The 72,089-nt window shown below is 34.5% G+C and overlaps 2 protein-coding genes across 4 annotated transcripts in view; both read right to left on the bottom strand.

The window, feature by feature from the left end:
- LOC138335461 (galanin receptor type 1-like) overlaps positions 1 to 10,402 on the bottom strand; it is a 30,126-nt gene extending 19,724 nt beyond the window's left edge. Inside the window, exon 1 of the mRNA XM_069284564.1 lies at positions 9,614 to 10,402. Coding sequence (XP_069140665.1) covers positions 9,614 to 9,941 — 328 coding nt within the window. The 5' untranslated portion in view covers positions 9,942 to 10,402. The remainder of the gene's footprint in view (positions 1 to 9,613) is intronic.
- A 9,591-nt stretch (positions 10,403 to 19,993) lies between these two features.
- On the bottom strand, positions 19,994 to 52,365 carry LOC138335460 (neurogenic locus notch homolog protein 1-like). Of its 3 annotated transcripts, XM_069284562.1 has the most exons (13): positions 52,259 to 52,365; positions 43,504 to 43,776; positions 41,579 to 41,833; positions 37,704 to 38,048; positions 35,384 to 37,423; positions 34,320 to 34,452; positions 32,992 to 33,093; positions 32,593 to 32,664; positions 31,913 to 31,987; positions 28,496 to 28,546; positions 28,077 to 28,139; positions 21,966 to 22,043; positions 19,994 to 21,161 (listed from the first exon to the last, which is right to left on the bottom strand). In XM_069284562.1, the coding sequence occupies exons 1-13, from the start codon at positions 52,317 to 52,319 to the stop codon at positions 21,101 to 21,103; spliced, it is 3,609 nt and encodes a 1,202-aa protein (XP_069140663.1). In that variant the 5' UTR covers positions 52,320 to 52,365; the 3' UTR covers positions 19,994 to 21,100. The 3 variants fall into 3 exon arrangements, 2 of the variants coding, with proteins under 2 accessions (XP_069140663.1, XP_069140664.1); XM_069284563.1 differs by lacking the exon at positions 28,077 to 28,139; XR_011210285.1 differs by lacking the exons at positions 19,994 to 21,161; positions 21,966 to 22,043; positions 28,077 to 28,139; ... (1 more) ...; positions 31,913 to 31,987; positions 34,320 to 34,452 and having other exon boundaries at positions 32,600 to 32,664.
- Between the last annotated feature and the right edge of the window lie 19,724 nt (positions 52,366 to 72,089).

The following is a 72,089-nucleotide window of genomic DNA, read 5'->3' as shown; positions in this document are numbered from 1 at the left end:
TAACTTAAATGGGACTAATCCATGTGATACCTCACTATATTTATGCCGTACTAGAATCTCCAGTGGTGATGAAACGTACTTCCTTGTAATTTTCCCTCTGAAATAACAGGGTTTCATCTGTTAATAACATTCCATCACAAATAGAAAAAAGAGTCCCGCATTATCAGGTATCACGTGGTACGTGAATTAGCCCCAAAGGTGAGTTAAAACTTCCGCTGATAATTACTCATTATAAACTGCGAGAACGTGACTGTTAAAGATGCTCCACCGCTGACAAATAGTATTTTTTCACTATCAAAAACAGGAGCAGACGATTTTATTTTTTTCTTCAGTTACGAAAGTTACTTATTTTACACCATTACTACCATTGAAAAGTTTGAGCTTCTAATTTTACTTCAAGTTGAAAATATGAAAAAGAATTAATTGCATCCCGGAAAAATTCTGTGGCACTATATCTTATATAGAATGAAGTTGTGATTGCGCATGCACCAAATGCAAAATAAAATATTTTATATTATTTTTTGTGTTAATTAGGCATATATATACACAATTAAACACCAATTATTGTTCAAATGAAGAATATCATTTATGCTCTGTCGGCGGTGTATCATCTTAAATAAATGGTGTATCGCATACCACTTATCAATCAATAAGCCCACGACACTTGTTCCTATTTCTAACTGATATTTTATTTTATTTAATGTGTATCGATCGAAAATAAAGACAAGATTTTTTTTAAACTAACCCGTGCAATAGTTCTCCTGACATTGTATGTTATTGTTGTCGCTAAAATAAGATATCAGCCTTCGAGAAAAAAAAATATTGCTAACCTCGCAGATTGCTTGCTTGGTTCAGTAGCAAAAACAATCATTACTCATACGATTCAATGTAAATAATTCTTATCCAGAATAAATGTCGGTATATACGATTTTGTCGAGTCATTGAAAAGGCATAAATCATACAATACAATTTTCCAAATAACACATCATTACTAGAGCTTTATTCCCCATTTTCGACACTGTTATAATGACGTGCACGGTAATTGCCAGACGGCGTTAGACTAATAATCATTATCCCATGAGACCTTAAAATCTACTTACTACACTCTTACATCCTCAATCAACATGGCTTAAATGTAGGTAGCAACTTCGATGGTGCTTATAGGGAACAAGCAACTAAACGAGAATTAGACTTTCGAAATAGCCCCTTTGTATAGAAGAATGGACCCTACATGTACAAAGGTAGCAACTCTTTTAAAAGTTATAGGGAACAACCAACTAAATTAGAAATATCCCTCCGAAATAGCCCCTTTGTATTTGGCATGGTGCAAACACATCCATTTGGTTTACATTTTTCAAGTGGTCTTATAGCAATGATTTAATTTCCCCCCAAAAGCTAAGTATCAACAAAGAAATCGATGAAATTACCATGTTTGCTGAGAAATTAACACCAATTTGTCAATATCATATGCTCTGTTATTATTGTAATATTTTCAAAAACATGATATTTCACATCTAATTTGAACTCTGATATGCTGTAGGAGTAATGTTATTTAAATGATTAAAAATAGAAATACTCGCTCGATGTATCAACATATCGATCCTACAGGATAACCAAGCGAAACAGCTATTTTGTTCAAAACATCCTGTTAATAGAACACTTTTATTTTTAAATGGCCTTGTAGCGTAATTATGCATTCATATGTCAGATGTTTTGTTTCATATAAGAAGTTGTACGTCACATCGATTGGATAATTAGTAAAATGTCATGAAGCCACCACACACGTAAATTGTCATGAAACGGTGATACGTCTGAACAAAGTACGGATATTTATTAGTTGTGTAATCGCATCACTTATTCCTGTTGGATGGAAGTTGAACAGCTGATAAATAGGATGACACTTGTTTTTTAGATATACATGCTTCGGAGACAAATCCTAACCGTCTATGAAAACATGTCCATCGTGAGTTACTGCGCACGCAAATATTTTTTGTAGTAATCGTATTAAGCTCTTTTTGCGTCAGAAATATTGCGTTTAATAAGGATTAACTTAAATAAATTTTGTGTTATAGAGGTATAACACAAAAATCTGTGTGTTCTCTAAATAAACCGCGAAGCGGTTGATGATGATAGTAAACTTAGATTTTTGTGTTATATCTCCATAACAAAAAAAATATATCCAAACTAATTCTTATAACTAAATTTACTAACGATAATCTATTCAAAATTCCGAATTCATTTTGGGACTTTTTTCCTATGAAATCATTACGCTGTTATATCAGCCAATCAGAAGCGACGTTACAAACGGTGACGCTAATTTTTCCTTTATGAGCTGATAAAGAAAATTTTTAAGCCAATGAAAATTCTCGTTACAAGCAGAATTGAATTATAATGTTAATTACACTTTATTGAACAGTTTAACAGCTGTGGTGGTGATGACGCGACATGTTCCTTGCACTAACAGGTTTTGGATGATATTTGATTTTGCAAAAACACGTAGGTTTCTACAATGTAATGTATCATTTAAAAAAAGAAACAAATCATAAAAAGCATTAAAAAGTTGAGACTCAGTCTTATAAATACAACCTTTTACTTACGTTGATTTCGATAGAATCATTTATCATCAAAGTCGTTAGGATTACACAATGTATATTGCACTGTATGACGTAAATATTAAACAATGTATCACACTGTATTACGTTAGGATTACTCAATGTAAATTGCATTGTATGACGTTAGGATTACACAATGTATATTGTACTGTTTGACGTTAGAACTACACAATGTATATTGAACTGTATGATGTTAGGATAGCACAATGTATATTGCACTGTATGATTAGGATTAGACAATGTATATTGTACTGTTTGACGTTAGAACTACACAATGTATATTGAACTGTATGAAGAACTGTATGATGTTAGGATTACACCATGTATATTGCACTGTATGACTTTAGGATTAGACAATGTATATTGCACTGTATACTGTTAGGATTGACTGTATATTGACTGTATGATGTTAGGAAAAAATAGTACACAATGTATATTGCACTGTATGATGTTAGGATTACACAATGTATATTGCACTGTATGACGTTAGGATTACACAATGTATATTGCACTGTATTACGTTAGGAGTACACAATGTATATTGCACTGTATGATGTTAGGATAACACAATGTATATTGCACTGTATGACGTTAGGATTACACAATGTATATTGCACTGTATGACGTTAGGATTACACAATGTATATTGCACTGTATGATGTTAGGATTACACAATGTATATTGCACTGTATGACGTTAGGATTACACAATGTATATTGCACTGTATGATGTTAGGATTACACAATGTATATTGCACTGTATGACGTTAGGATTACACAATGTATATTGCACTGTATGACGTTAGGAGTACACAATGTATATTGAACTGTATGATGTTAGGATAACACAATGTATATTGCACTGTATGATGTTAGGATTAGACACAATGTATATTGCACTGTATGACGTTAGGATTACACAATGTATATTGCACTGTATGACGTTAGGATTACACAATGTATATTGCACTGTATGACGTTAGGATTACACAATGTATATTGCACTGTATGACGTTAGGATTACACAATGTATATTGCACTGTATGATGTTAGGATTACACAATGTATATTGCACTGTATGACGTTAGGATTACACAATGTATATTGCACTGTATGACGTTAGGATTACACAATGTATATTGCACTGTATGACGTTAGGATACACAATGTATATTGCATTGTATACGTTAGGATTACACAGTATATGCATGTATACGTTAGATTGCACAATGTATGCATGTATGTTAAGATTACACAATGTATATTGCACTGTATATGTTAAGATTACACAATGTATATTGCACTGTATGATGTTAGGATTACACAATGTATATTGCACTGTATGATGTTAGGATTACACAACGTATATTGCACTGTATGACGTTGAATTACACAATGCATATTGAATGTGTAATCTATGAATAGGTGTCTCTTTTGGTTCTACAATATAATAATAATATCTCTTATAAACGTGACATGGAAGTCTGCGTCTGCGTGTTGACCCATAAATCCCTACTGAATACCGTTAACGCCATCTTCTCACCTCATTAACGCTTATACTATATATTCAATATGTTGTGCGTAAACGAGTGAATACCTAATGATGTTGTTAATGAATATCTGGCGGTACACGTGGGATTATTTTAGGAACAGACAAAATGACAAACTAAACATACTGGTAGATATTTACTAGGGAAAAAAATCAGTCTTATTAGAATTGAGAGCTGTGAACTTCAAATATAGTGCAATGGATTGAATGAGGGTTGGGTCTGTTTCTTAAGATTTTACATTTTGAATTTTTGCTCTGCAAACGATTACATGTTTAAACTTTACAATCAGCCTAGAATAAACACGTAATATATATATCTTCAGATATAGTGTTATCTGTGACATCATATATACATGTGTAGACCCGTGTAAAGTGTTTTGTGACGTCACAAACACATCCTTGTAAAGTGTTCTTTGACGCCATATATATATTTCGTGTTAAATATTTTTGTGACGTCACATACATATGGGTTATGTCTTGAAAATTTGCAATAGATTTTCTTATATATATATATATAGTTTTCAGAACGAAAGTCAGTACAATATTTCACCATTGTTTCAACAATACGGAATTTGTTTAATCAATACGGAATTTGTCTATACAATACAACCAGGAGTCATCTATCGCACACTTTTCTATTATTGCATTTAAAAAAGAATTCAATTCAAAAATAGATATTGTAGCATGATTATTTTGTTTCTGATGGTAGTCATGGAGCGGCCACATGGTGTGAGAGAAATTGTCTTCTAAGTGTAAAATTATTGTAATTTGCTGAAAGAAATTACATGGGTACATCGGAAAAAAAGGTGAAATGGATTACTAGTAACTAAATAACACAGTGGTCCTTGTAAGATTGATCTATACTTATTTTGGATGGACGTATATTGATATAGCGGTAACTAAATGATATCAAATTTAGCGAGAAATATAGTATTATCAATTTCAATAACACTCAGTTGGAAAGCTTTTCTCAAGAGACAATATGCTTGATAAAGTCTCGGACCAAACGTTGTGATCATTAAAGAGCAATACAAAGTATACACGGTTTCAAGCATCAGTACGTCCCTTGTGAGTGAAAGAGGTCAGTTAGCAATAGAGATGATGTCTGCTCTCTGTCGTCACTGGTTTCAGGTTTGCGAACAGGCATTTTCTGATTTATCGGACAAAACATATGATTGAATACATCATTGTGACAATTGATCTACGCAATATGGTTCCAATGAAAGGGTTACTGTACAGTTGCTGATATTCGCCTTGGTTTCATTTTCGCCAATTTGACTGACTAACCATAATTCGTGAAATTTAATACCTCGTGAAATTATTTTAAAAAGATTAAGGATTTATATATTAAATCCTATCAAGGATGACGTTTTTTAAAGGCAACATCTTTAAAGATAGTTCGCGAAAATAAGCCACCGGAAATAAGTTACAAATCACGAATTTTTCCACCCGCAAAAATTATCAACTATACAGTATGAATTGAATAAATCTGAAGAAAATATCTTTATACAGTTTTACATTTGTATCAATCAACATTGATGACCACCTACAGATACAGCGATATAATGAGACTCATCACATAAAGAGATATATGAGGGGTCATCATCCGTATTGATTATCTATCCTTGTAGAACATCAATTACTATCGTATGGTAATAATAATAATTAACAATAGCATTATACATTTATTAGTTAGTGAGATAATTAGTATGTAAGTGTTTGACAATATCTTGATATTCTCGATATTCAGTGAAGCGGGATTGGACTTGGACCATCATTCGTGATCTAGTACTTTAATCAGTATAGCATACGGTATCCCCGGTCCGGCCGCTGTATTTTCTCCTCTCATGTTACAGAGTTGACGACCAACTAAATGCAAACGGTCGGTGTGGTACAGTAAATGGTAGGTCTTAAAAGCTAAGAAACAACTTGGGAGAGAAGGGAGGAGAGTAGCGGAGTAGGACTGGGTCGATCTTCGGTAAACAGGTCGCTCAGTTGATAGAGAATATCTCTTTTATCATCTACTTTGATTTAATTATTATCGATGATGGTGTTGTAGTGAGTCGATGTCAATATACTTACTTATGTGCGTATTTATGTAATTGTCTTTAAGATTTATATCACGAATAAATATGTATGAATGGTCTCGTGAGGTATAAAAGGTCCTGAGTTCGAGCCTCGGTCAGGTCGTTACATGTTCTCCTCTCTTGTTATATCAACAAAACATTATATTAAGTCAATAAAAGCACCAGTTTTTGTATATATTGAGACCAACTTGGAGATTACGTCACAGCGAATGTTTTCGATCGCCGTATGAAAATCGTGGCTTTTTACTTACTTGTGCATGTAAATCTAGTATACCCTCAAAATATTGCATAATGTTTGGTTTGATGTTGAATGATTTAATAATACTCTGTCATAACTAGAAGTTGTTTATAGACTATTAATAGATAGAAGCTTCAATCATATATTGTGCAATCGAACTACATTGTTAAACCATCTGAAACCATCGGGGACCGCAAGGAACTTAATAAAGAGGTGGTACTGTGACTTTTTAAGCCAATGAAAAGGCTCGATACAACCAAGACTAATAAGTAAATGTAATAGCATAGAATTCTCCCTTGCATGTTAAGGTTATATGTGCCGTAACTGGGCGATAATTTTGACATGCTAGTTTTTCATCATTAATTTATTAAAAAACCATAAGGTTTGGTGAATAAAGCTATAAAAACCATTCAAATGGCTTCAGATGACTTATAATCGTTATTATAACACGGAAATTTTGTACTGAAAAATTGTTGTTTTTATGCCATTAATATGTTTAAATGAAAAAATACCGGCAGAATTCACTTTATAATTACTAAAAACATTGTAAAAATGTGTAATGAAATTGAAGACCACAATTTGGCTTCATGGTCTCACCCTATGTACTCATTTCACTTCACTATTGATGTAAATAAATGGTTTTTGGCAGTACTGCCAAAAATCATTTTCAGCTCTTATTTGTACATGTAAAATTAAAACCTATGCATTGAAAGCACTGTGATTTTCAAAAAGTTGGTAATTTTTGGTGATGAATAACATATTAAAAGCTCATCTTGATTCGTGAGTATGAAAAATACGGCACGTATAACTTTAAGACACGATATTTACATTCCCGATATAAATGCGGGTAGGTATCGATTGTTACGTCATTATTGTAGAAACGCAATTCACGTCGTTTTCTCCGAAAACTATGAGGTTACACTCGTAATTACATGACGTTACAATCAATATCTACCCACAAGGGCAGATAACTCTGCAACATGCTTATCATAACTGAGATGGTACTGTATTTTCAAAAAAGCATATCCATAGATATGCGTTGGCTCTAATGTTTTTTTCTATCATGAAGAAAATACATCAGCGTATTATCAGGGTGGAAAAAATATAAAACACTTTAGAATCTTTCTTCTTCCTCACATCTTTTAGATTGGAGAGGATTCCATCAAATCTGTCTTAAATTCGTTCGACACCATCCTGTGGTGGACGACGCCATATAATTCGATTTTAATCTTTATTTATGGTTTATATGAGAAATGCATAATTAACATGCAGTGTATCTGTACATTTTTAATTAAGATAATAGATTCAACGAAAACATAATGAATGTTTTAACTTAATTTTCATATACACCATTGTTAAAAAATTAATGTAATTCATTCAGATGGTTTGGGAATGAGTTAATAGAAAATATTCGAAATAGTGTCATTTTCACATTGCTTCAAATTAAATGTATGACGTCTGATCTCAGACCTAGCCAAACTTCATATAATTGATGTTTCAGTTCAATGTCACAATGAACCCAATAGATTGTTTACGTTACATTGAAATCGCATATTTTAGACGCAGTAGATTTAACACGACAGTGTGTAGTGACAATACGTCGATTTCGACTTAAAAAACGTAGGTGGAATACAATTTGACATCGAGTATCTCGGCCATCTTCCGATGATTGTTACGTCATGTTTTGACGTGAATTGTGTGACGTCACAATCATCGGAAAGTGGAACTTATCGGTGGTAAATGATATTTTACCCACGTTGGTTTGGTATCTCGAAACATCTGTATTTCTAAGTGCTACGTATTTTACTTTAGGTCAATACGTTTGTTTGCTGTTGCATCCAATTTTTTTTCCTTTCAAATAATATACGACTTTGTTCATAGAAAGTAAAGAGACATATTAACAGCCGGCTTCAATTGTTGCGAATGTTGAATACACTTATTTACATATTTATTGCTGGCACATTGTTTTTAGGTGACAGGAGACGAATCAATTAATAGATGACGTCGAAAATATTCTCGCTGCCATAAAACGTTCTATTGCTTAACAGGAAAAGTATCTCTTCTTCAAAGAATGGAAAATGGTGATACAAGTGCGTTGGTATAACCCACTTTCAGAAAATAACGCTCTTCGAAAATTTCAAAGTGGGCTGTAACAATGCGTTGCTGTAAACTAGCGTATCTTTTAAGTGTCTTAAATTCATAGTAATGATGGAATCTGAAGGATGATAGAGTTGTTATCATTAGGATTGACAAGTGCTCTTCTGTTATCACAATTGTCCAAGATGGCGATCAACATCATCCATCTGCCTAAAGTAGATGTTTCGCTTCCCAATTGAGCCGTTTTTTTATGGGAATCAATTAATTTTGGTCACAATTCATAACTAGAAACAGTGTTTTAAAGTGTTGTTTTTTGTGGTTTTTTTTTGTGTTTTAGAATGTATGTTTTTTATTATTTTGTTTTTGTTTCTGTTTTTGTTGTTTTTTTTTTTTTTTTTTTTTTGTATTTTTTGTTTGCTTTTTAGCATGAATAATAGAGATTTAGTATCTTCATGATGACAGTTTAAGCTTTGAAACACTAGGGAATAGGATACATTTCAGTCTGACAAGAAAACAGCTCCACAGTATCACTCTGTACCAGATAACATCTGAGGCTACGATTTTTTCCCTGCCAAACATGCCCCATACTGAGTAACACAGTCATCCAATAACTCCATAGAGAGTATATTAGAGTGCTTCATCTATATACAATTGTCTATTTATTTTGATTACTTTTTTTCTGACAGCATTTAACAATTTTACGTCATTATTTATCTTTACTGTTAAAACAAATATATTCGCGAGCTTTTAATTTTGCGACGTTCTTATTATCGCGATATATACGTTTTAAAATTTTGTAATATACAAGTAGATTAATCGCAACAAAATAGTATCCGTGTAATTAGCGTCAATTTTCTCATCGCGCAATTTTTTTTACGTTTGCATATTAATTTCTTGTAATTATTTTACATAACAAATTGGAAGTTCAGAGCCCCCTAAAACTTCTTTTTAAAGGAAGAAAGAACATTCGAATGTGGAAAAAAAACTACTCTTAGAATATTTTTGTGAGAAATAGAATCTTCGATACTTACACATGACAGGTCCAAGGTACCAGCGATCTTTGCCATAGAACTCGACCATTCCGGCCGGTTGACAGATAAGTAGAACTTGTAAATCCGCTACACACAGGTTACACAATAGACAGTTCATATGCGTGCGCATCTCCTTGTGACGTATTATAACGGTCAGGACAAGAATATTCCCAACGACTCCAACAACGAAAATACACAAGTTGGCCAAGGTAACATACCAAAATATGTAATCAGGAAGTTCCGCATGAACGGGCTCGCTGGTTTCGTTCATGTTGGAGTAAGTAAAATATGATATAGTCACATTAGAAACACTTCCTGTTACATCCATGATGCTTTTTAAAATGTTTAAAGTATTCCTTCTGGCTGAAACGACGACGAATATGAAAAATGCCGCTGCGGTGATGTTAATATTTATACGAAGCAGATCTAATTTAATTTTTCATTCATAATAACTTATTTATTCAATCATTTGGGTTTAAAATCATATTTGCCACCTATAGTTGTTAATATCCCAAGAACATATTTCTGGTAAAACCATTAAACTATTCGAAACAGGGTTTTTTTCTACTGCGAAAAACGTAATCCGGAACAGATCTTAGATATCAGAAAATTGCGTGCTGGAGCCGATTTTTGAAAGATTTATAAGCATAATTAAATATAAAGAAAATAATCTCACTGGTTTAAATCCTATAAATCATTCTGTACAGATTTTAACTGCAGTTCTCGAAGTTGTTTGATGCCAAACAGAAAACGATGATCGTTACTAATACCCAACCGTCTCCTCTGTATCACGACGGACGCCCAACTATCACAGCCTGGCCAATCTCTCTCAGTGTCACTACATGGGAGCTGATACCGAGTTCTGAGTGTCAATCAGTGGAGCGGGCGCTAGTACAGGTCTGACTTCTCTCTATATAGTAACATACTCTCTAACATTGTCACTCAGTGGGAGGTTGTACCATACTCTCTAACAGTGTCACTCAATGAGAGCTTGGACCATACTCTCTAACAGTGTCACTCAATTGGAGCTTATACCATATTCTCTAACAGTGTCACTCAATTGGAGCTTGTACCATATTCTCTAACAGTGTCACTCAGTGGGGGCTTGTACCATATTCTCTAACAACCATATTATCTAGCAGTGTTACTCAGTGAGAGGTTGTACCAGACTCTCTAACAGTGTCATTCAGTGGGAGCTTGTACCATACTCTCTAACAGTGTCACTAAGTGAGAGCTTGTACCATATTCTCTAACAGTGTCACTCAGTGGGAGCTTGTACCATACTAACTAACATTGTCACTCAATGGGAGCTTGCACCATATTCTCTAACATTGTCACTCAGTGGGAACTTGTACCATATTCTTTAACAGTGGCACTCTGTGGGAGCTTATTCCATACTCTCTAACAGTGTCACTCTATGGGAGCTTGTACCATACTCTCTAACAGTCAGGGGGAAAATGTTACGAGTTGTTTTCTTTCCTATCTATTTCATTATAATTTTACAACTTAGATATATCTACCTTTTAATTTTTGTGTAGTAATAAGTTCTAAAAAACGCGACTGAACGTCAATTCTCCATATATATATATGTATGTCTTTATTCACATTGTTTGTATATGATTTACAACAAAACTAGTCTAGTTAGAAATGACATTCAAATACAAAAAAAAAGGCAACAACAAAATTGTTTTGTTAACACAGTGACGCCACATGGTGGCTTTATTGCATGTAATACTATTTCTGACGACATGAGCGTATTGCATAAGATAAACCAGTACTATACTCATAGGTATGAGAGACTCGTGGTTGAAAAACAGGACAGAATTACAATTGCTCCACCACAGGATGATTAACAGATGATTAATATATAGAGAAGATAGCACATCGTTTCAATAAGTATATTCTATATTGGGCTTAAAAGAATAAAGTCATTTTTCCGACGAGATCTGTCAATCAGTCATTAGGGTTTTCATAAGTGATAACAATAAAGTTATGAAAATATTGTAGTAATAAAGTCCTTTTTTTCTGTAAAGTCCTTTTTTCTGTCGAGACCTGCCAATTAGTCTATTAGGTTATGAAATATGACAACACGTGATTAACACCTTGTGGGGCAGGTATGTTGATATATAATAAGAATTGCATTATCTACCTTAGCGAGTCAGTCCGTTGTTGTAATTAGATCAAATATATTGCTATGTAGTCCTACGGAAGGCATTGCTTTGCCAACGTGTAAATGACGTTTTGTGCTTCTCATAACGAAGTCAGACTGAGAGAAACGTTGTTAGAAACGTGACGAGTTTAAGGACATACGGCTCTTACATGTGTATGGAAAAATGTGCTGAACAATGTAACGAATAAAAAAATCTACAATATAATTACCTAACTCGAACTCTTATTCCTCGAATACCCTTATTTTTCAAACTGATCGTCTGGTCCCGATTATGCACTGACATATTGAATGTAACAATTTTTTTTATTAAAAGTAACAAGAAAAGCCAATGAAGTACAGTTGAAAGTCGCTCACTCTAAATAAGTAACTCAAGTAGTTTTTTTTTAATCTTAGAAACATGTTTTCCCCACTACATTATTAAATATACTTTCAAGTGAACTTTATTTGAATACTTGGATAACTCGATATGCCATTCGACTTCGAGTCAACAAGGTTGAGGGTGATATTCTTCATTCTTTAGTAATGTAATCGTTTTATCTTTTGATTTTGGAATGCTATGTTGTTGATATATTTGCTGTTGAAGGCAGTACCTATTTCCCTCTCAAAGTTACAATGATAAATAACCGTCGATAAACGTGAAAAAAACCCAACATATGTACTACTGGCCTGATGTGAAATCTTATTGACATCGCATGTCAATCAGCTTTAGCATCAAAGATTAATACTGTGTTAGTTTTTTTTATATGAATCAGTTTCTGTGTATGACAGAGTCGTGTAATTACGACATACTTTAAGGTCCAAAACTCAGTATCTGTCTAATTTATTTTCAAGATTTAGAAGAATTTTGAAGAAAAAATCCTGTTGTAAATCATTCTGGACCGAATAGAGGTAAAGATTAGCTATAATGATTTGGAAACTTTTGGAAAAATCAAATAAATATTGAACATCGCAAAGTTGGTTCCATTTTTCAAAGAAGTCGAAGTGAGCCGACCTTGCAATGTCGTTGTCGAGATGTCATCATGTGACTACCGTAACTACGTAACTTCGTTTCGAGCTTTTCCGAGAACGGGTCATGATCGAACTTTCCGACTTCCGTTTAACAAAAAGCGTAACTTCTATGGCGACCAGTTTAAGATAAAAGTATGTTTACAGGTTTTTACTTTCAACAACTGCTATACAAACGTTATTAAGATTTTATTATAAATATTCTTTGATACAACTTATCTACAAATACTAACAACATCGGGGTCGAATCTAACTTTACTTTTTGCTGCTAAGTTCCGTATAGTGTGACATTAACAATATATGAATTTGTCTACCTTTTGGGCAAGTATTATACATCTGGTGTGTTAGATTTTCGAAACAGCTTTCGTTTTTTTTAAATGGGAATGAAAAACAAGATAAATAATTTTGTAGAGCCGCAAAAGTTATTGGCTTACTGTTCATTCTACACTGATCATTACATTCTGAACAATTTAATTAAAAGGAATTAAATATTAATTTTTAGAAGATGTTTCCCGCTGTCGTCTGAATAACCGTGCGTTAGTTGACCCGACGACAAATTAGGTTAATCATACAGAATCAAATCTGTGTACAATGTGAGTTAACTATTACGAACCCCACGTACTAGCCTATCGGCCATTGCCGTTTTCGTTTATTCGAACCGACCGTTTATAAAGTCTATAAAACCTGACGGACTGCAGTTTTTAATACATGCTTGTGAGGGCTTTGTCAAGCTCGTCTGAAAACCATAAAATCACCAGGTCCGTCTTTAATTCATAAACGAACACCTAGGTCCAACCAGTCAAACCGTATAATCGAAAACGGCCCATGTGTGCATTGCAATAATAAACTTCCGGTTAGAAATAGTATAATATTTCCTCCCTTATATTTAAGGTTACACAATACCATTTATGAACGTAAGGTGTAATTGAAGGTATGTGTGTGATTAAAAGTGCGAACGACGAATAAGTCTCCTCCTGTCAGGGGACAGAATTTAAAGTGTATTTTGTTGTTATGCTTAGTAGATATAAACGTTTATTTGGAAAAAAAAAAGAAAAGAAAAACAAAAAAAAAAAAACACATATTACGACGAGGAAAACAACCTGTGTACTGGAACATGTTACTCTATACTTCTACATTAATCTAGTAAAGGTGTGTAAAACACATCTCCATGAACAAGATTTTTATATTCTAATATTAGGAGTAACGCAACGAGTAGTTGCTCTTATGTTAATTAAGTTAATATTGATCATTTTCTATAAAAATCTTTCCAAAATACAAATAGAACCCATAGCTAAGCTTGAATTTTAAAAAGGCTGAATATTTGGTAATGTTTTTTTTTTTTTTTTTTGTTCCCAATTCACTACGAGTTGCTTTAACTACATGTATATGCAAGCTATATGATATAAAATTTCTTATAACGATGCTTTTAAGTTAGGTATATCAATATCCATCCGAAATAAAGCTATCAGAATAAGCCGATTACATTGTAATAAATCATGGTCAAATCAACAATTCCATTTTACTAACAGCGTAGGAAAATCGCAAACCTTCCACCAGAATGTCAGCAGGCCATACGGAATGTAAGGTTACTTCTTAAACGCCTTTAAAATGACATCTTATATAATTTAGAAAAAAATTAATATAACGAGAAAAGAATTCATTGCAGAACGATAAAATATCTGGGAGACAACATCCTTGAAGACCAGCTCGTATATTGAAAAAAATACACTTCTTTGACAGTATCAGATCATTTCCTTGAACGTCATACTGTCGCACTTCCAATGAGGTATACTATATTCTTCAATCATTTAATAATTTGGCACCGAATTTGCCGTGAGAAATTCTCTGTTAATCCCTATGGTATGGTATAAACGTTTTGACCCTGAAGCTCCGGTAAAACAGTAACGTGACGTCCTGACTTCATGTGGTGTAACCGTGATAAACTGTCATCAGTATTGATGTGCAGTTAACGGAACTATGTTCATGTCGTTTGAAAAAATGCTTCATTTACGGCTGTTATGCTTCATTTACGGCTATTCTGTATATGAGAGAAAAAGAATCATTCCCGACCTATGTGAGCGTGACAAAGAAATTACCGCCCTCTGAGGAATACATAAATGTCCAACTCATGGCAAGGCGCTAATTTTGCGTCCATGAATAACCCCTTATGTAATTGTGATTTCGTTGTCCATTATAATTGACACCATACCATGATCCCTTTTGACCTTTCTTTACCTTAATTTACAAATCAAAATCAATTCAGAAGATATTGGCCTGTGTTAACAACCTTTCTCAGGGCCAACTGTCAAAGGATCACGAACTGGTAGGGACGACTGTAATATAAAAAGTCGTTGTAGATTAAGTTGCAGCGTTGGATTGTTGCTATGCGGTGTAACCATCGCGGACAATATCGATGACGTCATCAATATTGACGTTCAGTCGACAGAACCATGATCATGTGGCGATTAAATGCTTATTTAAGGTTATTATCTCATCTTTTTCGTTTGAGTATGAGTTAAAAGGAATCATGTACTACGTAACAAAATTACAACCGTCAGGGGAATACAAAAATGTCCAACTCTCGAATGTGGTTTGATTGTCACGACCACTAGGTAGGGATGGTTTTATTATATCTACACGAATGCCTTATTATATGTATCCAAAATTGACAAAGAAATTAATCCGATGACAGATTTACAAAATTGCAACGATTTCATTATGCGATTTCGGATTTTTAAAAATAATAATAGTATTAGCGGACAGCGAGCGAGTTTGAACATTTCACACATACTTCACCAGATTGGGTTTTTTTCTGGTATATCACAGTAATACCAGATACTATAACTTTCATTAGAATTTGTTTGTTTCCAATATATGTGTAAACTTCAATGAAATCAGAACCTAAATTGTCCCTTTAACCGCCATAACTGAACTTGACCTTATTGCCTAATGCGTGTCCCTGACCTATATTCAACTGAGGCATATTTTGCGTGATGTATTACACGGTACAGTTTGAGTTACCTTTACGTTAATCTCCAATGGGTGCAGAGACTTAAGCCTGACACCCAAGAAGGTCTCAATGCTGGTTGTTATAGTCGATAGTGTTTATTGCATTCGGTCTGCAGTCTGTAGTGTTATAACTATCTTGTAATTGAATTTTAGGTGTGAGTAGCTTACGCCAGTGCCTGTATTATTACGGTCAGATTGAGAATAATTGGAATTAAAACTAAACAATGTTATTGTATGGCCAATGTTCTATTAAGATTAAACGCATTATACTTAAATGTTTATACAGCATTATGAACTGTTGAAGTGCAAAATGAAATTATTCTAAATACGTACGTGTAATGAAAATGGGGAATATAACATAAACCATATATCATAACGATAAATGGTTCTGAAAGGAAAAAGTAAGCGGCAATTAATGTGATTCGCCTGCTTTATTATTTGATAAAAATGAAAGAAGTGTTGTTGCTATTAGTAATAGGTCTTATTTCTTCACGTATGGATGTTTAATGAGCTGAATAGATATCTGCATGTTACAATCACCTGTATGTGTGACTTGTTTCTGCAACAATGTTTACATTTACTTGTCACTCAGACTACATGGATTAACCAAGGCAAAGTGAAGTATATGATAACTGACACCTGAAACGTGACCATTATGACGTCACTAATATTGATGTGGTGACGTCAACCGATCACCGTCAAAATGGCTGTTCCATCTTGTGAATTTAATCGTCGTTGATAAACGGATTTCTTGGTCTGGATTAAACAATGTTAATGCAGAGACCCAAAAATGAGTTGAAATGTAAATAGAAGTATTAAACCTTCTTCTAATGGCATATATATAGATCATGAATGTCATAGTAAGGTAGTTTGATGCTTAAATAGCACCACAAGTTCGAAATTAGAAAAAAACCCTTTATCTTGAGCCAGTTTATCTTTCAGCTGATGCACAATTATATAGGTTAAGATGTATCGAATAACGAAGAGTGAAATCTTCGAAAATACATCAATGAAAATGATATATAATGTAACAAAACCAAAAAAATATTAGTACAGTCAAACTTCGATGAATCGAATTTCTCGCTATATCGAACTTTATTATCTATATTAGATTTAAAGTGGCATTACAAACTTCTGTCAATTTTTTCTATAAGAACCGCTCAATGGACAAAAGAAAATGGTCCATATAACCAAGGCTTTTAACACTGGTTAAATGATGGTCAAGTTGGTATTTTGGAACCTTAAGGATGTGGTCTTATCAGGCAGCTGTTCTTATCAGGCAGCTGTTCTTTAGTTACCGTATATAAAAAATAAGAACATTTGTTTATGGGACCAAGTAAAATTACATGTTATGTAAACATATGTTGATTATGAGAGGGTAACGAACAATTTTGTTTATAACTATCGCGCCGTGGTCGAGGTTCTTTTTCATTGGTATGCTATCAAAAATTAAAATAACGATCTGATATCAATCAGATTAGCTTTTTCATTCGTTACATAAAGGTTGAGCTAATGAAAACGGATTCATATAAAAAATACATCCTGCTACCTTGTTGTCGACAATTTTAGTAGACATTATTTTATCGCATACATTTTTCGATGCATAATGGAAAAATTGTTCTCTTAAGCAATCACGACTTTAAGTAGCCAAGAGATTTAAATAAAATCCTTTTTATCGGATATAATTTTTTTTCATAATCGAAACATAATTCCCCTAAACAGACAAGACTTGCATCAATTTTCTCAATTTGCTTCAGTCATACACTATCAAATCACTCCATCTAAATATAAACTGTACTGCCGCATGCAACTACATGATCGTATAAATTCATATTAATATAAAAAAATGTGCATCCTGCATTGTTGTTGTCGACATTTTAAATAGCTCTGATATTATAAAATTATTTTTATCGGATACAATTTTTTGATGCAAAATGAAAAAAAAAACTATTTCCCTAATCCATCACTATTTCCCTAATCCATCAATTTGCTACTGTCTTACACCGTCAAACATCACTCCATCTAAATATAACTTGTAACGGTACACGCTATTGATTGCAGGGGGACGCATTACGTAAATGCTGCTAATTAGCACTGGCATCAGTCGAGGAATCAAGGTAATAATAGTCAAGTCAAAGAAATTATTTTTGTCCTTCCACCTATGGCAATCTATCATTACAGCTCTAATAATGAGATAGCTGCACTACTTTTTAATGTTACTGATTGATGGGTCCGCAGGCCAAATATTGTTGGCATTCAAGCTGATACATCCAAACACGATAAAAATTAGACTGTGATAATGGGAAAAATATCCTAGGTCTTTATTTCCCCGTACACCGGTTGTGTTTTCTGTATAACACTGGTAGAAATTGATGTACCCCAACCTCCATTTCATCTTCATTTCAATGCTTTAATTATGATTTTATTTTATTGATATGAATATGTGTTGGGGAACCTTGTGTGATGATTGTACTACAATAACTAATATAACTTTTGTGAAGAAACAAGATGAAAACAGAATTGTTTTATCATTTTTCGTGCTCTTTACGTGTCAATGGAAACTCCAGATAATACACCATTTGCCGTTGCTGTAAAATATGTTGAGATAGACTTACCCAAAGGAAAAAAGACATATACTAAACTTTAAGAGTTCGGGAACATTTCATTGTGGTACATAATTCAAAGTGGAGTTGACTTGGTCGAGCATTGGTAACCAGGTGGTTTGATAACTAGATCACCCGGCTAGTGTTTGGAGGTCCCAGGTTTGAACCCTGATTTCGCTTCTATATTAAATAATTGGACAATTCTGGTCTATGTAGGTTGTATACAGTAAGAATTTTGAAAAAAAATATGATTCATTTTCATTTTTAAAAAGTTGATAGTTTTGTTTGTATCGAAGTCCCCTGTTATTTATGTCCAATTCTATGACAAGCTAAGTAATATAGAAGACTTTTTATATGCTTAAAATGTTATGTTTTTCGACTCAGCTATATAAATTACTATATGATTGTTATATAGTGTTAAAAACTGGTTCGATTCGGTGTTGGATGAACAGTTGCAAACAAAATAATGTGTCTTTTGGTTCAGTTACAGCATTAATAGTGAAGGACATACGTTTTACTGTTATTGCAATATCATCTATAACGAACAATTATTGACTTCATTGTGGATGGTTACAGAAATGTATTTCCCTTTAAAGCATTTTTTCTCTATTGAAAAAAATTCATGAAGGCGGAAGAATAGTCTTTTCTATCGATAAGAAAGTCTTATGTTCATTTGAAAAGTAATCGTATCTTAACGTCAGGGTTTTCCATCGATTGATCTATTTAATTTTCAGTACATAATTATGCTTCCTTGAAATCTAATGTTGACTTGATATCCTCGTAATAGAATAAGATGTTATTAAAAATCAAGCAAAATAGGGAAACATGTTTGATATGTGAGAATATATTGTTTTTCCACTGGATTGATTTCCGAACGAAACCTCCTGAATTTGATATTGTGTATAATCATGGTAAAATGAAAATGTTCACTAATTACCTTATCCATATACCTTGCAATGTCTCCATTGTGAATGGCGATGGTTTTTGTATAAAAAAATTCTGCTGAGTCATTTACGATAAAAACCATATGCCGATAGTTTAAGCCATACTTAAGCAATTTATTCTGGTCTATCTTGAGGCACTTTTTGACCAACCACATTCGGTAGGCCATTTGGGTAGTATACTTGCGTGACATTATAGTTAGTTATCTGCTATGTGTTATATAGTGAAAACATAATAGATTGAAGTCATTGCGGCATGTAAAGGTGTTTGCAATTTTCCATAAAAAATCATGAAGACTTCCTAATGCCAATCATTCGTAATGGTTGTACGCGGCCGCATCCGCATGAATGCAAATTTCTTCAAGGTCATTAAGCTCACGAATACAGATTAGGCTCGCTAAAAGCATATTGTTGTTATATAGAGAGACTTGCTCCTCTACGTTTTCCGAGAAATGACATTGTATTTTTTCAGGTAACAAGTACTTAATAACGACCTTTTTTATCTCGTAATCTGTTAATCATTTGTCGATGTTGAGATACTAAAAAGACATGAGTGCTGTATCATTTATCTTTTATTACTTTTACAATCTCGTGAGAGTGATGTCATAGTTTGTCGTGTTTTGATGACGTCAAATCGTACTTTACTCTCGTCGTTTTGGTATCTTAAAACCTAAAGAATATTATTGTGATGTAATTTTTGATTTGCGGGATTCTGTATTCCATGTGTATTTCATGACAATGATGCATGGACGAGACAGAATTATTGATATATATATATAAATTTATTTAAAATTTGCACAATACAAAATCACCGAAAATGTCATACAATTTTCACCATCATATCAAATAATAATTGTGACATTTAACGGTAATGGAATGTGAATTTATGATAAGGTTATATATGCACCTAGACATTAAAATATTTTGCTATAGCTATCTAATTTTACATAATGGTTGTTATTAAAATTTCCTATTACTTATGGCTTTCTATCATTAGATTGGTATGATGACATTTTTCTTTTAATGCCATCATCCTCATCATCACCATGCCCTGTTCCAAGGTGAAATTTTACAATTAAGTAACGGGCCTAGATACACGTACCACAGATAGTTTAGCTTTGTAAATATGGATGGTATTTTGTTCAGGCATTGGTGCGTAGTATATGTTGAAATATCCAGTGCATGTCAACATATATAAAAACGAATACTTATATTTACTTTTTTAATATGCTACACCGGATGGCATTTTTTCTCTATTAAAACTGGAGCAGATGAATTATTATATTTCTTCAAATACTTAAGTTACTTACATTACAACATTACCACCATTTAAAAGTTTGTGCTTCTTATTTAACTTCAAGATAAATATATCAAAAATAATGAATTGTGTCTCAAAAAAAACAAGAATTGAACATTCACTAAAAGCAAAATAAATGATTTTATATTACCTTTTTTTTGGTTTTGATAAACCATACATGTACATTTACAAGAGTAAACACCAATTATTATTCAAATGATGAGAATCGCGTATGATCTGTCGGTGGTAGGACATCTTTAACTGTTGAGTTGCTTGAGATATAAATATACATAAATAATGACATTTTAATGTCAGTATAAATCCAGGCGATCAGCAATCGTGGTTTTTACCGCAACAATTGTGACGTCATGTATATGTAGTGACGTCAAGTGAGACTCGATGTAACCGGAAACGCTATTGGAAATGTAACTAGGAAGGTACTGATGAAGACTCTGTAATTTTTCATGCTTCACTGTTGCCCACAGCAGCCCCTTCGATCGCCTGGGAACCGTTGCCATAATGACTGTAAGAAACAAAATTATATATATATATATACGCGCCAAAGAGAACTTTGCATCAAATTAACGTTCGAATTAAGTGTTTTTAAGCTAACCAAATTGTGTAGTCCTGCCCTGTTGTAATATCTAGGTAACATTGAACTTGTTAAGTTGACATTTTCATATCATGGAAAACATTCCTTTCCTTAATGTTAGTTATTGTCGAAAACATTTTAAGAATTAAGTTTTACTGACTTTAACTATTGAAAATATACAACAGAAGATAAGTTACAGTAATAATACTTCTATATTCAGTGTTATTATTTTAAGCAATATTAACCTAACACATAATATAAATACTGTATTTTGCAAAGTCGATTCAGCCAATGCGTTCAAAAAAGTTTCAAATGAAGTCTCCTATCAGAATTGCATTAGAAAAAAAGAAAATTACCCCCTCAATCAAAGACACGTCAGGATACTAAAGTAGACAACCTTATAGCTTTCGACATAATACTTTAAAATTTTATTTTAGCGTATTCAAATTTTCGCAAAAATGCGAAAACCTGTAAAATACAACCTTTAAGATTATAAAATAGCGCGATTTGGTGGTGTAATACAGCAAATAACCTTTCGCAAAATTGGATATGACTTAGCGTTTCAAAGACAACGTGAAAAGCACTTAAATATAGCAACCGCTAGAAAAATGGTTTAAAGAATGTCAGGCAATTAATTCAATTATTGCATCATAACATTATCGGTTTAATTCACCATGTTGAACCATGAAGCGCCAAGTCGGTTTACTGTAAACTAGCGTAGAAAATATTGCTTACGTTTGTGATGAAGACGTCGACGAGGAATCTAATCCCTGCAGTTCCGCGTATCTGAGTACGACAGCAGTATGTGTTGCCCTGTAAGAATATACATGTACATCAAACAGTCTTATGATAGTGATGATTTTCGCAAGGATAGTATTTTTGCGATTTTGCAGTAATATATAATAAGCAAACATCAACAAAGTTTTCTTTAACCTTTAAGCCTGATCGCAACATTTGTTTTCCTGGCTTAAATTCACATCACGATTTTTTCACGAAAATGGTATATCATTAAACTGGCTCCCGCCACAGTTATCTCCCTTGCGTACGCTTCACTATGGACCGGTAGCGAGTAACCATCTTGAGAAGAAATTCCTACTAAAAAGTGCGCATCATTTCTGCGGATGATATGTCATCATGGAGACGGTTACTTTCAGTAAGAAAAATGACGTCATAACGTCATTCCTAAAAGCACACTAAGGTCTGTTAGCATGGAATAATTTAAAAACTTTAAACCTAATTTATATTTGTTTATTTTATCATCCAAATACAGTATTTATTTGTTTATTCCTGCGTGAAAGGATTTTCCACGTCTAAAAAAGTGATGCAATAGAAACCGAATACGTAGACTGAAAAATCAGAAAATCATCACGATTACCCGTTACCGGTCCCTAGTGAGCGGAGCGCAGCCTGGCGGAGAGTGGAGAACTAAGGGAAGGGAACCAACCTAGGTATATCATTACCAACACGGAATATAAAAGTTCCAATAATATATTTGATATATAGCTTTCACACAAGTCTTAGGGTCATTTTTTAAGAATATGAAGCTGATTTGGACAACATTTTGTCAGAAGTGATTCCGTGGATAGAATATCAAATTTTTCTACCGTACTTACTATCAGTTATATCCTATTCTTCATAAAAACATTCACACATTTGGCAATGATTGAATACGGTTTTATAACATTCTGATTGGAAATATTTTCCCCACCATTCACAGACTTTCATCATCTTAGACATGACAGTTTGGTCGCGCAAACAATTTTAGCCGGAAGTTACAGCCAGCCAATTATGTGAGGTCGTAAATTCATGCAGCGTCGCCGTGGCGTGCATTGTCGCTCACATCATTCATATTGATGTTAAGTTGACAGTCATATGCTTATTTCGCGGTGATAATGCTTCTTTTCAGACTTCTATTTCATCCTTTACTTTTATGTGTGTGTGTTTGGACGGGGTGGGGTGGGGGGCATAATTTATCTCGATCTTGAAGGTGTGAAAAAGCATCCCTCGGTCTGAAAATTCAAACAAGTACTAATTTTTATTGAAAATTCAAACAAGTACTAATTTTTATTGTATTGATGGACACCATGGTAACGCATTGTACTGAAAAGTCATGTCCATATATTACTCAACTACATCACTGTATCTCTTATACCTACATCGTTGTTTATTGAAATACCATTTAGTCAGAGTCATTTGTTTCCTACAAAGGGTCATTATCTGGCTTATACTTCCTGTTTGTTATACAAAGTATGTCATATCTTATTACCATATATAGACAGAGTGACGTTTAAGACACTAACAGAATGACGTAGGGCCATCATGTGACCATTCCAAATGACAGTTAACGATCGGAGTTCGCCCTAATGACCGTTTGGGAAACAGCTCGTATCAATTAACTGACATAATATATACGAAAGTATATTTAGGAATACTGAGTGTGGTCCACACCAAAGGCATTTAACCTTGACCTTCTTTTAACATTTTCGCAAATTGTGATTTGAGCACGTTGCTAAGGAGCGGCTTGGCTGTAATTATAGTTTCAACATGTTATAATGACACATAAATACAGGAACTGCAATTATATACTGCCATTTGGGCAAAATCGAAGGGCATTTTAGGAATCGTGTCTTGTAAGAGTGCCTTAGCTAGGGAATGAATTGACCGTAGTCATTACTTAGATTTAAAATCTATGTTAAGGAACTTTAAATAGGTTAAATAAATATCAAGCTTTTGTTTTCCATTTGCCAAAGCTAACGGATTCGCAAACAAACGTATTCCAAGGTGACGAATATCATGTTTGTAAATCATTTTTTTTCGCATTTCACGGATTACAAATTGGTCACCACGAAAAACAGGTTAAATTTTAAATTACAGTTAAATCTTCAAACATAAAAACGTGAAAATTTGTTTAAGGGTTTTCAGATTTCCTAATCTATTTGTTTATTCGGTAATCTCTGTCATGCCATAGTCTCTAATTCTCCAGTCAAAGTTTCATAGACGTGAAGATGTACTGCATCGCTCTATAAATTTGTGAAACATATACTTCGCTGTTTCCTTTACGATTCATATTCGCGGTGTTTTTATTTCGCGATACTCCGACTCGTATATAGTTCAAAGTCTATGAAGTCAGTGTATGTCAGTGACTTTTAAAATATTTCACTTGTTTTACAATTTTCGCGTATGTTGTAAGAAACGCAAAAATAACGAAAAAAAAGGAACTTGGCGAAATTTAGCCGTTATACTGTATGTCAACCTTCAGAGTAAGTCACTGTGACATATATTATAAAATTATCCTTAAAAGGCAACACATTATATTTCCGAAACGAACACTAAAACGTCACGATAGCCTTAGACAAAATTATAGCACAACATAATTGCGTGATACCCTGTGTGAATGTAAAAGTAAAAGTAAGCAACGTTAGTTTGTTAGGCTACTTTGCTGCGTTGCACAGTATTTAAGTAAATCTTTCATGCGGCCGCCAAAGAAGAAGAGACTTGCACTACAGAAGCTGGCGATATATTTCTGTATTGCTTAGGAAGTGATAATGCAAATTTAAGTATCAATGGTAAACTAATGACCCTTGGATTCCGTAACACACTTTCAAATCAATTAATTGAATCTTTTAAAGTAGCGCCTTTAATCTATAAAATCACGGAAATAACTCCTACGCAGCGAAACTGTCACGTTATAAAGTACCTTGTGAGCGATAAAACAGTTAATCTTATAGCACAAACAATATCCCTTAAGGTCCGTGATAGATCCGATGTCCTGACACAGTACCGAAGTCTAGACAAACAAATGTCATCATACAATTCTTACTTGTTTGATATGTGGTCAATCTATGGTACATAAATTGATATCTCCATTAATTAGTTGAAGTAATATCTTTCCTATCCTCTAGTCGGGAATACATAGTACGCAATCATCAAAGCGTCTGGGTTTATAAATTCACGGTTTTCTGTAGAGTCATTACTGCTATTAAGATAATTTTAATTTTTAATTTTATCATATAATCCGTCTTAAATCCAGTGAATTCGCCCGTGTAGTTTGTTTGAATATGTTACAATTGATATATAATCTGAAGCGATAGAAAAGAAAGAAAACTGACATGACCTCAGGTTTTGCGGGTCTTCGCTGAAGTTCTGCACCACATTTTAAAGTTGAGATCCTTTGAAATATATGCTATTCTAGGTATGTGAAGAAAGAAAGTATCTGTAACTTATGTTCATTCACATGAGATTTTTTATGAAATTCGCCTCGAAGTTTTGCTCATTTAAGATTCTTTATATAAACGACTTTCTATGGTTTCCCTTTGAGCTGACATAGCCTCACACATTTCAGTTACAATATAAACGTTCTATTATCTTGAAAACATTTAAAATTTCAAAAAGCTGTCAAGAAAAAGATCTGAAGCTTACTTAACTTACTGTCGCATGCACAGCTCAACCGGAAAAAAATCGCTTCTATACAGCGTTATTCACGTACAAAGAAGAAAGCATGTTTATTCCCCTTTACTATGCTCAAGTTACAATGACCTTTATCGCTAATAAATAAGAGTAAAATGTTGCTGTTTCTTGTATAGCTTCTGCGGTACTAGTGCCCCTGAGCAATATTATACCTCAAGGCTTACGTTTACTGTCGATATATCCACCACTGGACTATGTCGTAGTAAAACTGAAACCCTAATCGATTAAAGGCCTACGGCGACTTCCTGTAAAGACTTAACTAGGGACGACACTCATTATCAAACCAATACAGTACACCGTTAATCGACCAGCCTGATTATTTTGGTGTAGAACAAGGATATAAATTACCCTGTCTCATCAAATTAGACAAAAATGTTTGATCCATTGATCAGATTTGAAAAGATTTCGGTGGCGATTTCGCACACATATTCTTTAAGATCAATTAGGTTTAGTCAGGGGGTGCAGGTATGTAAAGACAGTAATAGTAACCCTTGGAGTATCGAAGTTGGCGCAGGGTTGAGTATGAGCATTGATAGTATGGTCAAGTGCCCTAAATTCGTCAGGGACCTGTTTTCGTCATGTTTACAATTTTGCTTATATCTCATGAAATATCGCGTAATTTCATAAAGAGTGTCGTCTGGTAAAGCAGATTTGATGAAGGAAGATTTGTCATGCTTAAAAAAGATTGTGTGCTATAACCAAGTGATTTTATAAAAACGATGTAGCAATATACCCCAAAAAGATATTTTCTTAAATCCATTTCAAATGAAACTTTAAATTCCTACCGTCAGCGTTTGACTGTCCACGTGCACTGATCAGTAGAATGTCAACAAAGTACCGGAAGTCACGTGTCTGATCATGTGATTCATAGCCCAGATTTTTGGGTTATTACAAATTATTTTGGCGATTCAACTTATCCGAAATTTTTGGTGCAGTACTGTTGAACACATAACGTTATTCTATGTAAACAGAGGTGTTCGCCACTTTCCATGACCAAGAGGTTTACAGACTTAAAATCGATGTAACAACAAGAAATGTTCAGCTTAAACACGATTTCAAAATCGCCTGCTGCTCAACATTTATTTGGAATTACCTCAATTTTCGTAATAAGCCAAACAGCCCCCCTGACGAAAACAGGTCTCTATTGTGTCGGCCATCACTGAGCGACCGGTAGAAATATTCCGTATCGCGATAGATAAATAACGAATTGATAGACAACTTGTTGTACAAGTGAGACAAAATAGTATATATTTGTGTTGATAAAATTGGTACATTTTATTTCTTTCTGGTTTGTCGATATACAGAAGATTTTATTACCCTCATGAATTTGGTCCTTCAATGGTAACTCTTGGAGTATGGAGAATGATTCAAGAATGGATGTAACGACAGTGGTAGTACTCCCGGAGTATCGAGAATGATTCTGGGGTGGGTATAACGACAGTGATAGTAACACCTGTGTGTCCATAATGGTGCAGGAAATGATATAATGACAGTGATAATACTCCTGGAGTATCGAGAATGACTCTGGGGTGGGTATAACGACAGTGATAGTAACACCTGTGTGTCCATAATGGTGCAGGAAATGATATAATGACAGTGATAATACTCCTGGAGTATCGAGAATGACTCTGGGGTGGGTATAACGACAGTGATAGTAACACCTGTGTGTCCATAATGGTGCAGGAAATGATATAATGACAGTGATAATACTCCTGGAGTATCGAGAATGACTCTGGGGTGGGTATAACGATAGTGATAGTAACACCTGTGTGTCGAGAATGGTGCAGGAAATGATATAATGACAGTGATAATACTCCTGGAGTATCGATAATGGTTCAGGGGTGGGGTATAACGATAGTGATAGTAACACCTGAGTATCGATAATGGTCCATGAACATAGTGAAATGTTATCACTCCGATGTTAATGACAGGGGTGGGTATAACGACAGTACGTACTCCCGGAGTATCGAGAATGGTGCATGATATAATGACAGTGATAATACTCCTGGAGTATCGATAATGGTTCAGGGGTGGGTATGACGATAGTGATAGTAACCACTTGAGTATCGAGAATACCTCCTTATGAACATAGTGATACGTGTTACCACTCCGCCTGTTAACGCTCCAGTTGTATAAACTTTAACCTCCTACTAAGAATACATTTGACCTCTTACTATCAAGAACCACCTGTAGATGTATATTGTTCTTAAATCAATTGAAACACTACACTTCAATACCATTTATGTACCAGGTCGTATTCGCGTATTCGTCTTCCGCGCCAAACCGTTGACAAAGCACTAATTAATTAAAGGATAAGAGGTCATGATAACTGATATTTGTTTAAGGGTTTAAATAGATAGCTGTAATGTAAAATCTTACCGTCTTTGGAACTGATTGGTTGCCAATGATGGCGGAATGTCGTAAGGCTGAGCACTCAACTGCCTGTAATGGGACATTTGATTTTGATAATAACTAGTGTCTCACAATGAATATTCAGCAGATTTCTTGTTCACAATTCTTTTTCAAACTTGCAAAATGTTGTACACATATTTCCTCGAACTCGCATTAACGTGAATATTTCCATCCCAATAGCATCATAAGCCTTTTTATTGGTTGATCTCGAAGATTTTTCAATAATTAAGCCTTATAATTATATACATGTATAATATTTTTGTCAAAATATGGTTTGCAATTAAATGAGTACACAAAGTAATTGTGTAAAAAGAGGAAAACATACAGCGGATTACAAGTATTCAAATAATAAGCTTTCGCCGAATCTTATACTCTGAATTACCTACCTACTAGACAAATTGTGCATGCTAAGGTGTCCATCGTCAGGAACAGAATATCTGCAATTTGAAAAGAAAAAAAAAAACATTTATATGCGTAAAAAATATTTTAGATTAAAAACACGTTTAACATACCATCAACAAAAGAAGTACATTAATTAGTAATTCCTCCCTAAGAGTTAAAAATATCTGACATTTAAAAAATCAGTACTCTTTTCAGGTATTCTCTTTCTTCCATTTATATAGATGTATACTTCCTGGTTTCGTTCTTTTTGCACTATGTATGCTCTTTGATGCTTTAAATACTGATTTCAACCATGACGTCATTTTCGTTTTGTTTTGCTGGCGAAATCCTTATTTAATTGTTCGCCTGTTTACATAGGTAGGGTTCTTTGGTACGCACGCTTAAAGATATCGGCCCTAGATCTGATTCTCTGTCGCCGGAGAGACGGGTACACAAGTAGGATGTACTTAAGTTAATCACTTTTAATTAAGCGTCTGAAAGAATGTAATCTATTTCCAGTTCGTGTCCATGGTTTAATTGTTTAGTAAATTGGTGTAAGTAAATACATTACTGCCGTTCTATCATAAGATTGCACGATTGTGTTACAGTACTAGTGTATCGACTCACTGTAGTAGATTACATCGCTACATGTTACAGGTGAAGTGCCTATGTAACACGCATTGTGATTGGCTGAGTTGATCTAAAAATAGAAGAGAAAAACGTGTGTGCACAGTAAAGCTGTTTTTTTAGCCTGCCATGCTTGGTCTCATTTTCTTCCGATATTCGACGAATTTAACAACTTCTTCACTGACCTTTGTTGGTGTCATGATAGACCGAACACGTGGAAGCAGAGAACCATGTTGTGTCTCGCACAACTTTGCGATGTTTCCGACAGGTGGATTTACAAACGTCGGCCGCTTTAGATATATTTCCATAGGACACCCCATGCCATCATTGTACATTTTCACTACCCTTTCGCGTACTTTTAGATCGGTTCGTGGCTTTGACATGTCGACATATGATCGGTTGAGGACTGCTTCTAATTTTGGCTGTGATCGGTTGAACCGCTTCTAATTTTGGCGCAATTTTAGCGAGAGATTAAAATAGTAACGTAACGTTACACATGTGCAAACACACATGTATCTTACCGGTAACTTATAATATGCACGCGTTGGCAGCTTGGCGATCGACGATTTTTAGTACTTCCACACTTTTTTATTCAGTATAAAGTTCAAATTCAGAGTTAAATTGACATTTTAAATATACCTTACCATAATTATGAAACTGAACAGTTGTTTTAGCAGATACATGTACTTTCTTCTTGACCTTCATATTTATTCATTAACGGTACCAGTATTATCATGTTTAAATCAATATTATGTATTCTTCTACAGCTAGTATAACCTGATTGTGTGTTATCTCTTTCCATGTTTGATTTTTTTTCAATCATCTTATTTATATATTTACAACAGCTATTTCAGGAAACTCTGTCAGTCAAGTTCGTCACATGTGCTAGGTGTACTACGGAAAAAACCACCCAACAGTCATGTATATTACAGCGCGAATTCTATATATCAGCGTTATTTATTTTTACAGCGTAATACTTCTATTTTACAAATATTAATTTTTCAGATGTTTATCTATGAACATTTGTAATTGTTTCGACGTACTTACAACGTCCCGATTGCACAAATAGGTTGCATTGTGTAACGTTTATTTATATACACACTTCAGCCAATCACAATGCGTGTTACATAGACACTTCACCTGTACCATGTAGCGATGTAATCTACTACAGTGAGTCGATACACTAGTACTGTAACAAAATCGTGCAATCTTATGATAGAACGGCAGTAAGTACACGAAACTATTACTTCTATTAGCAATTTTTACAAAACACTTTCTCTCTTCTTACCATGGCAATCAGAGAAATCTAATTGAAACAGAATTGACATACATTTTGTAATTCTTATTATTTGAATGATAATTTTGATAATAAATGAACGTATATGCCATATCATCTCTTAATCATGGATTCATATAAAAGGAAAGGAATATACTGTAAATTAACATGCACTTTGTGATTAAATTTTGCGAATTCGAGTGCAATATCAATTTTACGAAAACAAATCGCAGCCAAAATATTTAACCATCAGTAAAATAGATCAATTTCAAATTGTTTAGCTATAAATCGCGATATTTAATCACCGCCAAATAACGGGATTTACATTACTTATATGAAAAACAAATTATTCTTAACTAAGCTAAAGGGATACATTGTAGTTGGTCGGTTTACATTGAATTATTAAGTAAGTTTTCGGTGATTATATAAACTCTTGGAACTCCAATAGTGCTTTTAACTTATATGCTCCATAAATAAGCGAACATGTTGACATATTATTGTATAATAGGTAAATTTTTGAAACCCACAATGCTTTTATGAAATGAGGTAGAAAGGTAATATAAAAAGCACTTTCAAAATCATTCATTATATTTAGAAACATGCATATTAATAAAAGGTCTAGCAAACTTTGTCAGGATGGGGTCACATATGCACGGCATCAGTATCAATAGTAGAGATATGGAAAGACGATGTTACGGCATCACAGCACAGAATGTTGGTACTGTACTACATGTACTTATGATTTAAAAATATGTTTCAGAATTAGTTGTACTAACTTAAAGGCCTATTACCTTTCCGAAAAAAAACAATAATAATACATTGCAATGTATAAAACATTTATATCGATGGCCCGAGATGAGGTCACAACACCAAACAAATGCAAAAGATTTCCTCCGTACTCTAAGCTATGTTAACTATTCGTTTAGCTGTTTTGCCGTCTGGCGCAGTGATAGTCAAGTTACGCGCGGTAATTAGAACAACGGCGGGAAACACAATACGACCCGTGTAATGAAAATTAACATTGATTCTATATTAAATTGTTAAGAAAGTGACAGTAGATGTAGTATTAACGTAGTTAATAACTTTTGTGACTCTAAAAACATATCGATCTCGTTTTACATTCCTATTTAAAAATAAAAAAAACGTTTCGAAAAGTGGGCCTTTAACTGTTATATTGCAGCGAATCATATTATTTTAACACATATGTGAAGCACAGATTCCTAGTTTCCATGCTTTATTGTGCTGTAGAAAACGCTATGTTACATAATATATGGTGCTTGAATAGTGATTGTTTTGTCAAATTTCCGGATTTTTCAAATACAATATTAGATTCATATAATTTAAACGAAAATGTCAAAAGAAATATGCAGTTTTTTAGGCACTTTCTAACTCGAATGAAGTTAATAACTGCAATATTTTTTGTTTAATCCATAATTTCCCCCAAAATCTCAAATTTATTCTATAAGTTATTTTATGGAAAGGAATATACTGCATTTTATTGCGACTGCTTCCTTCATACCTGCGATAAGCTTCCGAGGAGGTTGTGTGGTCGCTGCCTACGCCACTTCCTGTCTCACGTCTATTTGACAACAATCTGCAAGACCGACGATGCACAGGGTAAATGACACATGATAGACACACGGAAAAAACCGAACATGTAATCTATCACTTTTTTCCTTCTTGTCATTGATATTACAATTTACTTCCTTAAACTATTGATTTCTTGCTAAGGAAACGAGAGAAAAAGAATGATGAATGACTATGCTTTTGTTTTTGGGTTCCATTGACATGACAGGTTTATGTTTCATTTATCTCCCAGTTGGTTAAAACAAAATACGTAAATATTTCAAAAGACAAATATTTCGTGTTGTAAATAAGAGAATATTCTAACCATTGATTGATAATAATATTGAGAGTTCGATAAGATGTATGGGAAGTTTTTCCCCCAAATGAAAATCCAAAGTGAGAACTGTGTCTTTCAATTTAGAATTCTGTCTAAAATACAAACACAGATTTGGATGAAAATACATTCTGTTACTTTCACTAATGGAATTAGCCGTTAAAACCGTTAATACATGCGAAGAATATTGTGATTTATAAACTACCATTGTGGAAAATTCACGTAAAATTCACTCGAAGAAATGTTAACAGCGTAGTTTATATAGTTATTAAAAGGAATTTTCATTAAAGCCATCGCACATCCTACTAGAGGGAGACGGTTGTGACAGCAGACACTCAGGGTCCAGGTCAAGGGTCGGGGACAAATAATACCTGAAAGGCAATAATACGAATTTCTTAAAATATTTCATAGTAATATGCCCTTGCGAGTAGGTGTGTATTATGATTTTATAAGTCTGTTAATAAAAAAGAGTTCGTTATCTGATAATGTTGACGCACCGCTTACATATATAGATATATACATATATGATGTAATAATCGATACCTACTCGCGAGAGGAGATAACTCTGTAATGTTAAAATACAAAATAAACATTATGTATAACTGATTAACGTCATATATGACAAATTATACGAATTTACTTAACAAGAAAGGTATAAATGAAATAATTCGCGTCAATATCACATGAAAACTACGTACTCTCTCCTTAGGTCTTCGTTAATGTCACGTGAGTTGACTAGCCTCGGTCTCGTATCATCTTCACTATTTGTTTTCCTCAAATGATGAAAAGAAAACTCGCCCCTTTAATGATAAAGACAATAAAAGAAGACACAAACAGATTAAAGAGCTGTCTGTTAACGTAAAAGCATGAATGGAAAATTAAATATTCATGGTCTTTGTTAGTCGTACGCAAACATATGTCCTCATGAGGTCGAATTTTATCGATGGTGATTATTATGTTATATTCCATTGAGGACTATACGATATCACTCGAACTAGTAAGAGTAACAAAAAAGAGGTCAATGGCTGATTGGCACACATGGTATTTTGTTCGCCGAGGTTGGTTTTTTTATTGCATATATGTCAATATTCTTTATATATTGTAGAAACAATTTATGCGAATGAATAAAAAATACATTCTGAAGACTGGTTGACTTTAATTATTGGAATATAACTTTCTTCATAAATAATGTACATTAAATGTTTCAAATTTTGATTTGTATTTCATTGAAATAATGAACATTGTATGAATCATATATCTTCAAGAATGATGGTTATCCAATGCGTTTTAAATGTATTCAATATCATGTTTTCATTTTCAATATCTTTATAGATACTATAGTAATGGGCATTTATTGGGATCTAACCAACAGCAAACATTTAAGGAGAGGAATCACAATATGCTATCAATTTGTGTTCCAATCTTAGCTTAAATGTATTTTTATATGTATGTCTATTTTTATAACGAGACATAGATTCAATATGTCTTTTTTGCCCCAAAACACAACAGTTTTGGTTGTTTTTAATGTCAATATATCTTTAACGATAAGTTTTTTTCCAACTGATCGTCGTTTAAATGCCCATTTCGTTTCCCGAAACAAAATCATATCATCAGATTGTCTAAATCACGATCTAAGATGAAGTTACAACACCAAGCAAAGGCATTATTCCCAGTTTAAATCTGTATCAACAAGAAAGTTTCATGTGGTTCTTTTGCCTCTTTGCATTGCAATAGTAAAATGCATATGTTCTCTGTGGTAATTGAGAAGTCATCGGAAAATAAACATTTGAATTATCTGAATAAAAATGTTCCGAAAGTGATGGTAAGCATAGCATTAACGGAACATTAAAAACGTTAGGGCTCTAATCAATTTGGTTTTACAGTTTTATTTTGCTTTTAAACTTAAAGCCGTTTTGTTATGTACCTTTGATATTCTTTCATAGATTCTTATTCGAAAATAGTTACACGTAAACTTTAAATACACTAGCTTCCTACAAACAGGTTTGAAATCTTAACTGATCAATACCTGCTCCGTTTGACTTTCACACAGGCTGCCATTATTACCGTAGACACAACTAGCAGTGCTATGACTGCTATCAGACTCCAAAGTGCATAGTCAAACAGACTGCCTGTATTGTTACTACCATCGACAGGTGGATCTGTACATAGAACAGATTATGGATACTTCAGTGGAACTGAACATGTTTTTGAAAAAAAATATCTTCCGTTTGTCTTAGTTGCTCTGCAATAGACATTTTCAACAATTATTTCTTATTTTATTAGTTAATGCATCGATATTATTACACCAGCCATACTTCTTAGTTTCGATCAAGATACACCGGCTTTTCATGACATAAAAATAAATGTAGGAAGGATATTTTTGACAATGATGATGATCATGGTAATGATGATGCAAATTGAGTGATGTTAGTGTGCAAAGCTGTAACTATAGTGAATGAAGATTATGAAAGATTTGTGTGCTGATGTCTAATGTACCTTTTTCATTTTGAAAACTTCTGAAAAAAAAATAAATAAATAAAAAAAAAAATACACCGGCTTTCCTACACCTCCTAGCAGATGGCCCAAAGTTTCACGATTGGGTTTATTTGTTTCATTTAATTTATTATTCGGATCTTTTGTCACAGTTAGTATCAGACTGAATTGATGTTATATTATAAGATCGATAAATGCAATCACATGGTGATAGCTACCACCAAAACCAGCTCAGATAAGGTAAAAAAGCATAAGTAAAGGTAAATAAAAGTGAACTATTTAAATCTTTTTTTTCTTTTTTTCCAAGGGAGACGCGGAATTTTGTGCCTTCTTATGACGAAATTTGTTTTCTGATCTGTAACAAAATATCGAGGTTAATGCAGAAACCAGTTGTGAGGGGTTAAATAGGGAAATAAACTTTCTGTTATTAAGTATACTATCATTGAATTATATTTACTTGCTATTATGTATTTAAATGTAAAAACAAATAAAATAAAATAACATATTTAAAAAAATAATGAAATGAAATATATAGGTGACTGCTACCGGAAGTCCCGATTTGTTACCCATTCTTTGATGCATTCATAATGTATGTACCTTGATCACAGTGTATCCCATCATACCCCTCGTGACATTGACAACTTCCGTTTTGGAGGCAATCGCCATGGTAACATGAACTATTGCATAGAGGAATCCGTTGTTCACATAGTCTACCTGTATACCCGTCGTGGCAGCTGCAAGAGAAACCCCCTGATACCTCTGTAGTACAGTTTCCATGGATACAAGGGCGGTTATTGCAACTTGTTTCGTCGTGCTGGCAATGATTCCCGGTGAAACCTGCACCACATTTGCACTCCGGGAAGCCATAACTGTCGATGGAGCAGTTTCCATGGACACAGACAAAAAGATCACACGGTGGAATTCTAATTTCACAGAATTTACCAGCAAAATTAACTTTGCAATTGCAATAGGGGACTAGATTTTTATCTAGCTCACATTTACCGTGGAGGCATGGAAAATGTTCACATGTTCTATTTGTACTTTTACAGTTATTACCACTATCACAAAGACACGCAGATGAATCGTTTTCTGATGTCGCACCACAATTTCTGCAATTCTGTGTGTCACAAATATTAACGTCACAACGCTGTCCGGTGAATCCGGCTTCACACCAGCAATATGGCGATACGCCCAATTCTAGACAATACCCGTTCACACAGTCTTCGTTTGTGCAAACATACCTTGCTGTCGTTGAAAATGGGGTTAAAGTTGTTCTTTCGGAAGGTTTTGGATTTTTACTTACCAAATAGTACGTATTTTTTATGTGAACACAACTCATTGTGTCAACAGGGGAAATATCACATGCTTTAGGAAAATCAAGACACATGAGGAATTTAATTTGGGCGATCAGATTCATTGCGACATTTTGTATCGTACTGTCGTCTGCTCTGCTCAATTTATATAATATGCTGACAAGACTTGTCGGAAGATACTTTTCACTCGATCGTGATATATATGTTTGCACAAAAAGTTCGTCCATTTTTTCGATGAGCAACGGTAAACAAACCAACAAGTCGCCGTCTGACGGGCTTTTTAAATGTATCAGGGATTCCACAAATATGGTGGTGGAATTTTTGCAGTTGGTCTTTTCACAGTCAAGGCGAAGTAACAATATATCAGATATGGAATGCATATCAAACATGGCGATAACAAGCTCACATTCAGATCTTGTTTGGCTTCCTTCTTTCTCATTACAGGCAACTACAATATTTACCAATGTATGTTTATCAATTTTAACACTTTCTATTGAAATGTTTGCGTAAGAGTTTTTGATGGTGTAGAAATAGTTCATGAACCCGAACTCACATTTTGTCCTTAGTCTTATTTCACATGTAGACACATTACAAAAATTGGTTATAAGGTCGTTCGCATTAATGATCGAATTATAAACCTCCCCAAAATTCTCACATAATTTCCCTTTCCTTGCTATCGGACATTCACAAAGAAAGTCGTCCTCGATAATTATACAGTTTCCACACTCACATGGGTCACCATCACACGGATGAATGATTTTCACGTCACAGCGTCTCCCAGTATATCCATCGTCACAGTTACATTCAACTCCGTTTACGTAATCTGTGCAATTACCATGATGACAGGAAGTGTCGTCATCACATTCGTTTATCTCCTCAGAGCAATTATTTCCCATAAATCCCGGGAAGCATTGACAACTCTGTTTACTTCCGGTGTAGACACAGAGTCCGAATTGACATTGAGGACAGACACAGCGGTAGTCTCCAGGCACATTAAGACACGCTGACTCCGGACAGACGTCATTAAGTTGACATTCGTTTATGTCCGTCTCACAATGTCGACCAGTGTAACCGTCCTCACACAGACATACATAAGTGTCATTCACTTCGAGGCATCGTCCATTTTGGCAAGTGTCACCTCGACATAAGTCAATAAAATTTTCACATGTGGCGCCTGTGTAACCAGCGGGACAGGTACAAAGTAATGTTTCTGAAATTTCTTGGCACACGCCTCCATTTGCACAAGTGTCGTTATGACATCGTGAATCATTTTTGTCAAATGATATGTTTGATGGGGTGCTCGATGCTAATAACCCATTCAATTCTGAGGAAAAAAAGTATTTAACATGATGTTACAAACATGAAACCAATCATAAGTACATGTATATGTTTTAAACAGTTAATTCAAGTTTGCAATTAAAAAACCAAGATAGTCATCTGCTCAACAGATAAGAAACTTTTTTATAATGAGAAATTTCAAAATTTATATCAAGAAATACCAAAGATATGAAGGGAACATAGGCTCCAATGAATTGCTATTGCATGGCAAACACGCTAATTTATATTTCTATATTATTTGAAATGAAATGAAACAGATATATTACCAACTATTAGAGTAGCTTGATATTGTATCGAAGTTGATTTTGATACTGTTAAAATTTGAACATTTGTTATGTCAGAGAAGGAAAATGTCTCAGACATATTCTTTTTGCAGATTTGCCCGATGAGTTCCGAGTCCCCAGAATAAATTCGGATTCCCTCTCCATCATTATGACATACGTCAATGTCAAAGTTCATCCACGTGACATTAATCTTGACCTTAAAACCCGAATTTATCCATAGTGACGTGACGCATGTGCTCTGGGATAGGCTGCCGTAGGGATAGTTAGGAGATGCTATGACGAGGCTGCCGGAGTGGGTTAATGGTATAGAAACGTTACAAGGCAATTCTGTAAAATACGAAATTTGAAAGTATGATTATTGCTTTAAAGAACAAGATATTGATGAAAGAATTAAAACAAAAGAAGAAGAAGAAGAAGAAGAAGAAGAAAAAGAGAAGAAGAAAGAAGGAGAAGAAGAAGAAGAAAAAGAGAAGAAGAAAGAAGGAGAAGTAAGAATTAGAGAAGTATTATTTATTGTGGCGACCTTTATATGCAGTTAAATGCGTAATTGCTTCTGTTTTGTAAAGAACGTTCTTCTATATTTGGGTTGACACTTGAAGCGATTAATTAGATAAATGAATACCATACGTGAAATGAATACCATACGTGAAGGGTTTTAAATCGAGTGAGGACAAGACATGATCCTCAACTATCGGTAGAACACGATTTGTTTACATAGCTTTACCTGGAAACACACGCAGCGTTCAAATCTTCCATATTTAGAGCAATCGATTTGACACGACGTATGAAAGGAATTACATTGATCTATATTATTTTAATACGACGTCAACCTGACAACTGGTCTCTTCATTAAATTCTGTCATGCAGGAAATCTTCCTTTCTTGGAAGTCGTGATGTATATTGACATTATAATTTGTTTGTGGTTGCAAACCCACGCAATGAAGGCAAATACGTTTACGCAAATGCGTTTAGCTAATTCGGCAAAAATAACACAGGCATTATAGGGTTTTATTTTGTCCCAAGATTCTATGGTTGCTACTAAATACAGTGATTCCCGATCGGACACACCGATAACACGGCACTCATTGACACCAACACAAATACCAGTTATTAAACTATGCGGCTTAAACGCTCATATTCATGAATTGTCACACATTCATATGGCTTATTCAATTGTATGTTTTAATTACATGGAAGTTCTAGATTCCTGCACCTAGTACCACGATAAAAAGTATATTGATGTGCATGACACACTTAAATCTCGAAGTGATAACGTTTCACTGCATTTGACAATGAGGACAAGGAAAACCTGCAAAAGCAGGCCAACGTAAAACCGTTGATATAAACCAAGAAAGAAGCAGTTAAATCAGCCAGATGGGAAACCTTACTTAACGAACTTTAGGACAATGTGGTTCACTAGAAAAGACTTCCTTGGAGCGCTTTGTCATCCGGTAACGTTTTTAAATTGATCAATAATTCAAACATCCTACAGGCAAATATCATAAAATATCTGTAGGCGACACTATGAGGTCAAAATAAGACGATATTATATAGAGGTAATACATGAAATTAAATTATATTATTACATTCTGTGTTTACAACATCAGTATGTGATTAGCCGAAATTCATCATATCATCGGGAATTTCCCTAAGGAACATGCCCCCTCCATCTTTCACTACGGCCAGTTTTGAAATGTACTTGAATATGAAAACTCGAAAGTTTAAAGTTCGTCGCGAAAATCAGTTGATTCAAAGCAAAACTTCTCTCATTCCTACACGTGTAATACTGGCTGGTCTAGGGCGATACAGCAACGTCGCCTGAGGCTGTATTGTATGGCTACCCATGACGTCACAGCGTCAACACAATTATTATTTTCTCGGTACTGTAATAACCATTTTTTTCAGCAACTTGGTTTGTTTAAAAGATACTAACTATGGAAATTGCGTTGAAAATATCACACAATTTTCATGTATGGAGAATTGACTTGCAGTCGCGGTTTTCTTTTAGAATTTATTTCTAAATGGCTGAAAATCAGAGTAGTTAAATTGCAATTAAACGTTTAACGTCGAGGAATAAGAGAAAAATACTAATTATACGTGGATATAAAGAATAGAAGATATTCTACCCTCGGGATCACAAAATGTTGTAACACTCTCGGTAATCCTTGGGTCTTACAACATTTTGTGACCCTCGAGTAGAATATCCCTATCCTTCATACCAACATATGAGATAGTCTTATAGTTTCGTACGCTCGCAGTAAGAATGATGATGACGTTAATTAAAAGATCGCTCTACTGATAGTCGCTTTCTAATGATTTCGCTGATGCATATGCCTAACGTTCGCTTAGAAACGTCCAATATTTTCATCAATGGTCCTGGTGTCAACATGCCTGTGACTGTTCGCAAAAAAAGATGAGCTCACAAATAGAGTATTGAAGAAATCTAGCACCATTTTAGACGGAACTCATATACCAGCATGTATATTTCATCTACAAGATCATAATATTATTAAGATAAGCTTACAAGTATATGTTAAAAGTTTAAGCAATCGAAAGAAATCTAACATCAAATCAAATTTCATACAGTGTACTGTATATTTCACCCACAGAGTCGTATAAAGCCATGATGAATGATCGAGTACCCACAGCACAAAACCGTTTCCATTGTTTCTCGGGAGTGAATGACAAGATTACATAAGACATTTCGGCATTAAAGAATACCCAGAGGCCATTCGTCCGCGTCTGTAGAACTCTACACCATGATATGTTATTCGTAATTGATGGATGGGTCTGATGTTTCGATACATCATGGAAATATTGGTCTTTACTTTAGTGGCCCGTTACAGTCCTGTTTTGATGTAATTTAGTTTAGATGCCAATGGTATTCACTGCCATTTTGTAAATTCTATAATTTCATAGTATTCCATTGTTCCGTATTCGAAACGTGAGTACCATGAACAAATCTGTCACATCGGTCGTGTTGGCCATTCTGAGGAAATGATGGGATCTACCCAAGGTAGATAATTTATTATCCTGTACATGAACTGATTTTTGTAGTGCGATGATTTTTCGCGAATTTCGGGCGCAAGATACAGTCGCGAAAATCAATTGTCTTTAAATTTTCATCACAAATACCAAACCTGGAGAACTACCAGTACATTAACCCCTTCCAATGGCTTTGGGTAATTGTTATATAACAAAAAAAAAACATATCCAATATAGTTATTTTGGTACATGCATATCCAATTCTGCTTTCGAACTTATTTATATTACTGAGTTATCTGCCCTTAGGATTATGTATTCATTGTGATGAGAAAGCTATGCCGTAAAGCTCACATGAACTCACAATCTGTTCTATCTTTATATATTACATGGTTATCTACCTTGTCGTTATGTATCGATTGTGACGTCATTACTTTATGAGCAAACTATACCTCGTTTTCTATGAATAATATGACGTTACCTGAATAAATAAAAACATGACGAAATAATCAGTTCTTTACCACAAGGACATATAACTTTATACAGAATACCTACCAGATGGTGCAGATAAATTTGGAATGCACAAATAACCGAAGATACGCGGGACCCAGCCTGGCCATCAACCAATATCTTGAATATTCAAAGAATCACTTAAATATGGCTTGATATTTTTTGTCTCCACTACATATCTAATTCTAGATGGGGGTTTGACCTTTCTTTACTCACCATTATTCCGGAGATTGATTTCAAGATTTGACAGACATTAAGTTTCACACTATGTATAGATAATCTAGTAAAGAACCCTGCTACGTCAACAACTTAGATTCTGGTGGCTAGTCTACGCGAAACTATGCGTGATATCAGAGAACTCTTACCATTTCGTCTATACTCGTAATAGTCAAGGCTGTAGTCGAACAAGAGTTTCCCTCCTTCCAGACCTGTTCTTGAATCCGATAGTAAACAGCTCTTCAGAGCAGAATTAAACGCAAAAGATAGACACCGGAAGTGTGAGTTTTTGGTGCATTCTTCTGCGCATACGTTCAATGAGGTATTCTTCAATGTGGTTTTATAAGAATTCGGTAGTGGCAACACAGAATTTGGCCACTTTTCGAACAGTTTTAAAGCTTCACCTAAAATGAAAAAATTACCATGTAAGTTGCAAACAATGTGGATAAAAACATTAAGGTTTACTAAGAATGAACAAAAATAAAAAGAAGTTGGTAAGTCTAGTACAAGATATGCAATGGCTGGAGACCTACAGTTGGTCACAAAACGCTAAATCCAAATAACGTGGTTGAATTAACTATGGGTACTTTTTGGTGAAGATACACGTAGCAAGTATAACTTGTCTTGTAGTAAAGATATTATGATGTTGTTGAGCAGGATTTAAAACAATGATGCCTTATATTTGTAATCAGCAAAAGGCGACGGGTACTGTGTTTGATGTATTCACTAAGGTCATAAATATAGATCAGAGAGATAATTAGTCCGAGTAGTGTTCCTTGAGGGACACAAGAGGTCCCAGGAACAGTACTGGATTTAATACCATTTAGGACGACAGTTTGAGTTCGGTTTGAGAGGAAAGAATATATCCAGTTTAGGGTCTGTGTATCAACGCTATAGTAATTAAGTTGATAAAGGGGGTGAGGCCGTGAAAGATGTTATTTGTCTCAAGGTGACTCTTAATGCTCTTGGAAATGATGTGTTCTAAGATTTTACAGCATAAGAAGTGTCGTTGTGCTTATCCCCTTTTTTGGGGGGAATGGGTTTACAGTTAGGCTTGTGATTTTCTTGGTTGTCTAAAATTATGTTTACAATATGCTGTCCTAGTTCCAAGTTGTATGTCAGCTTGGTGGATGTCACTTACCTTCTTTAGTTAAAATGCTCTATAGGAAAGCATTTCAAAGCTAGGTTAAGGGGATATTATGAAATATTAGTCTTTAGATATGTTCGAGAAACTGACCCTGGGTCTTAGAAGCCAGTTAACATTATTACAAACGAAAATAGCTTTAAATAGCTTTGATTCGTTCCGCTTTTAGAAAGAACTCTCGCCTTGAAATCAATTCATCGATATTGACCTTAAATCCGAATGCCATCTACTACAAATGACGGAGTATGTTTTAAATTCGTAATTCATCAGTCTGAGCTATTGAAAGAGCTGCTTGGAGCCTAATTCTGAAGTGACTATCCATCAATGTTGCTTGTCCTTGGAAATCGATTTTTTGGAAAAAATGTCTTTTAAGACTTTCTAGAACTCTTTGATATTGTAGCAAGCGAGAATATAAAAGGGCATGAATGGCAACTAATATGAACTAGCCGACTTTAGCGAACACTTCAAAAACATTTTGATGACCTTTTCATGGCGTTGAATTACATTGCCTGAACATACAGATATACATTTTTTTGCAACTCATTGTTATATTAATAAACGAGGAATCAAATCGTTTACGAAAATGAGTTTGGTTTTAGTAAGTGTTCTACTAATATAAAAATTTCTGAAATGCTATAAAACAGATTTAAAAAGGATAGTCAACCATGCTATAAATTTCTCTTAACTAGTACTATATTTGATTAAAGATAATAATACTTTGTACATCACGACTACATGAGACACAATAAGCGACGATGATATTGTCTAGATGGATCATCAAGTTCATTAACAACAGGAGTCGATAAGCTCAGTGATCTAATGATGTGACGGTTTGGACGTCTGCTCGTTCATGTGCTACCGGAAGGACATCTGATATTTGGGAGATGGTTTTATATCAATGAATCTCAACCGACAAACGTCAATACCAACCTCTTGTCATTTGAAATAAAGTGACATTTTCAGAAGAAACCAAATCCGCATAACCAGCCGGAAGTACTTCAGACGACATGTTGGAAACTGTACAGACACCGGAAGTCCATCTGTAGGAGAAAGACAAACACGGGGTCTGTAATCCTACACAGGTCTGCTGACAATCTGACACAGACTTGACGTCATCAAAGTGTAAACACGAGCCAGGGTAGCGATGACATGGAAGGTCAAGGTCGTCAGACCAAGCGAAGAGGGAGGATAGCAATTGGCATTCTGCAAAAGTAAATAAGAAATCGAGATTGTGTTCAGTCAATGTATATATAGGATCTTAAATGAAAATGAGTGGTCATTTCATTTGAAATTTGAAGAAAAGTATTTTTGTGAGTAATTGTCAAGCAAAAACGTAAAGTTTGATTCGAGATTCATAAATTCAGATATACAGAGACCTGACAGAAGTAACCTTAACGTCATGTGAACATCTCGCTATGAAATGAAACGCTTTATAAAAATATATGTGCTGTGTTATTGACCTAATAATATTAATATTATTTGAATTTCTGACCCTAGGACTGTCGTACTTCCTTCAGACGATCAGGAATCGATTGGTATAACTCTTGAATGTATTCTACATCAATGCCTTGTCAGATGGTTTGTATTGCGTCAAAAAGTTCAGTTTGATTAGTGATGTTGTTGACCACTGTTTTAGGTCATAATTTAAGTTTAAACAACACACTTTAGATGATATCTGTTTTAGGTCATAATTTAAGTTTAAACAACACACTTTAGATGATATCTAAATCAGGACCATTCTAGAATAGAAATACGATGGTTTGTAAAATATTCAGACTTAACACAAGCCTTGTGAACTGGAGCATTGTCATGTTGAAAAATGTAGTTTTTGTTTGCAAAGTGTCTCGCTTAAACTAGCCACAAATTCTCAATATATTTTAGTGAGTTGATGGTTCCATTTACTATGCAAACAGTATCAACTACATGATGCGTAATACACTCCCATATCATCACGGAAAGTTTCCGGTGTAACTGCGGACAGATGCACGCTGGCCGGTATGCTTCGTCTTTTCGCCTCCATGTAAAAATTATGTTGTCATTATCGATCACGATTTGACTGTCATTAGGAAAAATCTTTCCAATAGTTTTCTACAGGCAGATTTTTTTATCAAATCAAAATGTCACACGTTTCCTCAATTGACTACACGCACAACAATGGTTTTCTTCACTACCCTTCTACGGTATCCCTGATTTTTTAAATTCCGGTTTTACAACTAACCTTTCATCATTTACAGTGTTTCTGTAGTCATTTAATTCGGTTGTTACTTCATCCAACGTTTTTCTCCTATTTCCGCGCACAACTTTTAAGAGCCTTCTCTGGTCGTGATCTGTCAAATATGGCGTCCTTCCAGATCGATGTGTATTTTCAATGTTTCCTCGTCTCACATATCGCTTCAAAATATCAGAAATTGTAGATTTTGGTATGTTTAACCCATCTGCAACAATGGTTTGTTTTATCCCACCTTCTATCATCGTTACGACGACTTTTCATAAGCCTGATGTCACTTCTTTACCACGACGACCGTGAATTCCTGCGATTCCGTCAGCAGACAACGTAATTTATTTACCGCCACAACATTACGCATAACGTCATCTTTCCGATGACGTATACGATGACGCAAACCAAGCCTCCAAAGTGGATTTATTCCGATTTTACGCGCCGCACGAAATTTAGCGGTATTAATTCGACGACGCGTTTGTCCGAATACTTCTGTCCGGTCTCTGAAACTATGAAAGGTTCACAAAAAAGTCTAAGATGCAAAGGACTTCATATGAGATTCCAGATACGTTAAAAAATATAAATATAAAACCTATATTTTCTTAGAACTACTAGACCAGAATATGTTGTTAATATGGTGAGGTCACAAAAGATTTCCCCCTATACCCCCCTCAATAGAAAAATAAATAAAAAAATGCCTATTTTATTCAATAAAACGGCATATAAATAAATAATCAATACCACCCATATGTGTTTATCTGACGAGTCTGATCGCATGAGTTTGTTGTGCGGCTGAAAATATCACGAGGATGCGTAGCACACGAGTGATTATATTTTCCATTCCCGCAACAAAACGAGTGTGCGTAGCACACGAGTGATATTTTCCATCCGCGCAACAAGCGAGTGCGATCCGACTCGTCATATCAACACATATAGTTGGTTTTCCATTTATCACATACCGGGTACCGTTATTATTATGACGTTTTAATGATTTCTAAAGCTTTGAAAGTTTAAGTCATAACTGCTTCTCTTTAGGTTTACTTGTCAGTAACCGTAACAAAATTTCCCAAGAATGTAAATTCTCCCTACTATTTGCCAATCACGCGAAATTCCATATTGTGCAAATCTGAATTTCTAAAAATTAATTTCACATTTATGTGATGCTGGTCAAATTATAATTTAAGAAATGAATACATTAAAATTCCTGAAAGTAATGTTTTCTCTTCTTTAACATAAATTCTCCAAACATAGTCACTACGTCATAGCTAGTCAAACCACGTCACAATTCATTCATAAAAATGAAAACACAATGATGGAGGTCACTCTGACAAAAGCATGTCTGATATTGAATTTCACCGTGTTTCTTGAAAACAAAGTATGTGCTATCAGACGGAAGATGTGCAAGTATATAAAAAGGACTAAGAAACGTGTGCAGTAACATTTTAGTCGCTAGATGACCTCGTCATCGTGGCCGGTTTATGGTACTTGTGTTGTACAGTTGTTTCCGTAATTAAATATCCCTAGTCTAGACTAGTGTTCAGTTGGAAGCATGGATAGCAACAGTTTAAAGAAATAGGATAAATTTATATCTTATCAGATGAGTAGAGTAATATACAGTTTGTTTCTTAAAGCATATTTGCTAGGTTTTATATGTACTGTACCGCGAGCTAAACTTAGTCGGCGAACCCGTAGACGATCGAACGCGCATACAACCTTATTCTAAAATAATAGTATGGTATTTCATGAATTCATTTTAAATACAGGTGCTGTGTTCTTGATTATTTTTTACTTCATGCTTCGACTGCAGAGGGGATTTCCCTAACAGGCGTGTTTTGTGTGTAAAGGGAATTCCCCTTGGAAGTAGTTCCGGCTAATAGGGTGATATAAGATCTTGTATAATCACATATGTGTGATACAAACCAGCAGAAAAATGTTCAGCGAAATTAGTTGTATCACTATTGTAAAAAGCATAAGTGTGTGATAAACAATAGTATACTTTCCTTTCGTAAAAGGGCTCTCACACCTTTTCCAATTATTTCGTTTTTAGTGCTTTAAGTTTACGTTCTTACCATTTCATTACATACCATTCCCTAAGATAACTTAAATTGGCAACCGCAATATATATTGTAAAAGGCAAATTCAGATACCAGAAAAGTAGATATACCTTGATCCAAATCAAACTCGATAACATCAAAGTTTATATAAACAGAGCGATTTGTACGAAGTCTACGGCGGCGTATTAGGGCCACTATATAATTTGATTTATCTTGTACGTACAAGTTAGTATCTTGTACGTACAAGTTAGTATCTGGTACGTACAAGATAGTATCTCGTACGTACAAGATAGTATCTTGTACGTACAAGTTAGTATCTTGTACGTACAACTTACTATCATGTACGTACAAGTTATTATCTTGTACGTACAACTTAGTATCTTGTACGTACAAGTTACTATCGTGTACGTACAAGTTACTATCTTGTACGTACAAGTTACTATCTTGTACGTACAACTTATAGTATATTGTACGTACAAGATAGTATCTTGTACGTACAACTTAGTATCTTGTACATACAAGTTGTGTTGAACTGCTGTTCATCACCGCAGAATTGAGTCACCCGCCTGATATTTTTCGTAATTAAAGATAGTCGGTCTACGTAGCTTTGCTTCAAGCACGATCACAGGTTTATTAACTTATTTGACAATATTAAAAATATAGATATATATTAATGAGGACAATATCTTTTTCACAATCGTAATTTGAAATTGCCGGATTATGAGTTGAAACTGTATAGTCACTTGCATTATTTTGAAACTTACACTGTATAGTTCCTTTCGAGAAAACTGTATAGTCGCTTGTTTTATAGATAAGATACATTTAGAGATAAAATGGATATGATACATCTCCGATGAATGATAAGTTTTATCTATTAAAAAGAGGAGAAAAACAAATTCGTAGTTTTCTTCAGTAATAAAAGTTAAATACTTCACACTGGTGCCATTATTGGAAATGTTTGAGCATTTATTTTACTTTAGAATAGTAGTATTGAAAACAAATCCGTGTTTAGCCGATGATGTCGCACTTGTTACCACAAGTCCGAAGGCACTACAAACTTTACTAGACGTTGCACAAAGATATGCTAATAAATGGAAATTCCAATATAATGCATCGAAATGTAACATACTAACATTCGGCTGTGCATGCCTAAATTATGAGTGGACAATCAACAACAATGCAATTCGTATTGCGAACAAAGAGACGCACTTAGGAATCATTCTCTCCTCTGACTTGAAAAACACCGATGCCGTTGACAACGCTTGCAAGAAAGGACGTAACATGCTACATTCTATCACTCGCATGGGAACTGACTGTATACACACTAAACCTCTTACACTTGTTAGTATTTACAAGAAAGTTATACTTCCGTCGATACTATTTGGATGCGAACTATGGAATAACTTAACTAAATGTGATATCCGCAAGCTTGAAACATTCCAGCACTATGCTATTAAGCTCATTTTAAATCTGAGACGATCTACGCGATCCGACATGTGCGAAAGTATAGTTGGAGTACGCAGAATCCAGAGCGAAATCGAAAAGAGGAAATTGTACTTCTTACGTAATATTATCGAATGCACACCCACTAGTGTTCCGAAAAGCATCTTTATACGCAGACTATTCAAGTATAAAGACACACCAAAAGCAAAGCAAATGGGTTTTATCCCCGATATTGTGTCTATTTTAGCCAAGTACAATCTATTAGACTTCATACAGTGCTATATCCAGTCCGCAAATTTTCCGTCAAAGATCCAATGGAAGCTTTTTGTAAAAGGAGCTATAGCTATACATGAAGATCGGTCGCTTCATGAGAGAATGGACAACGATAGTGATTTCGTGAGATTTAAATATGTTCACTCCACATATGATAAACCATATCACATACTGCAAACAGCGGATATCGACAATAAAACAGTGCTGTATATCTGCAAAATGATTACCTGTGTTCCTGGAGAACAACGCATCATATGTAATTTATGTGATAGGCCACTATACGACATTATAAGACATTTTGTAACAAGCTGTACAAGAACATTCCTACTGAGAGATACTTTTATGACGAAAGTGATTGATTATTATGGTATCCAGCCATATGTAATTATGTCTAACCTTTCTGAAGAACTTTTGCTTCAGACAATATTCAAAGCAAAAATTCCTAATTTCGAGAATTTGAAGATGATGAACTGTCAGATGAATTTACAAAGGATTGCTCGTATCTCCTCAAAAAGTCAGCAGAAATCTACTTTCACGATGTTGTGACATGAGCTGTATTAACTAGCATGTAAAGTAATATGCATGTAGTCGCGCGATTTTATCGTTAACAGAACTTTGATCTGAACTTTCAATGTAAATAGATCTGTTCCAATATATCTACAATGCATAACTTTTTTTTTTCATTTCCCTGTACTCTCAACTTTTGAGGAATAAAGAATGATGATGATGATGATGATTGTATGTACAAGATACTAAGTTTTACGTACAAGATACTAAGTTGTACGTACAAGATACTAAGTTGTACGTACAAGACACTATCTTGTACGTACAAGATACTAAGTTGTACGTACAAGATACTAACTTGTACGTACAAGATAAATACAATTTTGTAGTGGCCCTAATACGCCGCCGTAGAAGTCTCCTCAAATTGAACCCGTAAAACAGAATTGTGTTGACATCCTCCTCGCCAAATCTAGGTCAAACGATTACTCTTTAAGGTCAAAATGTCTCCCGTAAAGCTCCCTAATTATCTTCATTAAAAGGCATTTATACGTGTAACATCACACAAATTTTCTGAAAAACACAAACTCTATGCAAAACCTACCACCATCCATAATATTTCAGATAAGTTGTTTTCTACATAATTTTGGCGCTGGTTTGCCTAATTATGATGTAATAACCGTTATCGGATCCCACATTTTCGACACTCCAGGGAATAGACACTATCTTTATATCTTCCCCATGGTCATTCTCGATGTTCAATGGGTTCCCACTGTCGTTATATTCATTATAGGGTGGGTCGTCATAGCAACCCATGGATTATTAGGTAGGCTATCAACTTCAGGGGCAGCAGAATCAAACTAAAACAAGATTTTTGGAAGTCCCCTTTTGGAAAGAGAAGATTTCATAGAGAGATGTCTTAAAGTTTGGCAAGATTGTGCTTCTTAAACAAGTTTTATTTAAAGTTATGTGATAAAGTCTCCTTCCAAATTAGTGATGAATGACTCTGCCGAAATCTTCATTTAACCTTGACATTTACAAACCTTAGCATTGTCGTCTGTGGCAAATCATTTGCCGACAAAGCATAAAAAGATACTCATCATTTGAACAATAATTGATGCTTACTCACGTAAACGTATGTCTTACTAACACAAAAACAACATGGAATGAATTGTTTTGCTTTTGGTGAATACAAAATCAATATTTCATTCGATATAGAGCATTTGGTATCTTGGTATTTTTTCGGGACGCTATTCATTATTTTGATAATTTTTATCTCGAAGTAGAATAAATGCTGAGACTTTCAAATTGAAGTAATTGTGTAATGTACGTAATGTTTGTTACTGAAGAAATACGGATTCGAGTATTCCTGTTTTTGATAAAGAAAAGATACAATTTGTCAGCGGTGGAGCATCTTCAAATGCATGTACCATCATCAACCATCAAAAGGGTGTAAGTAACTTGGGTGCTATAAACCAATATTGTTTTGTTTTGTTTGTTTGTTTGTTTGTTTGTTTGTTTGTGTGGGTTTTTATTTTTTTTATTTTTTTCATTTATATAAGATAAATGTGAATAGGGAAATAGAATCGATGAAAAAAAAACTACAAAAAAAAAAAAAAAAATGTGATCGGATGGTATAGTAGTAGTAAGCCATTCGCCTTTTACCTATTAGATTGTGGCTTGATCTTCCGGCACGGACGAGGAAAGGTCAAGGGTCACCTGTCCAATCACGTGGGATTTCATACTGGCACTGCTTTCCTCCCACACCAGGATTCTGGCACCCTTATACATCCAGACCATCAAAAGTGATTTGTATAAATTATATTGCATGTACTTTGCCGTTGATGTCAAAAAGTTAATTGAGTTAGAACAGAGCACAAGGTTTGCCTAAAAGTACTTTAATTAATGTAACACATAAAAGTATTAACATATACAAAATTTGTACATAATGGTCTCTTATATCTAAAATAAGAAAGGATGATAAATATATGGTTTCTGAACGCACACGCTATCGTTATAACAATGATGATGATTTCGCCATATCTCCTGTTCTGTTTTAAATGTCGCTGACTATAATTTATCACAATTAAAACGTTGCAAGGAAGGGAGACTTGCGGCAATTCTTTTTGTCGACAGAACGTTTAAATGAAATACATCTATCAAAATTTCCGTGCAACACGAGTTCCCGGCAAAACTAATTGATAATTACGCTTCTACGGTATTAGCTGATGATAGATTACTTTGTTCCGTGCATAATTAAAAAAGGAACATTTCAATAAAGTGCTTCATAGGATCCCATGCACGTGTCTCGGGGGCTTTAACGCTGTGCTTGATTCATTTCACCTTTCAAAATAAATATTCCATTCACCGAAATATACTTTAAGATAGGCATAACAATAGATTAATGTCGACGGAGATAAAAACAAAAACAAAAATAATCATTCAAATTTATGCCATCACTTTACATGGTTCATAATTAAAAAAAAAACATGATCAATTCTATATCAGTTGATTAACATTTATGTTTTTATCTCCCAACCCCGCGAAATGAACAATAGTCACTTGTTTGGGAATGATTTCATCTGCATTTAATTTATATTTGAAATCAAACCGTTCTAGTGCAAACTGAAGTAGATATGTCAGTCTGTGTAATGATAGAAATAGCCTGCTTGCTCTTCGCTATACACTCATGCATTGAATTTTTGGACAACCGTCTTTACCGTTTGTACCTTAGTTCCAAGTCATTATTAAAAGCTTAGAACATAAACACTCCTTCCAAAGTTTTAAGCGTTGTACAAAATAATGATACCTTAAAAATGAAACATTTGGTTATGCAAATATGATAAACTCAATGTAAACAATATTCTATAACTATGCCAATTTTTGTTAAAAACTATCTGTAGAGGAGAGGAGATCAGAAAAATTAAAAGAAAAATGTAGAAATAGATAGAACATAAATGACAAAATAACAGTGCAGAAAGACGTTTGACACAGAAAGACGTTTGACACAGAAAGACGTTTGACACAGAAAGACGTTTGACACAGAAAGACTTTTGACACAGAAAGACTTTTGACACAGAAAGACGTTTGACACAGAAAGACGTTTGACACAGAAAGACGTTTGATACAGAAAGTCGTTTGACACAGAAAGAGTGTTTGACCCAGAATCACTGATATAATGCAGTAAATACTTTACCTGAATCTCCAGTAAACATAAACATCAATATCATTGACAGAAATGGTCCTAGATCTAACATCCTGTTGGTTCCGGTGGTAATAACTCAAATTACTGTTTGTTTCGTTCTGAAAAGGAGACAAACAGACCGAGGGTCCATAAAGGGGCACGCTTTTGTTAATTATTATTTCAAATTGTTGTTGAACTTTTGTCAAGTTATGCGATTATGAAAAATAATTTACTTAAAAATATAAAAAGATTATCTTCAAAACATACATTTTAAAGCAAAATGTTAATTTTTATAAGTTTATCGGAAATACTAACAACCCGTTCCTCCTTCGGGAGCCTCCGAAGGTTCGGGCAGGTGTATTCCGATATTTCCGGTATCAAATATTTGTTCCGGATAACAGCCCACCTGTCCGTGTCCTTTTATCGATCTTTAGATATAACGTTTGTCTGAATCAGATAAGAAACAATGTATCAAATATTTACCGGTTGTAATGTTATCATAAGTCACTTATATTCATTGTAATCCTAAGTTACTATACCATTATACTTTAAGAAATATAAAAGGAGCGGGTCGGTGTGGTTTGTACATAGTTTTAATATGGTGTCTGTCACTCAGCTGACGGAGCATGCTTCTTTGGCTCAGTCGGTAGAACCGTAGATTTCCACGCCGGTGTAACATTGAAAATGGACCTCCGTTGAAAATTGACCTCGGGTCAGTTTTCAACGTTGAAAACGGACCCCGAATGCCGTTGAAAATTGAACATGCCGTTGAAAATTGACAGTGTCTAGGGTCAATTCTCAACGGCAGGTCTGTTGAAAAATGACCGTTGAAAAATGACCTTGGCAAACTATCAACGGATGGTCTTTTGAAAATATTGTACTATGTGGTGTTCACTTCCGAGTACCAGTGGATAGTGTTACAAAACTATAATTATGGTATATTATTAATTTGTTTCTTAATGATTAATGATAATGATTAGTTGTGTGTTGTTGTGTGTTGTTGTGTGATGTTGTGTGTTATTGTGTTGTTGTGTGTTGTGTTGTTATGTGTTATGTTATTGTGTTGTGTGATATTGGTGTGTTGTGTTATGCTGTGTGGCTGTGTTTGTGTTGTGTTGTTTAATTTTCCGTGTTTGTGTAATGTGTTGTGTGATGTTTTTGTGATGTGTTGTTGCGTTATGTTGTGTGATGTTGTGTTATTGTCGGGTGTTGTGGTTGTTAGGTGGTGTTGTATTGTTGTTGTATTGTGTGTTGTGGTGTGGTTGTGTTGTGTGTTGTTGTATTGTGTGATGTGTTGTTGTGTGATGATTTTTGTTGTGTCATTTTGTGTTGTGTTATGTAGTGTGTTGTTGTCGTGTGTTGTGTTGTTGTGTATTATTTTGTTGTGTTGTTTTTGGGTGGTGTTGTATTGTTGCTGCGTTGTTGTGTGCTGTGGTTGTGTTTTGTGTTGTGTTATGTGTTGTTGTGTGATGTTTTGTTTTAATGTTGTGTTTTGAGGAGTGTTGTGTTGTTGTGGTGTTATGTGTTGTTGTTAAGTGGTGTTGTGTTGTTGTTGCGTGTTTGTGTGATGTGTTCTTGTGTTATGTTGTGTGATATGCTGTTGTGTTATGTTGTGTTGTTGAGTGTTGTTGTTGGATGTTGTATTGTTGTTGCGTGGTTGTGTGTTGTGGTGTGGTTGTGTTGTGTGTTGTGTGATGTTTTGTTGTGATATTGTGTCGTGTTTTTGTGTAATGTATTCTTGTTTTGTGTGGTTTTGTGTTGTGTGATGTTGTGTTTAGTGTGATGCGTTGTTGTGTTGTGTGATGTTATTTTGTGTGATGTTATGTTGTGTGATGTTGTGTAATGTGATGTTGTGTTATTTTGTTGTGTTTTGTTGTGTTGTGTGATGTGTTGTTGTTGTGTGGTGTTGTGTTGTGTAGTGTTGGTGTGTTGTTGGTGTGTTGATGTGTTGTGTGATGTTGTGTGGTTTCGTGGTGTTGTGGTGTCGTGTTATGTTGTTGTGTAAAAACGAGTTCTTATGGGGTCACTTTTCAACGGGGTCTAATTTCAACGGGTCGGTATAAAAAGTGCGCTTAAAGTTCAGTTTTCAACGGTTTTCGGGGTCATTTTTCAACGTTGAAAAATGATCCGAGGTCAGTTTTCAACGGGGGTCCATTTTCAACGTTACACCGGAAAGCCGATTCGATTCCTAGTCGGGGCACTCGACATGAATGTGTATTTTCCCTGTTCTTCTACAGAAGTATAAATCTTCAGAAGATAACTAGGGATATACTAAATAGTTCAAATACAATATCTTAGATAATTTCTGTTAAGACAGTTCGTTTCAATTCTGATGTATTTGTTGGACAAAAAGGGCTCACACCTGACATACTCTTTTCCTCCTTGCACAGGCAATTAGAAGATTGTTCTACGCAATGTCCTAAAAAAATCATATTTACTGTACATATAAGAAATGTACTAGTAAGAATCTTCACATTGTAATATTTTGGTTTACGGAAAAAATTATCATATTTTTTAAGCTGTCAGTTCATAATCAGTGACTTGGCTATATCATATATATTTGACTAGAACTATATTCCACGATACCGCTTGAGATGTAATGTCTGCAAATACAGGCGTATACTGTTTGGGGTGAAATGATTTGTTTTGAAAAAAGTAAATGTAAAATCCAAGTTTTGTTGTGATTTTATTAATATACAATTATGGCCCTCTGTGGAGGATACATCTAGAATTGTCTCCTTGGAAAGAGTTTTTTTCTCGAGGGCGAAGAGAAAGTAACTCTTTCCAGGGAGACAATTCTAGATGTATCTTGACACATAGGACCATAACTATTTTATTATACCGCACAAAATTAAAAGAAAAAAATCTCTGTTTAAAGAACCCATGAAGATATTTCCCAACAACAACGTTGCTAAATTGGTAGGGCTACAAAAATATGTAACAGCGTTGCCATTGTTGGTTGACTTTGTAGATGACGTCAACTTCCGGTCACGTGCGGAGCTTCCAATGGGTTATTTCCCTGGGGTTATTTCCCTCGGGGGGTTATTTCCACGGGGTTATTTCCCTCGGGGTTATTTCCCTCGGGTTATTTTCCTCGCCTTCTAATTCCGGGGAAACATTTAACTTTTTCAATGTCATGTGATCAAGTTTAATCCAATCAGAACATTCTAATTGAAAGTGAGGTATAATAATGATTATTGCATCATTGTTTCTTCTTCACAGATCACACGTTATCGTGATTTACGTTTTAAAATGTAAAGAAACCATTTTCACTTTTGTGATATACCAACATCATTCTTGCTTCCTTTTTCACGGTTCCGCATGATATCAGATATGCTTCAGTGACTATAGATAACAAATAAAGCTGCAGTAGTTTTCTTATTTAATATTTTAAAATAAATCAATGACTATTTTGTCATAAGTTATTAAAAAGATTCTTATCAAAGTTCCAAATTTCGGACATTGAGATACTGTATTTATTTGTATTTTGTTCATTTGTTAATTCTGGGTTAAATGTTAATCTTCAATATTACACGCATAATCATTTTACACACATGTTATGTTATTCTCACTATCTCTGGAGTATCGATAATGCTATTCTCGATACTGGCATCGTTCTGTTTTCTCCATTCCAGTCATCAACTAATTCTTAATGGATGTAACGTTATTCACGATGCGGTACAAATCCCATTGGAATAGGATATGCCACTTAGTTAAATGGCGTCTGTTTCCGAACAAGATAGCATTGATTGAATGTGCTGACATCTTTTGACCTGTTTTCTCGACCTGTTCCCTGTTGTTTATCACAGTACTCTAAAGTCATTAATCGCAATATGACGGATTTTTTTTTTATTAAACCTGTAAACATCCGCCTTACTTTATTACAGTAGCTTATGCAGGGATCGAAAGACGATGAGTTTTCAGATTGAATAGATATTTTATGTTATAGAGTTAAAACACTTAATCATTAATATCACTATTTTTTCATTTCATCGGTGTATGAATTAAATTTTGTTTTCAAACTGTGTGAATCCATGTAGAGGAACAAAGAAAAAATAATTATATAAAATATAAATATATTAGCAATATAATCCGAAACTGGTTTATCGTCGTGAATACATTTTTTTCTCATTTTTTTTCTTTTTTTTGTGTGTTATTGTTATATCTGTTATAAAAAAATATGTTTACGTTTAAATCTTAGTTATCAATTGCCATATAACTTCTCATTTTCTGATGAACCTCAGTCCCTGATCCATTTAGCCATTTAGAAGTTTCATCTTCACTATAGTGATTTACGTGGAGTTTCCGTTTGAGAGCTAATTAGGGGTATCTACAATACATCCAGGTCGATACTAAAATTCCAGTTTTGGAGTTTTCCGTAAGCCGTTTCCGTCTGTAAGTGACTTGTTTATGTTGTTGTCGACTTTTGCTTATGCTGTAAAATAACGGCTTTTTATCTTTAAAATCTAAGGCTCGGTTTTGCGGTTGTGGAACTCAAACAAATTAATGATGTGTTATCTGCTCTCAGCGATAGTCTACATCTCTAACTATCCCCAGGGGGACAGAAACCGTACTTAATCAACTTTCTCCATTACACTAATGACATATGTATCGGGAACAAAACTTTAGTGGCATCAGACGCATCTTATCACCTCAGAATGCAATCTTTTCTGAAATCTCTAAATGGTTGCGCTGACACATCACAATATTTTGTATACATAAGTAATAGGTAATTACAAGTGGCTATGTTTCTAGGGATGCCACACTTGCATAGCCAACATCGATTTTCATATTACATAATATTTTCGTCATTATCTGTTTTCTGTTTTTGACTTGAATATACAGCTGTAAAAATAAAAAACGAAAAATAGATGAAAAAAAACCCGAACAAACAAACAAACAAAAATAAAAAAAAATAATGTAAAAAAACCAACATCGAGTTCTTTGGTATGCTTTCATAAATGAATGGTACACTTACACTGATCAAACACATACTAAAATAAACTATAAATACTTTATGTGCTATATAAGCAAATGTAAGTGAATATTACAATTTACAATTGAACAAAATGCATTAAAAGTAATATTTATGGACCGAGAAAAGTAGTTCAATAACCTATATTGATTTTAAATATATTTGTATCGTCGTATAGTATTGACAACAGTGATTGGACACAAGTTTTTTCCAACCTTGACGACAGTATATATAACCAAATATATCGTATAAAAACAATAACGCATGAACATACTTTTCCGATACAAACTACTCACTGATTAAAAATTTTGATAAAACAATAACTTTCGACCATTTGCATTATAGATAACAAGAGAAGTGTAATTGGTTTAAGGTATATTTAATTCAATGGCGATAGGTGCAATACAAGCACACAGAACTAAACGTAAGATAACTGGTTTTTGTTTTTTGGGGGGAGGAGAGGAGAGAAAACTTGACCTTGACCTTAGTAGTTAGTAAAAAAGAAAACCAAGGTATTAGTTTTCCAAGAGCTTAACTCTAATGCCATCCGAGTAGTATGAAGTTTGATCTCGACCGACATTCACTTCAAGTAACAAGGGCAAATTAACTAGAGTAGAAAAGACAGCTATATATGGGGTAGGTCGTAGTAATAGGAGAATGGACATTACACAGAAAATGTCAAAAAAAGATTGGAAATCTAATGAAGCAGAGAACATAGGAATTATCCACGGAATATGTGTCATTTTACGGATCACAATGTTAATGAAATAAATAAGGATGTTTGATGCAGTAATTCGGCGGAGAAAAAACATAATATAGTCCTCTGCCGAAGGGAGCACAAATCGCAATAGATCAGAGACAACTGAAAGGCAAACAGTAGGTCATTTTTGTGTGCCCCTGATTGGTGTAATTGGTTTGATACGATCACATATAGTGCTCCCTAGGCGATACATACAATGTAAAGAAGGCCGTTTGAAGTCTCAATCTGTGAACAGTTTTGCTTGAAGGTAGGTAAAACAAACTCTCTAACGCCTACTCGTAATGTACAGCATTATTAAGAGCTGTAAACTTGTTTTTTCGCGGCAGAGTGTTTCCTAAACAAAGGTTACATGTATATATCCAAAAATTTGAAATGGTTATGTTTTATATTACACAAATTATTTGTTTTGTTTTACGCTTAATCAAAACTGTCCGACAATCGGGTGATGGTGTCGGTGATGAATGAAATACAAAAGGATGATAAGATAATATGGTTGATGGTTATAGGGACACTTCTTGAAAGATGTGATTGATTTATGAAATTGGTGATGAATGAAGATAAATCGTTCCTTATGATCAGAAATGATGTAATCTGTTTTACGCTCAATACTATCAACTGTGCTTGCTTCCTAAAGCAGGAAAACTGATCTACTACACTACACAGTGATAGTGTGGGATTGATATGATCGTGATTCTTGATGTGGGTAACATAAAAGGTATTCTAAGACATTTCCATTTCTTTGGTAGGGCATCGACATCTATTGGTCGAAGGTCTATTATCTTTATCCGGTACTCCGGATTTCCTAACCTGACACTTTCTTAAATAAATATATACTGTAATAATCAATAACACATTTTTTAACAAAAAACATTCCAATTCCCCAGAGCATTTACTCATATGAAGGCTGCCAGGTTTTGTCCTTGAGGTCAAGCTTTTTAATATAAACAGATGTCCCCTCACAGGGCGTTGGGGGAGGGGGGGGGGTTCTCTCGTCCCACGTTTCTAAATTCATTTCTTTATTCATTTCTCTTTCCTTTTTGCTTGTCTTTGTTCCTTCTTTCGTTCCTTCTTTTTTCTTTCTTTCTTTCATTCTTTCTTTCTTTCTTTCTTTCTTTCTTTCTTTCTTTTGGATTTACGGTATTTGAAAGTTTTTCTAAAATTCGTAATGACATAAAAAAAACGTTGGCAAAACAGCGTTTTCTGTATACTTTCGGAACGTCCTTTGTGCGTTTCCTCATGTCAGCAGTAATTTATATATATTTGCATAATTTCCCTTGTTCCCCGAAAAACCTTTTAGGATCCATTTTGTGTCTATATATATAATGTAGCTTTCGATTGTAAGCCTTTAATCAAAATCGCATTAAGTGACATCGTTTATGAAAAAGTTAAACATATCCCCGAAGAAAGACTGAACTTCATGAATCATAACACCAATACATAAACCATCAAAAGACGCGAGAGGTGTTGACAATACATCAATTTTATGAATAAAATCTCTCTCAAAGTATACGAACATAGATATTGGGAAGGCTGCATCGTCTTATTGCAACGCTGAAAATCACAGATAAGCTAGATTTTCATATTGCCAATATTCCATGAAGCCTTTAGAATACTTCATTCAGTCCAGTTGAGAGATACAGCCTCAATTACGTGTGGCGATTCGATTGTTTTTTTGCCTAAGCTATCGAACTCTGAAACTCCATGACATTATGGTGTCTATGACGTCATGATGTCCATGACGTCATTGTTACTGTGGTATCATATCAAGACGCTTAAGATGGATTTTGCACATCTGGTTTCCCCATATGTCTGAGGATGGCCAAGAAATTAAAAGATTGTAAAAGAAGAGACAGTAAATTTTGAATTGTTAAAAAATGATTTAAACTTGATGGCGTTTGCAGGACTTTATTGATGACAGAAATTGACAGTTTTGCAAACAATGAGCCACAGTTCTAAAAGGTAAGAACACTTGGGAATAACATAACATCATATGTCAAGGTGATGAAGCCTACCAAGTATGACAAAAATCGATGGAAAATTATGCATGTCAAATTGGTCTCACGCCCGTAATATGTGGAAATTGTAGAAGCATTATTATGAAACCCCCCAAAAATCTGTACTTGTTGTCAGACTTTACTGCTTTTGTATTTGTCAGCTAATTTTGGGATGAATAGGACTTATTACGCGATACCCGATAACGTGGGTGCGGTACTAGTATATACAGTGGTGATGGAACGTAACTCTTTGTTATCTTCCTGCTGAAACGAGGTTAACGTTGGACGTCATCGTTCAACGCCATTCCATCACCAATAAATACAATAATCCCTCAGAAACTTATCGGGTATCTCGTGGTACGTGAATTAATCCCATTGGACCAATAATAAATATGCTATTTTCCAGTATATGTAAATCCCCAAAATACGAATCAAAAGGTCGAGTTTCCAATAAATTAACCTGTATTTGAACAATTAATTTACTCTTAAGAAATAAACAACTGCATGTGTCGGTGATTAAACCAACATAGTAAGACAGGGATCACACGAAAAAGATGAACTAAATGTTTAAAAAGGGAATGTAAACATAAATTTGGTATACAAATGTGACGGCGAATAAGTCATGTCTTAATTCAAAATTCCTTTATAAGAAACTTACACCAAAAATATCTGATATTTTACCTCATTTGTAATATACATTTCTGTTAAACAATCCTAAAAATAATTCTAACTTTGTCCTTGCCATTGATAGTCTCATCAGCGTAAACTTGCACTGTCATTTGCTAGAAACATTTTATGGCGGCCATCTTGTTGCTAACGACATTACGATGACGCTAGGGCCAAAGAACGACAACTCTATTGAACAACCCCTATAAGATATTTACACACCTTATACGACGTTTTCGTGGATATCACATGACGTCATTTTAACCAAAAGGAATACAAGTCGGGATAAATATTCCTGACGAGTGACTAGGAATCGAACCTGGGGCTCCGATGTGATACCTTTTTTACCATCTTTTACCGACTGAGGTCATCCTCGATATTAAAGGGGTTCCGATCACTTACAATCTCTACACCATTGGACTATTTCATAATGGCAGCTCAGAGGAATACATCTGAACCAATCACAGGCCAGTAAATAGTTCCTTTGAAGACTACAGAGAGAGAGCGACGCCAAACTTCAAAGCCACACAGCAAATCACAGTGAACCGTTATACAGCTGTATCTGTTCTGCTTCCTTCAGTTTTACTATGAGATGGTCCAGGGGTGTAGAGATTCTGATCGTAAGTGATCGGAACCCCTGGAGTATCGAGGATGTACTTGGGTATGCTCCGTTAGCAGAGTGATCGAGACGACCGTATTTAACACTACTTGTATGTCACACCGACCCGCTCCTGTGCTTTTACATAGGGAATCGAAGACAGTGTTTGATTAGCAGGGAGAAAGCCTTGTCACTGACAAATTCAATAGTACAATACACCTACTCAAGCGTCTAGACGTATGCAAATGAGAGGATCCGAACGGAGGTATTGTTCAGATTATCAGATTTACATATGGAGGAAAGGAGACATTAAATGGAAAGGCTAAATCCTTTCCGAATGAGAAATAAATTCGGGTGAAAGCCCCTCTCCCTCTTTATCATCTGTCGCCGGTATCAATAGAGTTTTAGGCGTTCACAACTAACAGAAGGGAAATGCTTTGTTTTATAAGTTTGCTTTATGCATAAGCTTGCTGAATTATTACCAGCGGTATCAAAATAAAGTATTACACTGTTAGGTCTTACTTGATGTTCAGAAGCTCCCAAGTTTGATATTATGAAATATAAATCGCAATAAACACGAATAATTATAATAAATATTTATTGTTTCGTGATCATTATCGCACAGCAACTAAAACATCATAATTATGCGATGAAAATCTTTTCCAGAACAAATAACGTATCTATGTCCTTTACATACTTCGATGACGTTGCTAGTTTTGTGAACAAAGTAGCAAAAACTGCGTGCGCACATTGTGCAGATATAGTTCAAACATCGTGCGCACATCTGTGCGGATACTGTCGCACATCGCAACATTCAACACGTGAAGATTGTTAAGATTGAAAATAAAATTAATTTGAAATTAGAAAAACTAATTAACATATAAGATGATTTTTAATAATATTTCGGGTTACATCATATTCCGTTTGAATTTCACTCGATAATATGGCGATTTATTATCATATTTCGTCATTGCATATTACAGAGTTAGTTCCCTTGCGATTAGGTATCGATGGTTACGTCATTATTTTGTGAGCGCAATTCACGTTGTTTTCGCCGAAAATTATATCGTTACGCTCGCAAAGATATGACGTCACAATTAATACCTACCCGCAAGGGCAGGTAACTCTGTAATAAGCAAATACAGAATAAGGTTTTGCGTATGTCGCTTGTGATATTGCCTGATATTATATCATCGATATTCATTGACTGTGTTTGGTATGGAATACATAAACAATGATATGACACCAAGAAACTATAGCGAAGACGACGATACAAAATGGCAGACTCAGCTGAATTTTAAAGGGATTTTGATTTTTTTTTTTTTTTCGAAATGTTTATTAATGATGTTGTTATATGATAAAAAGTATGTTAATGTTTGATCATTTAAACTCAGATTATATGAAACTCGTCTCAAAATTTGAAGTTTTGTTCGCCAAGGCTAGAAAAAAATGACAAAATGATGTATAAGACCATTTGAACATCTCAATATGAAATGAACGCTCATTAAAGATTCTATAAATAGACTATCATTACCAGATAAAGTAAGTACGGACGTATATAATTGGTGTAAAATGATAATTTTATGAGGTCATAAATGTCGTATTGGGTTTTAATTCACCTACTTCTGAAGCGGAGAGTTATATATGATGTTAACTGCTTCCAGATGGATTCATGTTTACTCACGTAAAGCACGGGTGTAAAGTTTAATTGACATGTCACGAACTGGATATTTAGCCTTCATGAAAGACATGCAGGAAAATACGATTGCGAACTTAAATGAAACCCCGTGAGACAAATGCATGTTACAAATCTTTAAACAGGTAAATAGACACTGTGCTCACGCATCAAAAAAGTTGAAAAAAACATCTTAGTGAAATGGAAAAAGATTAATGAAAATGCAACCGAACTTTTAGAATAAAGATCCGGAGATAGGATCAGATGATCTGTAAGAATCAGAGGCGTAAATTAGCAAAGAAGTATATTCCAACAGCAATACTAGATCTTAATTAACCAGAAACCATTAACAGGCCGCGAGGCTTTCCCAGGCACCATCTGCTGTTAGCGTTTATCATACGATACGATTGAAGCTAGGTCGGGAGTGATTTACATGGTGAAAGAGCCTCGCGAACTATATAGCTATCTTCTTTAATTCGTGTATATTACAAGGAAAACGAAAGTAGGGCAAATCAAGTTTTTATGCTCCTCTTTAATAGCATGAAAGAACTGTAGCAAGCGACAGTAAAGTCGAATGGGATTACGTTTGTAATTGGAAAACATCTAAAAATAAAAACAAAATATGAAAGTGGAATGAGAAGGCATGCTGATAGACAATATACCCTTGAAGCCAAGAAATAAAATTTTGATAAAATACAATTTCATTTTCTAGGTTAAGTACCAAATCAAAATGAAAAATACTTGATGGAGAACAGATTTAAGCATTTTAATAAAAAAAATATAAAGGATATGAATAGACTGTATGATGAAAAACATGATTTCTATGATTCCTTTAAATTCTCTTACATTCGATTTATTATTTGTAAACCCTTCTGGCTGACCGACACTTATGGACTCTTCACCACCACCACATGGAAGTAAATAAGCCCATGGAGCAGTCCGTGAATAATTCTATAACAAATATCCCATTGTATTCTATAATTATCCTTCAACGTTCGTTTATATTGATATGTTAAAATGCATTACTTTCTTATTATATTTCTGAGGATCTCATATGTTATTACTAATCTGACATATCTCCCATGAGGCTATAATCCTGCAGACCAAATTGAAACAAACTCGCATATAAAAAGACGGCCATTTTTTTTATTATTCTTTGCTTTTATATATACAGAACAACATAAACTCATGATTGGTTATAAGATGTTTTCATACTCGTTAGTTATTTTCCAAAGCTACAAACGAACTCGGTGAATAACTTTGTTTAGCAAATAAAACAGTACAGGTGTTAACCATTCATGATAGAGCCCCTATATGTGATATAATGATCAAACATTAAACAAATTAAAGATGCTCCACCGCTGCCAAATGATATTTTTTTCTAAATAAAAACAGGAGCCGACGAATAAATATTTTTCTTCAGTTACAGGAGTTAGTTGTTTTACACCATTGAAAAGATAAGAAATATTATGATATTTAATAGCATCCTAAAACAAATCTGTGGCACTATGTCATATATGGAAGCACTGATTGCGCAAGTATTTTGCATCATTCACATATATCTACACACGATTTAACATCAATTATTTTTCAAATGATGTGTATCGTTTATGCTCTGTCTGCGGCGGAGTATCTTTAAACAGTAAGCGAAGTTAGTAATATAATTTTTGCATACTGCAAAGGTACTTATCTTAGTGCGGTCAAATTGTAGCGTAAATGCGAAAAAAATGTATAACTGAATTTACCATCATGGATTTACATAAAGCAAGTTGGTGGTTTAAGATCTTAGAGGCCCCGGTGACCGAGTGGTTAAGATGTCTCCACATATTGCATAGCCCTCTATATCTTGGGACGTGGATCCCATGTAGGGCAGTTGACAGGTATTGACCGCTCGCTGGTCGGTGGTTTTTCTCCGGGTACTAAAGCTTTCCTCTCAACAACATATCTGGCACGTCCTTTAATGACCCTGGCTGTTAAAAGGACGTTAAACTAATAGAATAAAAACAAAAGTTTAATATTGGAAATGCCATTTTAGCGCTGTACATCAAAGAGAGCGCGGAAAGCGTTTAGTATATGTATCACATAACTGGCCCTTCCAGCCATGTCATACGGCCATGTCAAAAATATCGTAAGACACGCGTAATAACACTATTATTACGTCATATGTAGTTTTGACGTCATAATATACATATATCAAATTTAAAGAAAAATTCTTACGGACGAAATCTATAAGAAATAAAAACAATAACGACTGACTAGTGAGCGCTTTCGCCCCATTCAAGTCTGAAGAGCTCCCTTGAAGTCACTAGTCAGTCGTTATTGTTTTTATTTCTTATATATATGTGACGTCGCATGATTTTTTTAGTAGACTAATACAAAACTCGAATTTTTCTCTACCTAGAGGTTGTGACAACTAAATCACAACCCGATGGGTAATTCATGAACGTCCAACCAGAGGCTCTCCGAGGGTTTGACATTCAGGAATTCCCCCTGAGAGTTGTGATTTTGTTGTCATACCTTTACAGGTTGGGAATGATTCTTTTTCTCCTATATACAAAAGAAAATGAAGAAATAATAACCTAAATAGAAGCATTTTCACCGCGACATGAACATGGTTCCATCGTCTGCACGTCAATATTAATGACACCATTGACAAAGCACGCCACGGTCACTTCGCATGAAATCATGACGTCACGTAATTGTCCACTCTTAGGTATCTCTATAATCGGTATAGCACCGAAATACATATACCTTTATAAATCATATCTGTATTATATGACCTCGGCAAAATATATTATAAATGAAGGTTTAAAATTTATGTTTCCGAGTGGCATTTCATCTCAAAACACAAACGTTTAGTCATGTCAGACGAAACGGAGCCATATAAAGGTATCTTTAGCATCTATAACGCACCGAAATTCATATAGCGAGACTTATATAATACTGAACGAAATTAATTATAAATGAAGACTAAGAGGTAGGTTTAAACTTAGATCGAGTCAATCCTTGGTGCATATATCCAGCGATTCCTTCACAAACTGCAGTCAATGCATGTATCTAGTGTCACGAAAGAACTATTGTTGCTGAACAAACTGAATTTGAAAACAGAAAATGAATTTCCATAGGTTCATCCTTCTGTTGACGGCAATTCGCCCTGGTGTGCTTCAAGACTTTTGTATGAGTGGGACGTTCAAACGAATACACAGCGTCTCACACTATGATATCCAAACGAATGCGATCGTTTCCATTACATCTTTTTGGAACCAAGTAATGTGTGCAAATCATTGCGAGAGTATAGATGGATGCTTTTCCTTTTCATACAATAAGGTGGATAAAAGTTGTGAAACCTATTCTCGTGTTTTTGTTGAATCGACACAAGCTGCCGTTTCTGATCCAGTGGCATATTTCTCCAAAGATATTGATCACAGTCAACAAGATGACACGTATTATGCATCTGAGGATCAGGGAGATCCCTTAACCTAGATGACCTTGAGGCAAATACCATTTTAACATTCAATGATTGTTTTAATCATTTCACCAGTCATATATCTAACTACTATTATTTGTTCATAGAAATATATGAAAATATTTTATAAAACAAGTAAGATAAGTATGATTTAACAATCAGTGTATATTACTGTTGTTGGAAACATATTGATATTAATTTTCTGATGGATTATGTGACTCGTCTTCAAGGATATTACAACATGGAAACACTTTACCCCAATAATCAGTGTTGTGGAACATGAAATAACGATACTATACGATAGGTAAAGTAGATTTTCCTAATCTTCTTTTAAAAACTTGTTCGTTTTTCTTAAGCAGACTTTTTGGTATTTCATTCATATCGGTCTAAACCCTGGAGCCGGTGGTATATGGACAAGTGATGGGACACGTTTTGAAGGCTTCTTTGAAATAGATGCAACACGAGTGTCTTGGATTGTAAGAAATTAAGACAATTACTATCAAAAACTGAGAAAATCGAAACATACTGGTTATCCTTATTCATATCAACGATGACTCAATGACTCATCAAATGGTTTTTTTTAAATGACGGTTTAACTTTTTGGGTGTGTTTTTTTTTTTTTTTTTTTTTTTTTCGTTTATTTATCTATTCATTGAAATGTTTTTGTAAATAACGAAAATAAACAAGTCATGAAATCAGGTGTGTTTATTGTAGTGTCTGGATGGACGTTTGGTTGGTTGATAAGACTTAAACGTTTTGGTGTATCACTTCTATAATCAAGTAGTCTACAAATTATACAATAGTTTTTTTTTCAATTTATTTGTAGGGTCTTTATAATACATTTCGGGAACGAATAAAGACCAAAAGAGACCAAGACAGGCGTTTATTATTTCCCTCAATTTTACATTATATCATTGATTTTCATTGACTGTGTTGGATATTGGTTATATATAACAATGACGTGACAACAAGAAACTATGACGTTATGATGGACGTTTGGTTGGTTGATAAGACTGAAACGTCTTATTTACCTCAATGGTCATCCATGTATACAATTGTTGTGTGTGTAAAAGTCCTTGCTTTGGGAAGCTGTGGTATATTCGTGTTGTGTCTCCTTTTGATAGTGTGTTTTGGGAGACTGTGGTATATTCATGTTGTGTCTCCTTGTGATAGTGTGTTTTGGATGGTGCGGTATATTCATGTTGTGTCACCTTGTGATAGTGTGTTTTGGGAGGGTGCGGTATATTCGTGTTGTGTCTCCTTGTGATAGTGTGTTTGGGGAGGGTGCGGTATATTCGTGTTGTGTCATCTTGTGATACTGGGGTTCTTGTCAGGACATTAACAAACACACATTTCCATGATCAAGAGTTATGAAGTCTGGGATCAATCAAACGAAATTTAACGGCTATACGGTAGCTGTTTAAGACATAAACAAATCAAAATTCATGTCTTTATAAGTGGATAAGTTAATTTTTCCTAAGGATTTTAAATTCATTACACTCAAACTTGATTTGAGCGAAGTTAGCTAGACCATGGAACCATAAAATTATACAAAATCACATGGTATGTTCGGAAATAATTTTCTAATTATTGTATGCAAGTGCCAGAGTACATCAAAATAGCATCACTCCAGTCCTTAAGCGTGCATTTCAATCGATACGCCGTCAGATAATTTTAAGATTGCTTACATTTTATAGCCTGATAAAGCGATAACCATTAATATAAAAATCTAAGTTTAAAACAAATGATTTATAATTTATACTTGAGGCATTCTATGTATTCAATCATTCATAGGAATCATCAGATCCGTTCTAGTGCTAAAAAAACTCGTTTTTTATAGACAATATCACATACATGTACTTAGCTTGTACTGGATGGCATGACCCTTTAAAATATCGAACCTCAACAATTTTGAATCAATGTATAGGAAATTTACAAAGTTATGGTGTAATAGCTCAGTCTTGCTTGCAACAAACGTTTTCATTAGCTTAAAATATGTGTTATTATATGATGATCTAAAGAATGACGTCGTCGTTCATAGAATTGTCTCTGATTGGCTGATACAAGAGTGTGAATGAAATCATAGAAACCAATATACAATTACTCCCTTAAGAATTCGAAAATTTGAGAGGTTAGATTGAATGATAAGCATGAACTCTCATAGCTTTCTCTGTATTTGTCCAATGTAAATCCCTGAGTTATCATGCAAATACCTAAAATAGATATTCTACTTTGATCTTTATGGAATCTAGATTTAAATGGCATTTATTTAATGTAAATCATTGAGTTATTATGTAAATACCTAAAATCGATATTTTACGTTGACCATTATAAGATCTAGATTTGAATGCCATGTACAATGAATCCACGTAATGAACACTTGGTATTGACAAAGGACTTAGACTTATGTGCAAACGTTTTAAAACACCTTACAAGAAGAACTAAACCAATGCCCATTTTTTATCGTAAAAGGAATCTTAACTTTTCTCGCCTTTCTCTCTGACTTTTGACTTCACAACGTCGTCTTTGGCAGTACATAGGCGGGTGTCTTTACTGCCGTTCTATCATAAGATTGCACGATTTTGTTACAGTACTAGTGTATCGACTCACTGTAGTAGATTACATCGCTACATGGTACAGGTGAAGTGTCTATGTAACACGCATTGTGATTGGCTGAAGTGTGTATATAAATAAACGTTACACAATGCAACCTATTTGTGCAATCGGGACGTTGTAAGTACGTCGAAACAATTACAAATGTTCATAGATAAACATCTGAAAAATTAATATTTGTAAAATAGAAGTATTACGCTGTAAAAATAAATAACGCTGATATATAGAATTCGCGCTGTAATATACATGACTGTTGGGTGGTTTTTTCCGTAGTACACCTAGCACATGTGACGAACTTGACTGACAGAGTTTCCTGAAATAGCTGTTGTAAATATATAAATAAGATGATTGAAAAAAATCAAACATGGAAAGAGATAACACACAATCAGGTTATACTAGCTGTAGAAGAATACATAATATTGATTTAAACATGATAATACTGGTACCGTTAATGAATAAATATGAAGGTCAAGAAGAAAGTACATGTATCTGCTAAAACAACTGTTCAGTTTCATAATTATGGTAAGGTATATTTAAAATGTCAATTTAACTCTGAATTTGAACTTTATACTGAATAAAAAAGTGTGGAAGTACTAAAAATCGTCGATCGCCAAGCTGCCAACGCGTGCATATTATAAGTTACCGGTAAGATACATGTGTGTTTGCACATGTGTAACGTTACGTTACTATTTTAATCTCTCGCTAAAATTGCGCCAAAATTAGAAGCGGTTCAACCGATCACAGCCAAAATTAGAAGCAGTCCTCAACCGATCATATGTCGACATGTCAAAGCCACGAACCGATCTTAAAGTACGCGAAAGGGTAGTGAAAATGTACAATGATGGCATGGGGTGTCCTATGGAAAAATATATCTAAGGCGGCCGACGTTTGTAAATCCACCTGTCGGAAACATCGCAAAGTTGTGCGAGGAACAGCATGGTTCTCTGCTTCCACGTGTTCGGTCTATCATGACACCAACAAAGGTCAGTGAAGAAGTTGTTAAATTCGTCGAATATCGGAAGAAAATGAGACCAAGCATGGCAGGCTAAAAAAACAGCTTTACTGTGCACACACGTTTTTCTCTTCTATTTTTAGATCAACTCAGCCAATCACAATGCGTGTTACATAGGCACTTCACCTGTAACATGTAGCGATGTAATCTACTACAGTGAGTCGATACACTAGTACTGTAACACAATCGTGCAATCTTATGATAGAACGGCAGTAACCCCAGTGATCAACTATTCTATGTCCCATTGTCTATATGAAAATTACGACACATGCAACTTTATCCATGTGATATAGAGACAAACATGTAGAAATATCGATTTCTCTCGAAATTGGGCAGACCATAAAGATTTCCATTGGGACATCTGACTTAGTTAGTCATTGTCAAACTTTTAAACTTTCGAACCTTGTCAACATTTCTCTCGGAACTGGGCAGACTATACTAGTTTTCCGTAAAATGAACAAAATTGATTTTTTAGCGATATTTTGACAAAATATCTATCTAAGAATTATTAAGCATTCTGCTAAACATGAATAGCGTACTTAACCCCATAATAAGATAAAACTCAAAGGCGATCTACTTTTAAACTTGAATTTCTGGCTGCCAAAGGAGGTATTATTGCTTATTTGACCAGTTCACATTTGACCCCTAACTTTGACCCCACCGCATGGTCAAAACAATTGACGTCATCATTTTTCCAAAGAGAAAGACCTACTGAACATTTTGGTGTATAGTTTCAAACTTCATCACGAAATCCCCACGGAACCCTGCAAAACCCGACACAAGCCACCGGATTATATAGAATCATTCGGAGATCTTCTGGCTTGAATAGTCATTGTCAAAAATTTATAGTAAATGAGATGTTTTACTTCAGACAATTACTATTATGCATTGTTTGCACCTAAATCTTGTTACAACAGAATCTTTAATATATTTTCTCAACCTGCGTATGATTAAAATTGGCTTCTTTGCAAGTAAAGTATATTACCGACCACAACTGAACGTTATCAAATTTAAATTCTAATTTTGAATAGATGATTTCATTGGTCCCTGATGATCAGGCATACATAAGAATGTTACTAAAATCGCATTGAATGCGAACTGTCATGATTCGTATATCAATGTGTATTAAACTTTACAAAGCTGAATTACAAAGTTTAAAACGAAACGCTCCGATAAGACGATGGTTTATACAAATTCGGAAAATCACAAACAAGATTTTGTTGAACGAAATTAAACATCGGTGACTGAATTACGGAAGTTACTCCATCCTCGGTATTCCACTGTCGTTATATCCACCCCTGGATTATGGTAATGGTAAAACTGAAGTCAGTCCTGAGGAAAAAACCTGACCAATCATAGGCTAATAGGCAGATAATTCCTTTGAAGATAACAGCGAGCTCGACGCCCAACTTCAAATCCGCAATGTACAGAGCCGTTATTCGGTATGATATAGAGAGCAACCAACTTAATAATTTTATATAATTCAATTTTGCTTGTTACGAGCATTTTCATTGGCTTAAAAATGTACTTTATCAGCCCATAAAGGAAAAGATGGCGTCGCCGTTTATAACGTTGCTTCTGATTGGCTAATATGACGGCGTAATGATTTCATAGACAAAAGAGTCCCAAAATGATTTTTGAATATTAAAGAGATTATCTTTAGTAAATTGAATTATAAGGATTAATTTGAATATATTTTTGCGGTTTATGATGAGAGTACACTCAGATTTTTGTGTTATATCTCCATAACATAAAAAATCTATTCAAGTTAATCCTTAAATAGACCACAGTGTTAAACTTTGTTAAAGTTTTGTACTGTATTATTAAAACAAAGGAATATTAGTTAGCTATTGTGTTCTATAATTAAAGTCTAGGTTCTCATAAAACACTAAATAGAAAAAATAGTTTGGGTCCTTCTGCTCAAACTCCAACCAGGGTAGCTTTATTGAAATCAGGCGCATTTTGTACTAAAAAGTCCTGAAATTCTAATGCTTTTACCTATTCATTATCAAAGTTGATATTTTGAACCTAAATCGCAATATGAAATATTCCAAATTCATATCATGGTTATCTAGGAATAATTA

This window comes from Argopecten irradians, chromosome 11 (genome assembly GCF_041381155.1).
Source record: "Argopecten irradians isolate NY chromosome 11, Ai_NY, whole genome shotgun sequence".
Taxonomy (NCBI): domain Eukaryota; kingdom Metazoa; phylum Mollusca; class Bivalvia; order Pectinida; family Pectinidae; genus Argopecten; species Argopecten irradians.
The sequence above is the reverse complement of the archived record's forward strand: the minus strand, read 5'-3'. Positions and strand labels throughout refer to the sequence as shown.

Bases quoted from the DNA above. Each gene is read 5' to 3' on its own strand.
- LOC138335460 (XM_069284562.1), bottom strand. From the start codon at position 52,319: ATGTTAGATCTAGGACCATTTCTGTCAATGATATTGATGTTTATGTTT. The intron at 33,094-34,319 runs GTATTGATCAGT...TTATCATTAAAG, and splicing joins GTGAAAGTCAAACGGAGCAG to GGGCGAGTTTTCTTTTCATC. The intron at 21,162-21,965 runs GTAAGCAATATT...TGTTTCTTACAG, and splicing joins TCGACGTCTTCATCACAAAC to TCATTATGGCAACGGTTCCC.